Here is a 72089-nt window from a genome sequence, read left to right on the forward strand (position 1 = left end):
AGAGAAAATTACTATTCTGGCCAAGAATAAAGTCAAATTACCAATTTAGCCAAGTCATGCGTTGTTGGAAGGCCCTTCACAGATCCCAAAGCGTCTGATGCGTCTGCATGGCCAATTGATGCGTCTGCCAATAGCCTACTGACACCTGTATAAAAAGAACCACCTAGCAGACAGACGCTTCCGATGCGTCTCAATGCGTCTGGCTCGTTCTAATGCGTCTGATAGGGTTGTTCTTATCGATGCGTCCTTCTCAAACCCCTTCGAAGATAAGACACCTTCGCCGGAGTTTGAAGTTCGTTGGGTTTATTAATGAAGATCGGAGTTTTCTGCCGGAGTAAATCGAGAGTCGGAAAATAATTGAAGTTCACCGTTTCGTTAATAGCTTCCTTGGATCTGAATCTCACCCCGGCGATCTAAATCGTCACTTCAATACCTCGTCGATCTGAACCACTACTTCGTAGATCTGAACGAGTACTTCGTCAATCTGTGTGAGAGTGAACCGACGGAGCGACGGCTAGGCGGTGGTGTTCTCAGGCAAGAGGGCAGGAGCAGGAGTGTGGAACTACTTCGAAATAATTTTGTTCACCTCCTTGAGACGCATTCCGTCTGTCAGATTCCCGACTCTTCACATGTGCCACCGACGCTTCACATGCGTTCACGACAAACTATGTCAGCGATTTGCAGCTTTAGCAACGGTGGTCCCGGTTACCCGACTCCGATGCGTCTGCCTTACGCCTCCAATATGCACGTGGCGGTGGAAGATTGGATTTCGTTTATGTAATGCGTCTGCAAACACAATATTTGGTTCAAATAAGGTGATAAGTCTGTAAACGCATCCAAGGAGTCAAAGGGCCTTCCAAAGACGCATCACTTAGCTAAATTGGTAATTTGACTTTATTCTTGGCTAGAATAGTAATTTTCACTTAAATCAAATGGATGAATAGTTATGTTGGTTTAATTTGTACTTCTCTTTTTGTTTGTTTTTCACCCTCTTTGATCTTATCCACTACCCTTTAAAGGATTATGGTCAACCGGCTGGCGGCTGCTCTATGCTTTTAACAATTAGATATGGCATGAGTTGGTCTCATTTTTCTCATGAGGAGGTCTGAAGGGGTATGGTCCCAAAAGGCCGCGCAAACCTCCATCAAGGTTGCGCGTGGGACCATACTCCTTCTCTTAATAAACTTCCTATCAAGAGTCTCGCGCGACATACACCGTTTTCTGCTGTACGTCGCGCGAGGCGAAGTCCACAAGAAGTTCTGATATCAACACTTAGCATACTAAAAGAGCACATGGGCATACTAACCCGCACGGGGTTAGTTAGATGCTCAACAGGAACCGCATAGGAAGGAAGCGCAAGGCTACCTCCAGTGGTACACAAGGTACAAGTGGCAGTGAAAAGAGCCAATGAGCGTCCAGCAGGCTCTGGTCAATCGTGCGCCACGATCGTCTGACGAGAAGTACATAAGGACGCCTACGTGGCACCAATCAGGGGACGGAGACATCTGCCCCACGATCTCCACTTGTCTGCTGATGGCAGAAGAGCAGCAGGGCCGACAACAACGACACGTGGCTCCAATCAAGGTGCGCCAGCACCAAAGAACTTCTAGAAGCCACTAAACGGTCGACACTAGTGAGACAAAGAGCACATCCGTTGTGTTGTCCATTTCCGGCCCAAGGCCCATCAGCCCATATCCTCTTACACCTCTCCGGCTATAAATAGAGACCTCATTCCACAGGTTAAACATTCTATTCCCTCTACTCTCACTCTTAACACTTGATTATCCTCCCAAAGCAGTTGCTTATTCTCACGCCGGAGCCTGGTTAAGAGGGAAACCCCCCACATTCCCCTCTTAACGAGTAACAGTGTTTTGTTTTGCAGGATTAAACCTTAAGTCGGAGCTCAAGTATTCATAAGAAGATTAACCATCATGGTAGAAACATAAACCAAACTGATTAGTCCCCATAATTAGTTCAGTGTTTCTTCAAGGTCATATGTATTTAGTAGAATTAAATTAGATAGAACAAACCGTACGCTAACCCGTTAAAAAATAATAAAAATATATTTTAATAGTTCAACAGGCTAATCTATTTACCAAACATCCACCCCATTTACAATTTGATTACAACTCGTTGAGTTGTTCATGATGCGTTTATAACTTGATTACAATCTACCAACTTGTTTAACACATTCAGATATATTGGTTACACAAGTCGTTTTCAAGTTACATGGTTTTAGGTATGCCCGGGTTAGCAGTATGATTAATTTTTTTTACGTAAATAAATATATGGGTCGTGTTCGAGTTCAATAACTCTAACATGTTGTTTTGACAATTTGACACACCACCCCTAGACCCGGTACATGCTCTCATACATAACATATTGACAATTTCAAAATCTCGTAATAAACAAATATTTGATGGTTTGATCATTTCAACATTATAAAAGTAAGACTAAGACAACCCATTGTCAAGAACCCGTCTTGCGAACATTTCGGCCTGGTTATGATCTTTGGATTACTAATTTCATGTTGTTATGAACTCATCAAACATCCCTAACTCTCGCATGGGGGTACGAGATATGCACACATCTTTTTACATAATCAGTGAAACACTTTTGAAGCATATACAAGAGTGATTAGAAACCCATACATTAATAATTAATAAGTTTTTTTTTTGAAAAATGCACTTCATTAGAAAACACCAAAACCGGCAACTATCTCCAAGACAGAGAAAGAAGCCGGAACAACCAAGGAAAACCAACAATACAAAAACGTTACGTTACATCAAATGAACACCAACGAGACCAATCAACAATCCCTCCCTTAAACCTATGCTTATACCAAAGAAACCCCCACGACTTGATATCCGCCACCAATGTCACCACATTCGAATCAATGCCATTAAAGATTTTGTCATTCCTAGCTCTCCACAGTCTCCAGCAAGTAATGATGACGATACCATGCAAAACCTCCTTCTTGACACCCGTGCCTCCACTGTGCTCGTGAAGAGAAACCACATCTCTAACATGAAAAACGAACGGACGCGGTATTCTACACCACGCGGCAATCCCCTCCCAAACCCCGTGCGCCACAACACATCCCGTAAGAAGATGCTCTATCGACTCTTCGTAAGATTGGCACCATGCACAATAGAGATTATCCACCATAATATTCCTTCTAGCTAGAGCCATTTTCGTTGGAAGCCGATCCAGGAACGCGCGCCACATGAAAATATTACACTTATTCGGCACCCACTGGCTCCATCTAAACTCAAACGTAAGACTATTCACCAGTGACCCGTTTAACCACCGTTTAACATCCGCCACCTCAAACCCATTATTCACCCCATGAGACCAATACCAAGTATCTTCTGTATCATTTAAAAAGATCGGCTGCATTAAAGCTTCAAGCGCTATCTTGCAACCAACCTCTTCTGAAGTATCCAAATGCCGTGTCCATTCCCACCTCACCGACCAAGTACCTCCCGAACAAGCCAGACGATCGGAAAGAAGGACTCTTTTAGACTTCTCGAGAGCATACAACAAAGGAAAAGAATTCTTCAGTGGCTCGTTCCCCAGCCAAGTGTCCAACCAAAAACGTATCCGCGTACCGTTCCCAGGATTGCCACGTATAACACAATTTAACCCGACTCCATCTACCTTGTGTTTGTTCCAGAACTTGACGCAGTTCTTCCACACACCTGTAAAAGCATTATTGCATGGAGCAATACCCCAAAACCTAGCCGAGCCATGTATAGAAAAAACGACCCTTCTCCATAGCGCGTTTGGTTCATTTAAAAACCTCCACAACCATTTAATTAACATAGCATTATTATTCACTTCTAACGACGGCACCCCCAACCCCCCATCTTTAACCCGTTTCTTAATAATATCCCATGCCACCCAACTCATTCTCCGAACCTCGTCCGACCCACCCCATAAGAAGCGCCTCATGAGCCCTTCTAAAACACCAATAACCTTCTTAGGAGCCTTGAACAAAGAGAAATAATATATCGGGAGACTATGTAACACCGACTTTACTAGCGTCAAACGACCGGCAATAGAGAGAGTGTTAGCTTTCCATTTGGAAAGCCGGCTTTTAAACTTGCTAACCACCGGATCCCAATTCGAAACCCTATTCATGTTCGCCCCCACCTTTATACCCAAATACAAAAAAGGTAACGAACCTTGTTTGCATCCCAAATCTGCGGCCATACTAGCAACCTCCTCCTCCTCGACACCTACCCCATAAAGAACCGACTTATGAAGATTGATTTTTAACCCGGAACAGAGATAAAATATCCGAAGAATACGTCTCATATTGTTAAAGTTGATAACCGACCAATCTCCCATAAGCATAGCATCGTCGGCATATAAAAGATGAGACAAAGAGGGACCATCATTAGAAAACTTAACCCCTTGAAAGGCACCAATATCACAAGCCTGATTTATCATCCCCGAGAGAGCTTCCATCAAGATAATAAACAAGAACGGGGACAATGGATCTCCCTGGCGAATGCCTTTCTGACAACCAAACTCAAAAGTAGGGGACCCGTTTACCAGAACTGAAGCTCTAGAAGAAACTAAAATACCCCGAATCCAATCACACCAAATCGAAGGAAAACTCATCTGAGACAATACTGAAAGTAAAAAAATCCCAGTTGACGTTATCATATGCCTTTTCAAAATCGATCTTAAAGAGAAAAAATTTTCTATCTCTCTTCTTCGCCCAAGAGATAACCTCACTAGTCATCAAAGGACCGTCTAAGATATACCTGCCAGATAAGAAAGCCGACTGCGTCTCAGATATTATACGACCCAAAACCACCTTCAGACGATTCGCCAAGACCTTAGAAACCACTTTTATAATGCTCCCAATTAAACTAATTGGTCTAAAATCCCCCAGATTCGAGGGATCACCAATCTTGGGAATTAAAGTAATGAACGAAGACCCAACCCCCGGACTGAACCGGCACACCTGAAAAAAATTCTCGAAAATGGAACTGAAATCTTGCTCAAACAGGTTCCAAAAATGCCTTATAAATCTGAAATTGAACCCATCGGGCCCTGGAGCTTTATCCGCCCCACAATCAAATACCGCACGTTTTATTTCCTGATTAGAGAAATTGGCAACCAAAATTGCGGCCTCTTCACTGTTCACAATATTCAACCCGTAACAAATAAGAGACGGACGAGTAGCCATAGTCTCCTTAAATTTATCCCGAAAAAAAACCATAACCTCCCTTTTAATGATACTCGAACCAGTCACCCACCTGCCATTAACCTCCAACCCAGGAATATGATTAGACACCTTTCGTTTATTAATACAACCGTGAAAATACCTGGAATTGTCGTCCCCATGAGAAGCCCAAGAACATCTAGCCTTTTGCTTCAAATCACGTTGCTTATAACCGTCTAACTCGCCAAGCCGTCTCTTAATCTCCGTCAAAGACCAAACTTCCTCCTCTTTAAGACTACGATCCTCCACGGCTTGATCTAAAGAATATAATTCAGCTTCCAATACCCGTCGCTCCTCCATCTCTCGACCTTTAACCATCGCCACCCAAGTGTTAATGTTTTGACGTAACAACTTGAACTTTGATAATAAACGAGCGTCTGGCGAGCCCTCAAAAATACCATCCTGTAACGTGCCCTTAACAATCGCCTCAAAATCTTCACGACCAAGCCAGGAGTTGTAGAACTTGAAAGGCTTAGGACCAAAATTGCGCGATCCTGTCTTCAATAACAATGGGCTATGATCTGACTTAACTCTTTCCAAAGCTATGTACTCTGCGCATGGCCATTCCATTAAGACATCCCAACTAACGAACAACCTGTCAATGCGGCTCAACTTATCACCTGCAACAAAAGTAAACCGCCTCCCTTTTAAGGAGTATTCATGAAGGCCCGAATCATCAATAAAATCATTAAATTCAGAAGCCTCCGCCGAATTAAAATTCGAATTCCGTCTTTCTTCCGGGTATCTAACAGAATTAAAATCGCCAGCCACTATCCATCTACCACCCCCCTCACCTAGCAACCGATGTATATCCTCCCAAAGCACGCGTTTAGCTGCAATGTTCTGAGAGGAATACACATTTAACATGTGATACATGTGCCCACTACCCTTGATCACCCCGGACACGAGCAACCAATTGGAATTTTTAACCACCCTATCCATAACAAACATTCTAGGATCCCATAATGACACAAGACCACCTGACCTTCCCGTAGAAGGGACCCAGTCATGATTGAAATCCCCAACCCCCCAGAAACGACCCAAAGGGACCGTGTCCAACGACACAAACTGAGATTCCTGTAACATAATAAAACTAACCTCATGCTTAGCCCGCAACCCACGAACCCAATCCGCCTTCCCCATGCACCCCATACCCCTAATATTCAATGATATAACATTCATTGACCAACCTCTTGATATCCTTCATTACGCAACACCTCTATAGGTTAACTATAATACAATTAGGAAAGGGGTAGGGATCAAGAGTGAACCATATTTAAATTGTGAACAAAAACGAACAGATCCTGGGCGTTGGATGATGAGATCTTGATTATAGGATTTTAATAGTTTTTTAATTAAAAAAAAGAATAAACTGATACATAGTAACCGTATAAGGGCAAAATTGTAAATTTCAATCCTACAAAACCACCTCTACATCATAACTTCTACCAGCGACGAAAACGTAGTCGTCTTCATCATCTCTCCTCTTATCGGCGATTTCTGCAACATGATAAACATCAAGAAGGATCATTAAAACAAGGTATCATTACATAGTGTAGTATTAATTCAAGGGTTTTGAATGTTCTGTCTTTATACACACGAATCTTCGCGTCTCGTAATCTAGGGTTTAGTTCGGTCTGTGAAATCAGTCGTTTGGTAGTGTTTTTCTCATGTTTTTTTTAATATAATGGTGTTATTTGTTCATATGTTTTGGTTGATTAGAGATTTGTGCCGAATGTTTATGAGTTATTTTGCCCTAATGTCCCGAAATACCTTTAATCCAGAAGCTAGGGCTTAGTTTGCTGAGACCATTTAACCGATTAGTTGTGTACCTTTTCAAACTTTATCATATACCATTCAGATATGTTGTATATCTGTCCCGGCTTGTGTATCTTAATGTAGTGTATATCCGTCGTTCTTCTGTCTTTTTTGGGGATTGCGAAATACGTCCAACTTTTAAAGATAGGTATATTTTGTCGTCTATAAAGAAAGTAGTATTTGTGTATTTGGTCTGATTACATAGTGTAAGATACTGATTTGTATGTAACTGTGTCAGTTTAGTAGAGTCTTGTAGTTGAATCTCATTGTTCTGTAAAAAAATTCAATTGAACTAATGTTGTTTAAAAGGGTTTACCCTGTTATGTTAACTATTATAATAATACACATGTGTAAGTTATAAGAGTACACATGTGTATACAACTTGTTGAGACTGTTGTGTACATAGGATATGTGGTTGTGACGAAAAACATGAATTTTGTATTTGGGTTGCACGGTTTTTACAATCTATCGATTTCATTAGTCTAAAAAAAGGGGCTTGAACTGAGCTTGTCAAGAATGGTGTAAAATGGTAGCCTAACTGTTATACGAATACACATGTGTAAGTGATGGGAATACACATATGTTTAATACTGAACAGGCTGAAAAGTACATATATGTAGGTAATGTGATACATTTTTTTTGTTATCATAGAATTGTGTACTTATTTCTCATATAGTTAATGTGTAAACATCTTTGGTTCTAATACTTTACCAGTTGATTGTTTTCCATGGTTTGTTTTAGGTGATTTAAAAAGATCAAAATGAGAACTAGTAAGTGGATTTATTAGTAAAAAATAAATTGCATATCATTAAATGAGCAAGTATTTCATTAAAAGAGGTTGTTAATATAAACATGTAGGGCGAAAAAGCGAACGGATAGCTGGTAAATGGAAATCAAGATTTATAAACAAAGCAGAAGACCCAATTATATGTTCTGATGATGAAGAAAGTAAAGTTGTTTGGAGCGTTGTACTTATTATATGTTATTTATTGGGTTACCTAGTAATAGAAAGGTGTACGTGTGTACTTTGCCATGTGCATCCTCTAACTGACTTCTATTATCTGCAGCAGACAAGATGAAGAAGGGAGTCATTCGGAAGGTTGACAACGAAAATTCGACACATACGTTGTCTGATGATGATTAGAATATCGTATGCATGTATTTTAATTTTTTTTTGTTTTTTTCAAACACCAGACTGAGGAGATGCTGACCAAATCAAGTTATGATGAAAACAAATGATTAGAGATGTTTTCTAGCGCCTTGAGGGTTGTGTTGGAGGAAAAGGAGGAGCTAATGGACCTGAAAGAATACGGGAACCTTATTTTCCCAATTCTTGAACGTGGACATTATTATTTGGTTTGCTTTGACCTGAAAAATCTGGCGATAACAGTCATAAATAATATGCATCCTTCTGAAAGTCCAGTTAAAGTCGTTGACGATGACGATTTTTTCTTAAAGTCAACTCCGATGAAAGTGGTACGTGACTGTCTTTATTTAATACACAAGTGTACCACATGTTTATTTAACCAAGTTGTTTTATGTGCAGAAAGATGTGGTCGTCAAGTACCTGAAGCGTGTTCGTCATCCACGTTGTTATGATATTGCAGCTCGTCATCTTGTTCGTTTGGAGATAGGTTGGGCGACGATAGGAAACAATGAAGACTATGGAATATACACAATGCGACACATGGAAACCTGGATGGGGATCATTGAAGATCGCTGGGAAGTTGGGTTCCCAACCGACATGGCTAAAGCAAAAACGAAGATAGCACAACTTAGGAAGAAGTATGCAGCGAAATTGATAACATCGGAGGCAAACAAACACCGTGAACGTATTCTAAAAGAAGCCTACCAATATGTCGGCGTCAACAAAAAGAAATAGATCAAAAGACTGCTACTGGAATTTATTTTGTGTAGTTTTGTTTTCCTGGTGTTGAAACAATGTATTTACTTTTATTTGACTGGTTTATCTAAACAAGCTCCTTATTATGCTTTGTTTTGGAGGGTGTTAATCATGTTATGTAGAATTATCGTGTATGGGATAATGTTTACAGTCATCGTAACATCCAATTTCTGTATATATTTATAAGTTGTACGGTCACGCTGATGTGCATTCCGCATGTTACAAAAATAGTATAGACAATTAGTCTGATTAACTTTGAGCCTTATTTCGCACATATGTCTAACGCGCTGTTCATCTTCACTCATTTATATCAAAAAAGGTTATTGCTTAGTAATGGTTGGCTTCTGCGCTGCTGCTAGTTGGTTCAACATCTAGGCTGCTTTGTCATTTTCGTTGAGTTAATTGGGCTCTACGTAGGATCATGAACTAAAAATCCATCTTCCATCATAAATGGTAAAACCCGGCTCTAGTTTGATGATTTTTAGATTCTTTACTCAGCTTTTTCGTTTTCTTACTCCTGACTAAACGATACAATTAACAGTGTATCATCAAAGGCTCACAGCAATTAACCCAAGTAATAATAAAAGTAATGCTGACGGTACTTCGTGATACAAGGCGTTTAAGTAAACAAATTGATGAGTCTTTCACGCCCGGCAAAGTGAACAATATAGATTAATTTTAAGAGAAGGTTTTAAAGAGGTCAAGTTTGTCATTTAAAAATTGATATCTAACAAAGGTAATAGAATGTTAGTTTTCATATTGCGTTAAACTAAAGGGATGCCCATACCTTCTTTTCTTATCGGTTTGGCTTGTTAAACTACGATTACATCAACAAAGAGGTCAAAATTCCTACTGAACAAGTGCTAAAAAGATACCAGTTTGTTCAAAATTCACAGCTGATAAAAAAGATATCAGTTTACTTGCAGAAGTGTATCAGAACTAAAAGATACCAGTTACTTTGTTGAACAAAATCTGCAACTGCAGATATTGCTCGCAATACAAACAACATGTCCACATATACACCTCTAAAATGATATCCTACTGGGTTCAGAATACACATATGCAAATATACCATTATAACCTACTGGACTACATGTAAATTTAACCTATAGCATACATCGCGAGTCAAAATAGGATACGAGAATATTGTCAAAAACAAAGCATGGATAGTGGATACTGGATAAGAATTAAAAAAACTCAAAATACGTCGGTCGTACATCTGAAAACAAACTACATAAACATGTAATCTAATACATAAACCAGCAGGCTGTTTAGAAAAATAGGCGAATGTTGTTACGATTTACGGAAAATATTCTTCTCTTACAAAATCCTCAGACCCAGATTCTTCGGTTTCTTCATCTTCGTATATCTCGTCTTCTTCGTCGGTTGTCGAGTCGTCCTTAACTGGATCCACCTTTTTGAGTGGACAGTTCCTCTTATCATGATCCCTAACTCGTTTTTTTTTTTTTGCAGAAATTGCATTTCGTTCTCGGTTTTTTACTCTTCTTGATTGCTTTCTTTCCCGGACTAACTGTTCGTTTATGCTTACCACATCCTTTGTTGCGTATTTTCCGCGGTGCCGTGCAAGAAACCTCAGCTGGTTGTTTATGCGCAATTACATCCTCTATCACAACACCTTTTTTATTGATTGAATGGTCGCATGGTATCTCGCTGAAAAGCTTATCTTTGATAGCTTTTATCCGGTCACTTAACTCTTGTAATTTCTCAATATTGCCACGCACCCTATCTCTACACATGTTCACGTTATCACAAATCTCGTGCCACAACACACCACTCCTACTTTGGTCGTCACATAACCTATTCTCCAGGAAGTGAACACTTGCTAGGATAGCATCTCTACACCATCTCGGATGTATGTATCTAGCTATGAGGAATTAACAAACTGGCTGTAGCATCACGCTGAACGTTGGTATCTGTCATAAGTTGTAAACCTTAAAGATCCTAAAAACTAAAAAAACATAATACAGCTATGTATTGACACTCAACGATTCTCGAAACCAACTTGTATAAACAATAGTTTTAAAATTATACCTTGATGATGTTCTTCTGCTCGTTCAGAGCTCGGATGAGTTAACAAATTGGCTGGACCGTCGGGCTGCTCGTTCATGTCTGTAATACGAGGACCCTCTGTCAAAAAAATATAATTCTTAAGTACTATAAAAAATACACAAAAAATATATAATACAGCTATGTATTACCACTACAGCGACACTCAATACTGATTTGTATAAACAATTATTTAAAAATATACCTTGATGATGATCTCCTGCTGGTTCAGAACTCTGAGGAATTTCAAAAACGGCGGCAACATTGGGCTGATCGTTCGTCTCTGTCAAAAGGGTATCCTCTGTGGTGAATTATAAATCTTAACTGTTAGTTAAACTAACCAATACATAATACAGTTATCTATTAAACTCACAATGACATTGGATACTGAATTGTATAAACGATTGTTTTAAAATTATACCTTGATGATGATCTACTGCTCGTTCAGTGCTCTGAGGAACAAACAAATTGGTTGCAACATCAGGTTGATCGTTGGAATCTGTCATAAAATATAAAGCTTTGGAATTATAAAACCAAAAACGAACAATACACAACTATGTAATCTCCTGAACGCCACTGGAAGCAAACTTGTATACATAATTTTTTTAAGATTATACCTTGATGTTGTAATCCTGGTCGTTGAGAGCTCTGATGAATTAGCAAATTCGCTGAAATAACATGCTGATCATGTGTCGTGATTAGTAAATCTTCAGTGGAACAAATTCGCTGCTCAATTGGTTGTTGATAATCAAAAGAACGAATTGAATGATGGTTGATGATATGAAGAACGAACTGGAAGATATGGGCGCATATTTTTTTGGTTGATCGATTGAATTTTGAATTTGTTAGACATGTTGAAGCGTGGGTGGTTTATCTGATAACTGCCATGAGAAATTTAAAAAATAAAATTATATATAACACTATAAATGTTAAAAGACGATCCTACCCTTATGTTAAGGTTAAGAAGATCTATGGCCAGGATCTGTTCGTTTTGTTCATTACTTGGAAAGTGTTCACAAAAGAACCTAAACCTTTAGGAAAGATTGTGAATAGTGTTTTATTTTTTTTATTTTATCTTTTTGTCTTTGTGCTTTTGTTTTTTTTATACTTTTATCCTTCAACTACAATTTTTTAACCTTCAAAAGACTTTGTAATCGAGTTTTACGTGTTTATATTATGTATGAGTCAGCATAAATTCAAGTTGATTTACGTTTTGAACATGTTTCTTTCGGTTGTTGTACTAAACCAAAATAGATATCGACCGAAATCCCGCCGCGTAGCCAGGGCCTCAACCATTTTGGAGGCCTAAAGGAAAGTGAAAATAAGAGGCCTTTTTTCCATTGTCTTTGATGATTTTTTTTTTTAGTAATTTCATATTTAAGCAATTAATAAAAACTTACATCAAATGTGTTGGGCTTGAGTTTTACTCTGAGTTCTACCCATTAGATAAATACAAGTATTTTTAAAATTTGGGGGCCTTTTTGGATTGGAAGTCCAAAACAGAAGCCTTAAGAAACTTGGCGCATAGCATGAGTAATCTTACTACTTTAAGCATTTTTATGAGTAGATACAAGCTTCAAACAGTTGACATGTCATTATGCTATTCATAGTAGTGAGAATTATTTTGCTTGTTTACTTAATTTTTAGGTTAGGCGTACTTAATAAGATTATCCCATTAAACCCTTCAATCTTCGAAACAAACACGAATATCATGAAATGCTACACGAAAGTGCTAGGGACAAAACAAAATAGGGTTTGATAATACTTTCACTTAGCTTTAAAGTTAACCTTACTAATTGAAATAACCTTTTTTACTATATACTAAGTTTTAACAATAAGAATTGTTAATAACCGTTCAATCTTTAAAATTCCACCATTTTGTTGTTGAATTCGTATACTCTTTTCGCAATACTTTTTTTAAGTTTTTTTTTTTTTATCTTAGACTTTAATTTTATGCAAAAGTTTTTATAATAAGGGTCGGGATTTGGAGAAAACGGTAGAAAGTGTGAGAACGGTGAGAACGCTTATAGATCGTCCGATTAAAATAATCTATGTACTAGATTGTCGCGGTGGCGTTTTCGTAAATAACATCAATTTTATTACGTGGACGCGCCTCATTAAGGGTAAAAGCGTCTTTACACCTCTATACCAAAACGCCATACTGATGAATAAAACGCCATTACGGACCAAAACACATCGCTATATAAACAAAAACATCCCAAACTTAAAAACACACCCCCCAGAACCTGAAACACCATATTTTCTACTATATACCATTCAACTTACAAACGCCAAAATCCCCAAAACATCAAACACAACTACTCAAAAAACGTCATATTTTCTACTATATACCATTCATCTTAGAAAACGCCAAAACACTCAAACATCAAAGATTCCAAAAAAAATCGACGGTTCTTTCAGATACACTATTTCCTCAGTAAAACACCAAAAATGCCAAATATCGTTTCTTGTATATTCAAATATTGTTCTACGCCAAAGTTTCGGATAATGCATTCTTCCCTGAGGTGTTGTGACTTAAATAACATTTTGCTGCATGAGATGGACAAATCATAAACAAAAAGATCCTGGGGTCAGACTTATGTCATTTTCTGTGTTTTATTCTTGATGAATATTTTAATGGCATGAAAAGACGAATAACACTAATGAGTTGTTTGAAGAGACATATTCAAAAAAAAAAAAAAAACTCATGTAATTTTGTCTTTCCAAACGACCACAAAAACACAAGCATGGCTAAGCCAAACCACCGGCGAACATGATTCAAAGAAGAAAGAAACTCATGACAGTGAAGATTTGGAAGATGAATTGTTTTTATTTTTATTTTTTTAATTTTCTTTTTTTGTCGTTTGCTATGTATTTTTCAACTTAAAATAAAAAAATACATTATATTAATAAAACGCCAAACAGTCATGATGCATATGAAACGCCATAAATGGAGTAAAAACGCTAAAAACTCCCAAACTATAATGAAAGTAATTTGCAGAAGTATTAAATAATAAAACCTAAATATGAAAAAAAAACGCCAAAAACTACTTAAACCCATTCAAAAACGTCAAACTTGGGAGATGGAAAGTCTATGACCCTAAAAACTCATTAAAAGCTGAACAAAAACAGTAAAAATACACAGTAATTGAAAAGACGGCTACTTTATTAATATCATTTATTATAAATAAAATCCCGCCTAAACTACGCGCCAAAAACATCCTATAAAGAGAGATTTTTCTGCACAATCAACTGATCACAAAACTAGAAACAAACGCCATATTTCCTAGGAACCATTCACTTTAAAAACGCCAAAAATAATAGTTAAAAAAGCCATAGATGCAGAACCTCGATTCTGCTATATTGAGTATTGATCTGAATGAAGTTTCACTAAATGGATTCTTATCTGAGTTGTGTATATGTATAACTAAATTATCACCCGGGAAATGCTTCCCGGGCTGGAGAAAGTTATTAATATACTTATTATTTATAAGCAATACATACTGAAAATCATAAAAAATAACTGTGATGTGCGTATAGTGTAATATATTTTTGGTATATATTTTAAGCCATTTTTACACTTTTTAGCCAAGTTTTAAATTTATAAAACACGATATTTACTAACACTAAACACACATATGGGCAAGTGCACTCATCGTGGACGTAGTATAGTGTTGGTAAGGTACCGAGGTCGTCCAAGGACACAAGAGCTTTTAGTACCGGTTTATCCTCAACGTCTAATCAAATCAAAATGTTAGAAAAAAGAATTTTAAACTAAGAAAATAAAACTAACTAAATGCTGAAAAATAAAATAAAAATAAAAACAGATGACAACATGAATCACTTGGATCCGACTCGTGTATTAGTATAACCTTTGATTATTTTCGCACTTTTGCACTTGTTTAAGAGATTATATTAGTTATTGTAGTAGGCCCCTCTTTTGAAGGCGACGTTACCCTCAACCCAGTAGTTTGAGTCAGCAAGGATACAATCCTAAAGGGTCGGATTATTGAAAGATAATGAATTAAGTTATTAATGCAAATTATGGTAGGCCCCTCTTTTGGAGGTGACGTTACCCTCGACTAAGTAGTCTGAGTCAGCAGGGATACAGTCCTAAATAGCCGGGTTATAGTATTAATAGTAGTTAACTTATGAGGGGATCAAAGAGTTTGGACCCCCGCCATCCAATACCTTTGGGTATTGAAGGAGGTCCTACTAAATTTTACCCAGGTCACTTGCAGGACCTCTAAAAGCTGAACAAGGGCAAGACCCTTACCAGACCGTTCCCTTAACCCCCGACCAGGTAGCCAACATACCTCCATATAGACCGTGGAGATATGAATGGTGAAAATCTTTTAATTTATATAGACAGTAAAATAATGCCAAGACACCACGGACAAACGATAAGGAAAAGTCACCTTCAACATAAGCAACTAGTTATTAAAGTCATTAATACAAAACCAAATAAAAAGTGCAAAAGATTAAAAATAAAAAGTATTATACTAAACACTTGTCTTCACCAAGTGATGTAAGAGACTTAGGCAAACATGGCCTTGATTGTCAAGAACTCTTACGATCAATCTTGGATCCCGAGACGACTCACACACTCTATGATGGACAATGGATGATGGTGGTGGATGATGGTGTTGTGATGGTGGTGGGTGGTGGATGAAGTGTGAGAGAGGTGGTGCCAAGGGATGAGTTGCAATGAAGCCAAGCACTCCTATTTATAGGCTGAATAGAGGCCTGGGCACGGCCCCGTGTCCGCTGGGCACGGCCCCGTGCCTGTCTGACACTATCTCTCCTCATTAATTGTAATTCGCAATTACAATTAATGCGCCTGCAGTACTTTGGGCACGCCCTCGTGTTCACTGGGCACGCCTCCGTGGTGAGCAATAGAAGCTTCTACAGGTTTGTCTTTTCTGCTGCTTCTTGGGCACGGCCCCGTGCTCGCTGAGCACGGGGCGTGTTCAGTCTTCTGCCTTCTCTGTTTTGCTTGGGAGGATGCTGTCGAGGGGTCGGGCAATCCACTTTTGTTCCTTTTCTTGTATTTATGTTAGATTTAGCTGCCTTTTTGCTTCTTTTGTTAATTTGAGCTCATTTAATCCTGAAAATACAAAAGGAAGACAAAAACACACTTTTTCCAACATTAGTACTAAAAAAGGGTTAGTTTTATGGCTCATTTGATGTATTTTATATGTTGCATTTTGTACACATCAACTGACATGTTAATGGAATCAAAAAGCAACAGTTTACATTATAAACTACCAAAGACTTCTTTATAGACGACATTAGACGTCTTATTTGTTGGTTTTCCATCGGCATCGAATATCAATATTTTAACTCCTTCTCCGGTCTTGACCCTTGATAATGCAACATACAACTGACCATGAGTGAACACAAGATCTTTCAAATACAGAACAACTTTTGATAAGGATTGTCCTTGACTCTTGTTAATTGTCATGGCAAAACAAACTGATAAAGGAAATTGTCTTCGTTGGAATTCGAATGGTATTTTTTTGTCGGACGGAATCATATTAAGTCTTGGAATAAAAACTCTTGTGCCGATATTACCGCCAGGTATTACTTCAGCTTCTATTACCCGTTTGCCTAGAAAAGTAATTTTTAGCCTTGTACCGTTACATAAACCTTTTTGTTGATCGATGTTTCGGAGAAGCATGACAGGAACACCAACTTTAAGAACTAATCTATGATTAGGCAAGCCAGAAATCTTAAGAGCATTCAAGTTCTCTGTTGAGTATAAACCTTCTTGAAATGAATCAAGCATTTGTTCAGTTTGACATATGCTATCGGAACTCAAATACTCTTTAGCATCACCTGGAAATAACGAAAGCAATCGATCGTTAATTTCATGAACTACGTCATTTTTTGGTGCTAGAATTGCTCGCTCAGAAAAAAACCAGGATTCCGAAATTGTTCCATAATTGAAGGGTAGACGAAGTCAATTAAGCTTTGTATTGGATCAGAATTATTTAAATCATTAAGCATAGTAACCTTTGCAACCTCCATTTCACAACTGAAATTTAAAAATTAAAGACTAAGTGACAATACAATTAGCATTAGCATCAATGTAAATTAAAAAAAATGGAATTCAATTTACCAATACACGTTGAGATTTAAGATTGAATGAAATGAGAAAAGTGATTTGGAATTGTTGAACGAAATCGGGTTATATAGGATTAGGATGCCAAGGAATAATGCAAATTTGGAAACGGTATTCATATTAAAGGAAGGTTTCCTATTCGAAATAATAAAAAATAAAATATTTTTATTAGCTTGATACACAAAATAACAGTTGTATATAGGGTGAATTTGTAGAGAATAATATAATATACTGAAATATAAAAAAATTAAAATATTTTATTACCTGCATACACAAAATAATCGGTATTTTATTGATATAAAATAACCGAAGCTAACAGAAAATAAAATTTTAATTTCATAACATATTTTCCAAGATATGAAATCTAATGTTAATTTTAGAAACGGATAAATTAATACAACTGAGTAGCTAATTTATTGAAATTGCAGTTAAAGGTTTGTATCTACGCATGGAAGGTTTAGAAAGAGTGCTAAATCTCAAACCAAAATTAAATTGAAAGTTTATTTTTAGAACTATATTGAATCCTAGTAATGGATCATCATTATTAGGCAGTTATTAATAAATTATCTTTGATAGTTAGTCAACGTTAAGTCTAAAAATAACAGTAACACATTGTTATTGTTAAAATCATTAATCAATATACACCAAAATTAAATTACATAAATTAGAAAATTAATTTGTTTTGTGACATGAAAATAAGATTATAAAAAATAAGATTTTTTTATTGTTAATATATTCATAAATTCCATGAAAATACCAATATAACGGAAAAATAATGATTGTCTTACCAAAAAATAAAAACACACACAACTGAAAAGCATAAAAATGGCTGACATTGTATCTTGAACTCATGAACCAAAACTTAATAACCAAACATGTTGTTCAAAATCATAGATAGGCAAAGGTTTATATCAAAAAGATTGTTCAAAACATAGTATCCAAACATGTTCCAAAAACAAACTAAAAACATACAAAACCATAAAATATTGTTCAAAAAGAGTTGTTACTAAAACAATAAAACGAAGTACTTCGAAACTTTCTTCAAAATCAACTTATCTGCATCAGGAGAGTAGACGAAAGTGCATCTATGAGGTGCATTGATTCCATTGGGCTTAGTGAACTTGGTACGCCATGCATTCGCAACATATCTAAATCCTCCACCATGTTTCTCTGGTCGAAAAGTAACAACAGTATCAACTCCAGCAAGATTTTGAACTGTCATCTTCCGAGATACATCAACACGAGCCATACTTGCAACTTTGCTATTCAGTCGCTACAAAAAAAAAATTCAACAACAAAACCAAAATTATAAAATTTAAGAACAATAATCAGCAAATAATTCTTACAAATATAATTAATATAACTTACGAAATGACGTGGATGATACTCCCATTCAAATTCTAAAGGTTGATAATCAGGGTCCTTTTTCTCATCATCAGAATCACCAGTAGAATCTTCAACGTCATCATTATCGAAATCATCATCAATGGATACATCACTGTTAGAACTACCAACAACGGATTCATCAGAATCAGAAGGTTCAAATAAAGCAGCTACCTCCGGATCAAGATCAGAATTGATATCAACATCATGATGAACATCATCAACATTGTTTACCAAGTGAGTTGAAGTTCGCAATCCAGGATCAGAATTAAACTGTAAACCAAATCTAGGCATAACAACCTTAGATCCATTGACATCAAACAATGTCAACTGAAAGTTGTAATCAAAGATATAGCGTAAAACAACCAGATATTGATTACGAACACCTAGATGTTGTACAATGTTGTTCCAACCATCGGTAAAAAAGTAACATTTGCTATCTGAATCTTTCTCTACAAAAACATCTAAAGAGTCCCATGGATTAAGATGAACCTTCATTGCTCTTGTAAGTTTACCAACACCAATAGTGTTTTTAACAACATAAGTCGGTAGAAGCTAAAATAAAAAAAATATTACAATTAATATTGTAAATATAAAATAAATATTATACATTATATACTAAAAAAATGTTTTAAACATACCAGTGTATTAACACTTTGATCATTGAAAACATGGCAGAAAGACTCTATGTATTTCCTATTCGGCAAAGATGAGATCGATAGAAACAAAGTGATGCCTGGATCACATAGTGGATAAGGTGTTTCCTTGAAAAAAGGTGTGAGTATATAATTATAGGGATTAACTTGCTTGAAAAGAAGTAAACAACCATCAGATAAACAAAGGTCAGCTACAACCTTTGACCATCCTTCTGTAAAGGCAAAAGTACCATTGTTCTTGGAGAAATTAACATTCCAAACCTTTTCGTTGATACTCTTTATGACGAGCATATTATCACCAACAGCAGAAGATAACCATATCTTTGAAAACTGAACAAGTATAACCTTTAGAGTAAAAAAAATATACAAAAATGTTAAAAAAATAAAATTAACATTAAAAAAATAAATGAACATCAATGAAGATGAGAGTACCAAAAATTCTCTGGTAAGTGCAGACATTGACTTGTAAAAAGACATTATTGCGTTTGTAATGTTGATCCTGAAATAGGAAAGAAAACATTCATACCAAAATAATGTTAGTAAAGTAAAGAAAAATATAGTATCTAAAAATATGAAAACTATAACCGATGTACCAAAAAAACCCTAAAAATTCAACATTCAAATAAAAACACATATCTCACTTCCATATATAATAATAATAATAATAAATCATATGTACAAAAAAATAATGAATCAACATGCATAGAAACAGCAAATCAAAAACCCTAAAATCATCAAAAACTAAAAATTATAATACAAAATAGAATAAAGATCAATTAACAGATGTGTGAACAAATGATCATTGGGATAAAAACCCAAATCTAAAAACATAAATCGACAAATAGTAAGTCAAAAGATTATCATTAAAATGAACAACAAAAACAAATACTTCAAAGTAAATAAGCACTGTAAAACAAAACATAAATTAAGCAAGAAATCAAAAAAGATGATTAAGTGATAATATTAAAAAAAAAACGAAGAACATGAAGAACAAAAGATAAACCAGATATACAATAAATGACTGTAACTTGAGTACCTTCAAAAACTTAATCGGAAGATGATGTAAAGATTGTATCGCCGATTGAAGATAGATGATGTGATAATAGGGATGAAAGATTGGACATAAAGGATTGTTTATACCAAGAAATAACTGACAATGAAAGAAAATAGAGAGAGAGGTAATGATGGAAATCTTCTAGAGAAAAGAAATAATGAAAACATTTCGGTTATATAAGATCCGAAAAGTCGGGTACCAAATCAAATAAATCGAGATCCGCGTGAGTAATTTTCAGCCCATATCGTTTTCCCGGCAAAATGAAAATCTAGATGCTCTAATCTAATGCCACATCAGCCCAAATCTTTATGTTTATTATATATAATAGATCTTTTTGTTGAATGAGATGGACAAATATTCAAGATAAAGAGACTGATGACACTGATATGACATCATGTCACTTTGTTCTTGATGGATATATATTGATGGCATGAAGGGATCAATACATTAGAGTAGGCGTTGGTCTTCAACATGTCATCAAACAAGTATATATCCACCCACCATAAAGGATGCCACAAAAATAAGCATCTTCTAAAGACGGCCGTTATGTAGGAAAATAAGGATCTACATAAGGTATTCAAAAACATGTTCAAAACGCCAAAAGGGTTAAAGTAGAAGAGGCTGATGACAGTGAAGATTTGAATGAGAAATTAGATTATAATTTTTAATTTTTTTTCATTTTCTATTGTTTGTTATGTAATTCTCTGTTGTTTATCATCTAATTCTTTGCTATTTTAAAAAAATTGAGTATAAAACGCCAAAAACTACAAACACCAAAACGCCTGATAGTTTGAAAAACTGTGAGAACGAATGCTAGCAAAATACGAGGTTGCTATATAAAACGCAAACAAAGTATTACTGGAAAAATCAACACTAATTGACAAATGAAAATTGAAAGAAACAGTAAAATAAAAAGATGGTATCATTATTGCCAAACATTATAGTCATATTAATGCCACTACATGGAAAATTGAAATTTATTTATCTTTTCAAAACGCCATAATTACCTGTCACATTATACGTCTGTATTCTAAATGGCAAAACACTTGATATAATAAAATCAAGAAAATTACTGATGTTTTTTACATTGAACGTCTGCATCCTGATCTAAAAAACAATAAAAATGCCAAAACAATACTTGAAACGCCAAAATATTTACTATGATTCTGATCTAATAACAATAAAAACGCCGCGTATTTATTAAACGCCAAAAAATGGAAAGATGAAGTGACATGCGTTAAAAAAAAGAAATATGAAAGGACAAAAAAGCCCCTCCGCCCTTCACCAAGCAGTGTGACACGTGTTGGGCCAGGAAGCGTTCTCACCATTCTCGCACTTTTAAGCGTTCTCTCCTGATCCCGTTTCTTTATAATAATATGTTTATTGTCTTCATGTTTTTTTCTTATGTGATTGATAGCCTTCTTATACTTATTTTTAGATATACCTAAAACTTTAGGATGCTATTTAATAATAATAAATAGTTTATAACTAATTAAAATGTATGAAGTTATTATTATATTAATTATATTATATTATATACATATTAAATTAATTAATTAATTACCTATACATTAAATTTAGAATGGAATGACAGTAACATATATATTAAAATTAGAAATGGAAAGTAACAGATGAGCAAATAGTATTGGGTACTCATACCGGTATCAAATTTATCAAACCGGTGTATTTTCGGTACCAGTTCGGCACCAGTATTCACCGGTTTTACCCTCAAATACCGGTGCCGTACCAATACCAACCGGTACCGAACCGTACCGTACCATACCAGGTATATTCGGTACCGGTACCCACTTTTGGGGATTTTGGTAACGGTATTTTCGGTACCGGTTGGTATCGAGCTCATCAAATCCTGTAGCAACGCAGCAATGCAAGTAATTGCACCGTTTAGATTACTTTTCATACACACAGTAAGTAAACTGTATTTCGTTTAAATGAGGTTTTATATATACAACAATTTATTTTGCTTTCATTTTTGTCTTTTTCTGTAATTAATGAATTGTAGCATGCAAAATTAACTTGGATATTTAGAATATTGTTGAGCAAATCGTATCAAATCCTGTAATCAAACGGGTATCGTATCGGTACCAAATTTACTATAACAAATCATTTTCGGTACCAATTTGGCACCCACCTTTTGGCGTTTTCAGAATCGTTACTTTCGGTTCGACGCCGATCTAGCACCATACCTGTATTTATTGATTTTTACCTTCAAATACCATACCGTATTGTACCGGGCATTTTCGGTGCTGGTACCTAATTTCGATGATTTTCCGGATTGGTACTTTCGGTGGCGTTACCGGTACCGAGCTCATCCATATTTTAACGTGTTAGCACCGTAATAATTGAACTGAAAACAACCGAATTTCCAACGTGTGGGTCCTATTATTATATATTAGGTTATTTAAAATCGCTTTTTTCGGACGGAGTGACTATCCTTACCACGTCATTTTTATTTATGTTTTGATATTCGGTATCTGCTTGCCATTGTTGACACGTCTTTTGTAGTCGTTGGGTCCCGCCGCAATGCGCGGGCGGAAAATCAACTAGTTAAAAATTAAAAACTAACCTGAATGAACAGTAAATTGAACAGTATCAGGGTACATTAGGAACTTTACATTCTCACACCAATCTCACACATGGTTATACATCTCGCCCCCCACCACTCCAACTGGTTCAAAGTCCATATTAGAGAGAGAGAGAGCAGCGATAGAACGGGAGAGAGAGAGAGGAGCGACGGGAATGGCGAAACGACCATTTTCTCCCGCCGACAATCGTCTTGGCCTTCAGTCAGACCGGTTGCGGGTTGTGGTGGCTTGGACGCGTGAAACGATGGTAGAAGGCGGTGGTTGACGAGGGTTAAACGTGATATAATGTTACCGGTGATAGATGAAGCCGATAATGACGGTTGTGGGATCTAGGGTCCCGTCTTCGATTTAGATCAACAGCCGAAACCCTAGGGTTCCGGTGAACGTGAATGTCGCAACGACGAGGTAAGATATTTCTAGATCTTAAAGTTGTGATTAGCAAAACCTAGGTTCAGATTAGAGCTTTTTTATTTCCTTTATGTTTTTTCCTCTTCACCGTCTCCTTTTTATTCAGGCAACGCCGACTGATCCGACAACGACAAAGCAAGAAGCGAAAGTTGTCAAAATTTTGTCTTCATTCGAGGTATGGTCCTGTTTCACTGATTTCATCTAGATTTGTTATATATTTGTTCGATTTCATGTATGTCTATACGAAGAGAAGGAGAAAAATGTACACCCCGCTATCATGGTTGTTACAATCCGAATTGTTAAATCTAGAAGGATTCAGGTGTAGAATTGTTCCGTTCGGAAAAAAGATTCATTTTAATGATCACAATGTGTGATTTTTCTGCAATTGTCGGATCATATTAATGTTGTTCCTCATTCACAGATTTATTTATACCAGCAAAAGCAATAACATTTTGTACTTTCACTCTTACTATTGCGATGAACGGGGTGTTTGGGATGGCATTTGCAAACCGATCATTCTTACTATTTCGTGTTTAAAAGCACGAGTAGTCACTTTCGAGTGTTTGAATGGGGGCATTTGTGTTTGCAAACCCATTATCTGATTACCGTGTATACAAATTGCGGATAAACACTTTTGAGTGGCCATATATATTTTTTATTATCTGAATTACTACAGGTTCAAATAATTAGTATCATCTTGTAGCTCGGTTTTATAAGTTGGTTATTTATTATATTGAAAAGAAAAATGGGTTACTTGCTATTAAAAAAATTATAGATATTTCTATTTTTTGAAGTTTATGATTTTGACAACTTTGTGGGCATAATTTACCTTGCTTATAGTTTTAATAAATCTGTAGATGAGTCAATGAGTTCAGTTATATGATTAATTACGGTTTAGAAGAAAAATAGGTTTCTACAACAGTATAGCACATGTCTTGGCGGTGTGCATGTCTATTAACTTCATTGTGGTAAACCGTTGCAAAGATGTTTGAATTGATAACGGGTTAAAAGATTTGAAGCTAAGTCTTTGTATTGGTTTTGTTGAAGGGTAGGTGCCGGCTTTAATGGAGAAATCGCGGGCAGTTACTTCATGGAATTCTCATTATCAAAGATCTGAAATCGCGAGACCTTGGTGCGGGCTTCTTGCTCAGACTTCACTGGTTAGTACTCCAGTGGCGGATCCAGGAATTTTTTCTTATGGTTCACTTTTTTTGTTGTCAAACTTTCACAACCATACCATAGAATTTTCGGGTCGGTCAGATTGGGTCGGGTCAATTTCATACTTTTACAAGCATTGATTTCGGATTCACAATCAGACATCACGAGCTCTCAACTTACAATAAGCAAATGGCCAACACATTTTCGGTTTCAGATTGTTAATTGACATGATATATGGAAAGAATCTACACATTTTACTCGTACATAGAGACATCACAAATCATAAGCTCCAATTTCAAAAATATGAATAGATATGAACAAATGAAACAATATAAGCAACTAAAAAGCTCAATTGGCATAGTGATTCAATCTCATAGTGTTAACTTGTTAAGCATTAATTCTAGATTCACAAACATAAGTCACGAGCTCTTGGCTTAAAATAAGCAAATCATCAACACATTTTCAATTTTAAACTGTTAATTGACATGAAATATGCAAAAAGATAATAAAAGTAATAACACTTTTTATAATCTTATGCAGCAAAATCGACGGACTTTACCTTTTAAAATTTTTAATTAACACGAAATATGCAAAAAAAAAAAAAAAAAAAAAAACCAACACGTTTTACTTTTATAAAAAACATTATTCTCCAATTTTAAAAACCAAACAACACAAACCCTAAATATGACCAAATAAAATAATATAAGAAACGAAAAACCTTAATTGGCATATGGGTTCAGCTTAAATCAGTCAACCATTAATTCCACATTCACAAACAAAACCCCCCCAACAAAATTAAACAAAGATTGAAGATAGAAGTACCAGGAATTGGTGGGTTTTTCTCCCAAAACGAAAGCAAAAATATAAAGAAATGATAGGAATCTAGAATCGAACTCAGGGACTCCAATTGGAAAGGCCGTGCCAGACCACTCAACCACCTCATGTCTTTTGTTATGGGTTCACCTAGAATTTATTTATGGGTTCCTTCTATATTTTATATATACATTTTCACTAAAAACTCCAAATCGACTGGGTTCCTGGGAACCCGTTCTTTTGATACTAGATCTGCCCCTGTAGTACTCACTGTTAAAAATGCGCGATTGTAATTTATATGAAATCTGTTAAAACGCGTAAGTTAAGTTTCTTGAATTTTTATCGAATGACTAGATTATATGCATGCATTATTTCTTGCAGAACCAAAGCATGACTGCTTATACACCAACCTTTTTAATCGAGTCAAACAAGAATGCAAATGTTGTGATTAAGGATGTAAGCACGGTTCTTTGCAGTATCAGGCTTAATGAGGTAACGGGTAATATACTAATATTTCATGTCACCTGTTTAGGGATTCACATCACATTAAGCAGAAACATTTCACATGGATTTTAGGATAGTTATTTGCAGTATGAATACTTATTGTTTGTCGACATGATCAGTGCGAAGGCAGTTCTATAGCGGTGCTTGAAAGCAAAGGAAGCAAGGGATACATTTATGTTAACGGGAGGGTTATAAAATAGGGTACAAGTTGCGTTTGAGATCAGGAGATGAAGTCCTTTTTGGCTCTTTAGGAAATCATGCTTATGTATCCTTCTTTTAGCATAAATATTTTGTTTAATGCATTATTTGTTACTTTCGTTTCAAGATTTTTCACAATTTCTCTCTGTTAATGCCATCTTTCATATCTATAACTAAACTAATTAAGTACACCAGGAATGATTCGGTTTAGCGTGTTATGAGTAGTAATATAAAACGTACGTATTATCACAACCAAGAACGGTTTGGTTGAGCGCGCCGCAACGTGGCGATATGTATAAAACTAGTTAACTATAAAAACATCCGCTATTTGATATCAACGGCTGTTAAAAAAAAGAAAAAGAAAAAAAAGATGCTTGATATCAAGGATTGTGAAGGGGGTATGAATTTTTAACACGATCAGAAAAACGACTCAAACCTAACACGGAATTTGTGGTTTAGGTTTAGGTTTAGTGTAAACGGGTTTGGGTTAGTTTCAGGTTAAACCTGAGAACCCATTTAACTAAACGGGTTAGGTTCAGGTTAACCCGATTGGATTGGTGGGTTGACCCATTTATATTATATTGTATTTTTTTTAGAATATGTTTTTTTATATATATAATAATTAGGTGTGTATTTTATGTCATAATTTTTTTTTGAATAAATTCCGTTTATATCTTCTTACTTCAAACTCAAAACGAAGGAAATTGACATAATTATATCTATATTAACATTTGTTTGGCGCAAGTTCAAACTCATAATTATATCTAAAAAAGGAAATTGACATCAGATTTATAATTTTAATGTAATTAATTGTATTATATACATTTGTGTGTTACACTAAGGAAAATCCAGTCACTAAATGACATGTCACAAATACACTCCTATAAACGATGTCTTACACTAGGAAAGTTTTGTTATAGTGATATAATCCCTTTTATACATAAATATTAGTTGAAGTTTATTCTTATTATTTGGGAGGGAAAGATTTTAAGTTTAAGTCTCACAAACAGAAACACAGAAGGAAATAAAAAAAAGACTGTCGTTAAAAAAAAATATATATTACTAACAGTTTATTTGGTTAGGCATATAATATGGCGTATTAATTGAACCTAGCTTTAATTTATCCACGTTCAAAGTTAATGGTTACCTAGTGACTACCCGATTTAACCAAAGCTTTTATTACCAAGTCCTTTCGGTTATGAAAGTAAAAATAATAATTTGTTATCATAAGTTTGGTTTTAACTCATAATCAAATGAAATTATGTTCTTTCATGAATTGGTATTTGAATAGTTGTAGGTTATGAAAAGTGATAAATGGGGTTAGTCAATATCACACTCATTGGGCATGTTTGGCTTAACTTATTGCTGACTTTTCTAAAAGTCCTTTTGACAAAAATAAGTCAGGAAATCCTGACTTTTGCCTTCAAAAAAGGACTTTTGCCCTTAAAATGGAAAGCCAAACATTTCTCAAAAGGACTTTTACCCCTTCAAAAGTCCTTTTTTCTTCAAAATAAGGAACCCCAAACACCCACATTGTCTACAAGGAAATCCATTAAATCACACTCAAATACAAAAGCATCATGAAGCACTACAAAACGAAAGTACTCACACATCACGACACCATAGCATTCGTCTCGGCACAAAAAGACAACCTTTTCTTTTTTCTTTTTCTTATTATGAGAAAGAAGGCATCTACGTAATTACTAGTTGGGTAAACCTGAAAGTCTGAAACCTAAAACATTTAGGACGGGTAATTGTACGCGTTTTCGGGTATGTGTTTAGTTTTGAAAAATTTTGCGGATATAGGATTAAATGATGCCCAACCGGTGGCGAAACTTGAGATTTTCGAACGTAGGGTCGAAAACGTATATACCAAAAAGTTTCTATAAAACTGGGGGGGGGGGGTAAAAAACGTATATACCAAAAAATTTCTATACAAAAACTACATATTCTCCACTACTGAGCGAAAAGTTCAGGGGTCGGCCGCCCCCTCCCGCCCCCAATAACCTACACCAATGTGCCCAACTCGATTACCAAAAAAAATATACTTGTTTACCTGAATCATATACACAAAACATTTTAAGTTTAATTTTAATTTTTCATTAACCTTAGACTGGTAACGGTTCATTCTAATAGTCTCATTGGTGTGAATTTTTTTTTTAATCTTTTGCGATATGTGTATGATTTATATTTTTTAGGATATGAAGTATTAACTTATCGTTTGAGATTTGTATTACTATGAATTTTACGTATATTAGATATTTCAAAGTTTTTATAGTAAATAACGATATGTATGTAATTAATTATATTTGTAATTTATCGTAGTTGGTAATAACATAATTACATAAAGTTATATAAAAATTGAAATAGTGAGAAAATATATGTATCACGAAATCTAAATAGATTTTTTTAAGAAACTAATGGGTTTACTCAATACTTTCGGGTAAGCCTGATATCCAACAGATAATTACCCAACAAGTATTGGGCTAGGTATGAGACACAATTTTACAATCTAATATGAGAGTGTAATTACTAATGCACGTACCATTGCTATCCTTATGTAGGGTTGTTCATGAGTCGAACCGAACCGATCAGACCTTTGCTCGTGCTCGGTTCGTTTACAAACCGATCCGAACCAAACCGAGCGTTTTTTCAACCGAGCCAAAGTCGATCGAGCGTCTTTCGATCCGAGCATTTTTCGAACGAACGTCGAGCGAGTATCGAGCGTCGCAGAACAAACAAGGAAAGTGACGATGGGAGTGCTAGTTATTAGAATAAAGTGCAGTTTTCGTCCAATAGAACACAAGTAAAAATTTAACAAATAACAAAGAATACAAAAACACTCAACTAGTTCTATCGAGATTAGCTAAGCGGGAAGATAAATTGTCGACCGATAGAAATATACCCTTGTTTTATCGGAAGTTTGAAATTGAATGAACCGACTGAAGCAAAACCCTTGCGAGTTGTCGTCTTGGCGAGTAGCAATGGAGAAATCGAATAACGATGGCCAATGGGGGTTTTCGATTAGGGTCTTGTACTTCTGAATCGAATGGCGGGTTGAGACTTGAGTATTGATCGACGCTTCACATTTTAGTATTTGAAATTTTGACTCAACTACTCAAATGGACATTTAAGTACTGGATAATGGACCATTGGTATTGGATTTCAATTCTAATTACTTAAATGAGCTATATTTGGATATTGGACCAAACATTGTTGATGTTGTCTATAGTTATTTCATTAAAAATGATACACACACAAGTATATATCTATATATTAAAATTTAAATCGAGCCAACTGATCCGAATCGAATTGAGCGGACCTTTGCTCGTGCTCGGTTCATTTACAAACCGAACCGATCCGAACTGAGCATTTTTTCAATCGAGCTGAATCGAACGAGCAAATTCCGAGCATTTTTCGAGCGAGCATCGAACGAGCGCCGAGCAATTTGAACAGCCCTGTCCTTATGTAACCCAATGGTATTAATGTTTTCAAAATGTGTCCCTCTCCAAAAGTGACTAGGGTTAAGTCCCATTTTAGGTATATTGTGTAATTTAAGAGTAGTTATCTGAGTGTGTGAGGTTCTGTTTCAAAACAAATTATTACTACGTTTGTTTACGTCGCATGTTGCGGCGAAACGGAGCAAAAGATAATGTTAAACAAAAGTTATTTGAAAATAAAACATGTTGTTTAGAAAGCCACACCAGCATAATCGGTTTAGCTTATCATCGTACCCAGTGGCGAAGCTTGAAATTTTTTATTAAGAGGGGGGGGGGTCGAAAACGTATATATCCAAAAATTTCTATAGAACCCGGGGGTCGAAAACATATATACCCAAAAATTTCTATACGAAAATTACATATATAACACTACTGACCGAAAAGTTCGGGGGGTCGGGCACCCCTCCCGGCCCCTTCAAAGCATCGCCCCTGATCGTACCGTAAAACAATACCAAATAAATACTCTATTTTGAATACAACTTCATTTTTAACAAGACTCATATCGGAATGTCCAGAGGAAAAAATAAGAACAAACACGTAGTTAAGTTTTTTATTTTTTAAATTAACGTTCGCAAGTTATTAAAAAAATTAAATTAATTGATAAAGGTTGTATAATTAAAAAAAAACGAAAAAAGAATTATGAAAAAAATTAAATGCAAAGAAAATATGGTTTTAAAAAGGAAAAAGGAAAAAGGAAAAAAGAAATATGTTAAAAGTATATTTAATAATAAAGTATTATAATATTAAAATAATAAAATATAAAAACTTTATATTATTATAAATTTAAAATTACTATTCATCATCCTTTCTAAAAAAATATAAATAAAACTAGAAAAAAAAATAACAGCATTTTTAGTAACCATTAAGCAACTTGAGTAAGCAATACTACTAATAATATTTTCAAATATATTTTAAATCGTATGCCGTATATGATTTATTATATATTATTTCTAGAGGGAAATGATCAAATAGAAAGTTTATTTTGGTTATGAAGGTTAGGAAGTAATAGGAATATGACATGTGGTAAAATTTAAAATAAAGAGCAAGGTATTTTAGTCAATCAAATCCTTTTTTCTTCATTCTTCTTCCCAGTAACTTCAAAACCCACCATCTTCAACCATTTCTTCACTTTCTATCTTAATAATCTCTACATTATAGTGCGATTTTCATCACCAATCAATGATTCAAACATCGATTAACGTGTTCTTCAGTTTTTTTTTTAAGAAAACCCAGTTTAATTTCATTCAAAATCTCGTTTTTTCCCGTGATTTTGAAGATAATCACTCGGTTTGTTCGATTCGATCGCTCATACGTGTTTCTATCATTCAAATTTCGTCAATCATTGAAGAAATCGACTTCTATCCATGTAAGAAATATTTTAATTTCATTTTTACAATCTGGGTTTTTGATTTATTCATTGCGTTTTACGATCTTGTCGGGGGTCGGGGGCGGCAGCCCCTGGTAGCAGGGTCCAAGGGGCGGCATCCCCTGGCAAATTCTCTGGAAAACTGTAAATTTTCTGTAAGTTTTATGCCATTGCGTTTTTAGAACTGCATTCCTGGTTCAGACAATTCACAGACAACTATTGTCCTGGTTCAATGTGTTTTAGAGAGAACACTTTCTTTGGTGTTTTTATGCCATTGCGTTTTAGAACTAAGACATTTTATGCGTTTTCTGGTAATTGCGTTTTAGAAAAAAAACATTTTTGAAGTGTTTTTAGTCATTGCGTTTTAGGTAAAACACATTTTTAGGTGTTTTCAGTCCATTGCGTTTTACAGAAAACACTTTCTTTTGTTTTTTTAAGCCATTGCGTTTTAGAAAGGAGACATTTTTAAGTGTCTTCTGGCCATTGCATTTTATAAATAAGACAATTTCTTTGTGTTTTTGGTGCATTGCGTTTTAGGTAAAACACATTTTTATGTGTTTTCAGTCCATTGCGTTTTAGAAAACAGACATTTTAAGTGTTTTCTGTCCATTGCGTTTTAGAAATAAGACATGTGTTTGTGTTTTTTGTGCATTGTGTTTTAGGTAAAACACATTTTTATGTGTTTTCAGTCCATTGCGTTTTAGAAATTACACTTTCTTTTGAGTTTTTACGCTATTGCTTTTTTGAATTAAGACATTTCTTTGTGTTTTTTGGCCATTGCGTTTTACAAATAACACATTTCTTTGTGTTTTTGGTGCATTGCGTTTTAGAAAAACGTCATTTTTTAGGTTTTTTTTTCCATTGCGTTTTACGCAACTGGGTTTTTTCCATTGCGTTTTACGCAACCGGGTTTTCAAAAAAATTTATCGAAAATATAGCAATAGTATACTCGTTTTAAAGATAAAAAAACGCTCGTTTTTTTGGTGCAATTTTTATAAAAAAATAATGTCGTATGAAAGAGTTATTAACGTTTAAAAAATGGGGAGAATTTGAGGAGAGAGAAACTATTGCCTTGGATTGACTAGAATATTCCTAAACAAACTCACGCGCCTCTTTTCTTCCCTTCAATTTCCCTGATTTAATCTTATCTCTTGATTAACTAAATGGATGGTCAAGATCACTTCTTAGTCAAATAAACTTCCTATTGTATCTCCACCCCATTTCTAGGTGATAAATAGTTTATAATTCCTTAAATCTTATATATATCTCTATTTAATATTCAATTTTTTTTTTCATAAAAGAAAACCAAAATAACCTACAACTTATATAAAACTCTATTTAATATTCAACTTTTTTAATAAAAGAAAACTAAAATAAATTCAACATAATAAAAGAAAACTAAAATAGCCTACAACATAAAACGAAATCGAACTCAAATAATAATAGTTTATAAATACAAAAGTTGACAACTTCTGAATTAGAAAGTGCACAACTTTCTCAAGGAAAAGGAAAGTAAAGAAAAGTGGTCATTTATGCTAGTGGCCCATGAGTACACACCCTTGGCTTCCAAGTCACCATAGTTTGCTTTATATAGCACCTACATCTCATAGAACATTAAACAACAATGGCAAACCCAATAAGCCAAATCTCAATTGAAGAAATTTGCAAGCAAATTCATGGTTCTTTAGGGAATTCTAGCCTTCTTGTTCAGGTTTTCGCATGCCAATTAACGCCGCATGAATGCCAAAGGACCCGAGAAAAGTACATGGAGATGTATGGAGAAGATTTATTTGATCGTTTACAAAACAAGATTTATGGTCACACATCAAGAGCGTGCACGATCTTGTCATTGTTGATGCTTAATCCGCATGAACGCGATGCTATCGTGGCCCAAAAGGCCATTTTTAAGGACAAGGATGGTGTCAACTACAAGGCCCTCATAGAGATTTATGTTGGTAAGAAATCAAGCCATTTTTTCCTCATCCAACAAGCTTATCAAAGTAAATTTAGAAGGCATTTGGATCAAGACATTATGAGTATTGAACCCCCACATTCATACCAAAAGGTATATCTTTCTTTTCTTGTGTACATGATGCAAACTCATTTATAAAAGATATAATAATAGTTTATTATATTATACCTTATTGATGCATATGTATATTTTAACGGCATGTGTGCATATAGTGGTGTACAAATCACTTTTCTGTAAGAACCACTTGATTTATAAGTTTCAAACTTCAAGTCCCCACTCTCACCAAAAGCTTGTTCTTTTACTTCTTGTGCATAGCTAGTTGTACTTTATGTATGAATACTTGTACATAGTGAAAAGTAGAACTTTTTATGCATATGAATGCAAACCCACATGGGAAATGATTTTTTTAACGGCAAATTTGGATCACTGACGGACCACTGGAGTATTATCGTGCCATCAGTGGAACCACCCGATCATATGCATCTCCACTAGGCATAATACCTATACACTAATTCAGGAGGAAATCCAATAAATATGAGAAAACTCCCTTGTGGGAATCAAACCCAGGACCTATTGGTCCTAAAGTCTTATCCCACCCCCAAGATGCCACTAGAGTATAAAGCTATGGCCACATAGGAAATGATTGATTAGAGGTTTTTTGTGTGTGTAGATATTAATGGCATTGAGTGCATCACAAAAAGCTCATAGTACAGATGTTAGTGTACACATTGGCAAGTGTGATGCACAAAGGCTATTTCAAACAAGAGAAGCAAGATGTGGGGGGTTCAAGATTGATGAAGGAGTTGTGCTTGAAATATTAAGTAAAAGGAGCATTCCACAACTCAAGTTTACTCTCTCAATCTATAAGCATATTTATGGACATAGTTATACAAAGGTAAAAGCTTTTACATATGAATTATAACTTTTATACTATGATCGACTAATTTCTTTTTATTTCTTATATAAATAATGCTCTTTTATTATTTCTTTGTTTTTTCAGGATTTAAAAAATGAATATGGTGGGGAGTTTGAAGATGCATTGAAATTTGTGGTGAAATTCCTAAACAATCCACCAAAATATCATGCAAAGGTGAACAAATTTTCTTGCTTTTCAAGGAAAAGTTCAAGAGAAGTCCTTTAAACTTCAAAGAACCTTCAAGCAATATACTCTTTTTTTCTAATAAAATAACTCTATTTAGAAATACTCCAAAATTAATTTAATAAAATAATAAATATGTTAAGAAAATTAGAGAAATTACTTAATGATTTTATAGTGTATAACAAGAAGCCATCTTTATCATCTTTTATTATTTTTATTCTTGTATTATTTTCTTAATCATTTTAATTCAGGCACTAGAAGCAATCATCAAAGGAAGAACAAAGGATGAGGGAAACTTGGAACGTATAATTGTGAGTCAAAGTGAGAACGATATGAATAAAATAAGAATATATTACAAGAACATGTATGGGATGGATCTCAAAGATGCCATATTGGAGAGCTTTCCACTTGGGGATTTTAGAGATTTGCTCCTTGCATTCACTATGAAATCTAATATTGATTCATGACTAGTTCTCTAGGTGAAATTTTGTCATCTCAAATTACTACACGCGGAGTAAATATCATTTGATTATACTCGTATATGTATCGCGCAATAAAAACTGAGGCTTTATTTAAAAAGTAGGCACCCATGATCTAGTGGTTTAGTGGTATGTTGTTTGTTCCCGACAAAAGTTATGTGAGTTCGGATCCTTAGAAGTGCAAGGTTACGTGTTATTTACATATAAAAATTGCTGTTCGAAAAAAATGTTAAAAAGTAATAAAAACAAGTAATATGTCATTGTTACACATACAATCTTGGTTCATTGATTGACCATCCAAGGGTCACTTTTATTATCATATATCAATGCAAACATATAAGAAGTAGATGTTAAGTAGTAATATTAGTATATGGCAATTATCGATAAAACAACGACAACGATCGCCATGAAAGTCTGATATCCATACTTGGTAGCGCTATTTGGGGCGGGTGCGGGTGCCCATCCTTGTACATTTATGACCAACTTTTGGTTGAGATCAGCACAATGTCGTCCCACGCCACAAATGTACCACTTTTTGCCGGGGGCCATCAAGGTCACGACGTCACTCCCAGATTTTAGGCCTGAGCTAGGATCTGGGACAGTACAACTTGCAAAGTCACTAGCATTCACTTTGTATACGTCGTGCTTGCCTTGTTGGTACTTGAACACTTTAATCAACAAATTGACAAAGTTAGTGTTACAATATATGAACTTTTATTTTTTTATATGAAAAAGTTCAAAAAGTTTAAACAAGTCACCTAGTTTATCACCGACGTAGAATTGTTTATCTTTGGCCCAATTTTGATAATCAAAATTGGTCGTCCAACCGCTGTCACCCCCGACAACATATTCGGTTGCTATGGTGGTCGTCGGAAGTAACACCGCAACCGAAATGGCGAGAGCTACAACCATGTGGCTAAAAGTAGCCATTGCTTGTGTTGAGAATGTTTGAATATTTCTATCTTGGGTTTGATTACAAATATGTAAAAGTTCCTATTTATAATGATTTATATTTCTTGGAAACATCCGAAACAAGAAATGAGATTGTTTTTCCCGCAATCATTTTGGATCTTTTGTCATTTTCTTGGTTTAATTTTTGTACCAGAAGAATATGCCTGGATAATACAAGGACAAGTAGCAAAACGTAAATAAAAAAAATGGTTAGTGACATTCTAACTGTAGCGCGTTCAAAAAATAAAAATTCAAAGAACAAACTTAAACGTAAAAATGGTAAAGGTACGAACTGAATTGTCGACTCTTATGTATATAAGCTGGAAAGTAGAAAATAGAAAGAAGAAACTTATCAATAACTCCAAAAAAATTTTTTTGATGATTTTGATTTATAACTAAATTTAAAAAAGTTTGCCGCGTTGCGGCGAATTTATTTTGTTATTTAGTCTGTGTTTACATGTGTTTTAAAATCACTACGAGCGTGTTGAGAACGGAACTGCTGACAAGAATAAAAAGAAAATGTAGAAAAAAACACTAAAAGATAACCGAAAGAAAATCAACAAAAAAAGTTTTATGGCAACGATGTTGTTCGTATGAAACCCGTAGTCAGAGATGATCAAATTGTTCTGGGTACCGCTACCAAATTTGCCGAACCGAAAGATCTTAAGTACCAATTCGGTACCGACTTTTGGCGTTCCTGGTACCGGTTCACTACTGTTTTTTAACCGGTACCGTAACCGGTATTTTCGGTATCAGTACCGATTCTGTATCGGTTGGCACCGAGCTCATCTCTACCCCTGAAACTAAAAAAAGAAAAAAATAAAAGTTGAAGAAAATAAAAAAAAAGTTGTATGATACCGTTGTTCGTACGGTAACCGTGATCAGGGATGAGCAAATGGTACCGGGTAGCAGCACTGAATTTCCCGAACCAAAAGATTTCCAATATCAATTTGGCACCAACTTTTGGCGTTTTCTGTATTAGTGGCGGTTTTTACCTTCATGTACTGATACCGAACAGGATCGTACCAGTATTTTCGATACCAGTAATGGTTTGATATCGGTTGACACCAAGCTTATCCTAACCCCTGGTATTAAAAAAGAATTAAAGTTAAAAAGTAAAGAAAATAACTATTATTATAATATTAAAATAAGAAAAGGATTAAAAAAACTATACATTATTATAATATTAAAATCACTATTCATTTCAATTCGTTTATTAATATATAGTAAAAGTAAATATATACTAATATATAGTAATAATAATAAATAATAATATATAGTAATTGAACATTTTTAGTTATTTTAGGAATAATAAATTTTAATAATCCCAATTATTCGTCATTGGCTACCAACAGTCACAACTTCAAAAATAACCACTAGTAGTCCCAACTATTGAGTATTGACATATTGGCTACTAATGGGCCCTAACTAAGAGAATCCTAACGTCGTTAGTCTTCGGTCGCCGGAAAACCATTTTTGGCCAGAAAAAGATTTTTAAAGGTCCAATCTAAGGTTACAAAGAGGTTTGGGACGAAGATGTTAAGTTTTCCTGCCAAAAAGTTGAGTTTTTCGGCCAAAAAGAAGTTTTCCGGCGAAAAAAGGAGTTTTCCGGCGACTTCAATAATTAGGGCTTTTACCAGAAAAAGATTCCTAAAGGTCCGTAATAAAGTTACAAACAGGTTTGGGAAGAAAATGTTGAGTTTTCCAGCCAAAAATGAGTTTTCTGGCTAAAAACGTTTTTCCGGCGACCGGAGACTGACGGCGTTTACAAACAGGTTTAGGAAGAAAATGTTGAGTTTTCCAGCAAAAAATGAGTTTTCCGGTTAAAAACATTTTTCCGGCGACCGGAGACTGACGGCGTTAGGGTTATGTTAGTCAGAGTCCATTGGAGGCCAATATGTTAATAGTTGTGACTGCTAGTGGTTATTTTTTTAAGTTGGAATTATTGGCGGCCAATGACGAACAGTTGAGATTATTAAAATCCAATATTCCTTTATTTTAACATAACGGTTACATAATTTCGGTTATATATTATGTTTGTTTCATTAGGATGTGTGTACTGAATTCTTAAATCAACTTTGTATCTATACATCCTTCGGCATACAGAGACGCATCAATGTAAAGAAACAATAAGTATTTGAGTTGAGCTTTATGATCAATTATAAAATGACAACATTTTTTTAAAGGAACACTTAATAGAATAGTAATTTAGTTTTATGGGTAGAAGTTGACTTTTTTTAAAGCTCATAAAATATCTTTTATAGGTTAAAATAAAGTTTTTATAATGGTTTATAAAAGACTAGGATGTGGCATATAAAAGTATGAACTTGAAAGTGATCACCAAAGCAAGTTTTATAAATCAAAAGAGGTTTTTTTTTTTTTTTTTTTTTTTTTTTTTTTTTTTTTTTTGTAAATGCAAGAGATATCAAACAAATCAAATATGTATTTATAAAGCATTCTAATTTTCATAAAGATGACATATGTTAAATGGAGCCACACCAATTATGGGTGAAAGTTGTAAATACCATTCACAATAATAGGAGAAGGATTTCTATGGTCCCGATTAAGAAAAATCATAACGGTATATGGAAAACGATCGTTGAAGTAAAAAAAGACATGAACAAAAGAGGAGTTGAAATTGCAAAAAATCTATAAGCAAAATAGGTGCGGGTGAAAAAACGATGTTTTGGGTGGACGTATGGCTTGGCGACAAACCATTACGAGAGAAATTTCCTTTGGTTTACCAGCTAGCAAAGGATAAAAGAGCAAAAGTGCAGGATTGCTACAGGCGGCATAATGGTGGAAATCTATGGGATTGGGCTTGGCTGAGAACACCCAACACTGATCCGGAAAAACAACAAATGGAGGAACTTATGGGTACTTTAAACCAAACCCGATTATCGACGGGCAGTGATACTTGGATATGGAATGGGGAAGGTGATCAGGGATTCTCGGTTAAGAGTGTCAGAAATATGTTGTCGAGAAATATAAATTTAAACGAACCAGTGGACGACTTCTTTTGGAACAACTGGGCTGCACAAAAGTGTAGCATGTTTGTGTGGAGAGCGCTAAAAGGGAGAATTCCGACAGCTACACAATTGAGGGCAAGAGGTGTGCCTTTACCTTCAGGGACATGTAGGGTCTATGATCGAGAGGAGGAAACACCGGACCATGTTCTCGTAACTTGTAGGATTGCGGAAATAGTCTGGTCTCAAATCTGTACATGGGTCAAAATATCCTCGACAACGAAACCAGAAACACCTAGAGAGATTTTCAATACGTTAAATGATTATCATTGGCCAAAGGCAAAAAAGAAGGTTGTGCATGCAATCTTTTGGTTAACAACCTGGTGTATTTGGAAAAATTGGAACGAAAAAATATTTAGAGCAAAAAACGGTGAGGCATACAAGATGATTGAATAAATTAAGGAAGAATCATTCCAATGGTTGAAGAAAAAACTAAGGTGCAGTTATAGTCTTGGGAGGAATGGGTTTACTTTTCATCGTGTAGATAATTATCTAATTCCTTATGTTCTGCTTATGTAGTTTATGTTTTGATGTACTTTGGTTCTCATAGCATCTTGCTATGGTCCCGTTGTTTACTGTGGTTAATAATATGCTCCATATTGCTATTCAAAAAAAATCTATACTACTTTATAATAGAATTCTTTAGCAAAAAATTGACATTTCCCTTGATTTTAAGAAACCTATCAAAGGCATTTTTGGTATTTAATAATTTTGGTATTTATGACGTAATTTTGTTATTACTAATTCTTTTAAGTAATTCTGAACCTAACAAAAAACCAAACGATTAATAAAAAATAGAAAACGTGTAACACTATAAATTGTCGACTTCGTTGTAATACGCGAGTTTTCACTAGTAATATGAGAGTATAAAACTCAAATTGTTGGAAGCAAGCTTTATTACCACAGCTGAGCTCTGTTGCACACCAAAAATTCCTAGGGTTTTAAATTATACTTGGTGATCATTAACTCTAAAAATGCAAATAACCCAAAAGCAAATATCATAATTTAGCAAGAGGGAATGCTTGTAAGGATTATTCTAAAATATATATTCAAACACATGTGTTCATGTGAGAGAGGTGATCCATCTTAAGAATCTTAGGGAGAATTTATATAGGTGATTACTTTCTTCGTGAGTTAAAGAGACGAGAAGAGATGATCACCACCCTTATTATTAGCTAGATGTTTGATAGGTGACCACTACCTTGTTAATGAAAGGGGGTTTTACATATTTCCCCCTCCTAAGCTAGCTTATTACATATTTTCCCAAAAAAAAAAAACAATTACATATTTACCCTTTTCTTTGAGAAATTACTCAATTACCCTCTACTTATCCCCCATAATATTCAATTTTCATATCTGATCGTTTCTCTTCCCATGCCTAACCCTACATCACAGACGCCAGCCAAAGAAAACGATTTAGTAGGCTTTAATTCTCTGGATTTCTTTCGAATACATTCGATTCTACTGATGAATTTTGATTCTATGTTATTGTTTTGTTTTAATTTTTGATCGATTTATTGATGATTTCTTATGAGCTTCATGTTCATGTTCTTGAGCTTTTTACAGTTCTGGATTTGAAATCAAAAGGGGAATCCAAGAAATTATGAGCTTGAAGGTTTGCGTTACATGAATTTCACATTGTTTTCGTAAATTGGCAGGTGGATTAGAAGGCGATTTGAGATAAATCTGATTGATGAACCAAATCTCGAGATCGAAGATGAATATGAAGATGTTAGCTGTTGAGTGTTCTTCGTTCTCCTAAAGTTTCAAAAGAAGTAAACAATATAACCATACTAATCATTTAATCGTTCTGATTTGTTTTACTTATTTCAACCAAATCAGTTTCACAGGCCATGAATCCTTATTCTTAAACTCTTTTCACTTCAGTGTTGTAGTTTCCGCTCTACTTTTGTGTTGATTCATGGTTTAAATTTTTAAGTCTCAACAAATTAAGCTTTTCAGAAACAAAACTTGAGGGGTGTGTTGGAATTTAACTATCATGTTGTCACACCCCCAAAATCCACCTGCGGAGTACCACCGCTTGGGAGCGTGACTGACCAGGATCCTAACCACCAATCATATTGAACGTATAAAGTAATTAAGTATAGCGGAAGCATTTAAGTAACCCAAACAATAGTATGTATGATTTAACATAAGTGTTGAAACATCATTCATGATCCTTTGCCCACAACGACCTGCTCCTCCCTGTGCAAGCTCCATAATGTACCTAAAGTCCTGCAAGGCATGCAGCAGAGAGTCAACAACTAGTTGAGCGAGTTCACAGAAAGTAAGTTCAGTAATAGAATAGTATAGCAAGCATTGCGTTCGTTCATCTAATCATGCATCGTATTAGTTCGTTCATTGTTCATGTATAGTATTGGTTCGTATCGCGGGCCCCTTCGGCATGTATGCGAAGATTAGGGAAAATTCTCAAGTATTCTAGACTATGTATATTTGTATCGCTGGCCACCCTGGCATGTGTGCGAAGTTTTAGCATATAGTTCGCGGCCTTTCCAAGGCATGTGTGCGAAGATCAGTCATAATATCGCAGCCAACCCCTGGCGTGTGTGCGAAGATCAGTTCAAGTAGGTATACTAGTCTAGCTGTAACCCATCATTTACCAACCTCACCCTGAGGCCTATCTCATTAAGTTCCATTTACTAAGTATGCACGTATAATCATCCAATCCCATTCCCACCCTGGGAACCCCATGCCTTGGCTGTGTGAACTCACCTTGGGTTGCTCGGCAGATACACAAAGAGAGAGAGTTCTTGAACTAACAGTGGTCAACCACGTCCTAACAGGGTTATCACATAAGTCAGGTTCGTATATAGCACGTATGTTGTATCACATAGGTTAACACGTTGCAAGCATGCAAGGATGGTAAACACGTACACGTATCAACAATCCGATAAGCAATCTATGTATTCGGCCCAAACATAACCCGGCCCAAATAATATTCACCCAACCTATCAGCCCAATCAGATAAGTAGTCCAAATAACAGAGGTGTAAACAAGTCCAGTTATCCAGCCCAATCATTTGGGCTCATGTCAGTGTGTAAGTCCAATCATGTGTACGTGCATGGTCTCGACTCGCAACAGAGATTACGAGTCGCAACAAGGGAGATCTCGACAGATGCATATCCTTCGAGACTAGGTGGTCTCGAGTCAGGTCTCGAGTCGCAACGGGGTTACGAGTCGTAACGGCTGGATACGAGTCGCAATAGATGGTCTCGGTTCATCCTGGTTTGGTTACGAGTCGCAATCTGACTCGCAACCATGATTGCGGCTTGTGCTGTTTGGTCTCGAGTGGGGTTCCGACTCGCAACGAGCATTACCGAGTCGCAACCGTGTGTAACGACTTTCCTGATTTTATGCAATTCATTTAGGCAATTCAATCATCGTTAACAGTTTCCGAAAATCAATTATCAACTAACAGTTTGCCATTCAAGAATTCATCGATCAAACAGGGAAATTCAACATCAATCCTTATGAACCCTAATACCAAACATATCAAGAACACTTGTCAAAAACAATACATAAACATATCCGATCAAACAATGCATAACAACCGATCCATCATACATTCATATTATCATCAAGAACAATAGCAATTAAATCAACCAAACATGCAATCGGATTTATCAAACCAGCCGATTTTATCTAGCATGCACCCTAGCCTTTGTGTAAATAAATCTGCTAATATGATTATCAATCCGTTCGAGCTATACCAACACTATCCGATTTATACATGAGCCGATTACATGAACATCATTAATCACATACAATAGCCCTAGATTATCATGCAAGAAACATCATCAACAAGTATAAACAACCAACCATAAACACTAACCGATTAAAAAGTGTGCACGAGGGATGATCCGATTACAAGAAACTTCAAGACTTGAGAGAGTCGGCTGCCTTGAGTTCCGATCGAGAGAGAGCGTTTGGTGTGTGTGTGTGTTCTTGATTGCTAAGTTTTGTAAAACTAAAACCCTAGAGGTAATGTGTGTATATATGTACGTACAAGGGATGTGGGCCGAAACCCCCACATGGGTTTTCTCATGGTCTCGAGTCCAACCATATGGACCGAGTGGGTTCTTGTAAATGTTTCACTAATCGGTTCAAGTAATAACATATGAAATCACATTAAATCACGTAACATGCAACATTCAATATAATCACGAAATCACACAGCCGTGTAACACATATCATGTATTCGTTCAAGTAACATAGTTCACGTGAGCATATAACGTTACACAAGATAAGTCTAGAGTACGGGTTGTCACATTATTCCCAACTAATTGGAAATTTCGTCCCGAAATTTGGTATGCACTCACTGAGGAAGCTGGGTAAGTTCAATCGTTCACTGGTTTTTCCTGGGGTGTCACATCCTCCCCCCGTTGATCTGGAATTTCGTCCCGAAATTCCGAAGTAGTAGCTTCAGCCTCAGTAGTGGTAGCATTGGTTTCGAATAACTGGGGGTACTTTTCTGTCATCCTGTCTTCGCGTTCCCAGGTGTACTCTGGGCCACGTTGGAGTTCCAACGAACTCGGACAAGAGGGATTCTCTTGTGTTTGAGGACCTTCACATCCCGGTCCGTGATTTCAACTGGTTCCTCGACGAACTGCAACCGCCCGTCGGTAGTTTCGATACATGAAAGACATTGTGAACTGCCCCGAGTTCAGCTGGTAGGTTCAATCTATAGGCTACCCTGCCTGTACGTTCTATGATCCCGAATGGTCCCCGACCTGATATTCCAATGGCTTTCTACGCTTGTCCGCGTAGGCTTTCTGACGGTCGCGTGCTGCCGCCATGCGTTGTCGTATCTGTGCAATCTTTTTCCGTGGTGTCCATAAAACCTCTGGACCCGTAATCTGACTATCCCCCACCTCTGCCCAACAGAGAGGTGACCGGCATTTACGCCCGTACAATGCCTCGAATGGAGCGGCTTGTCTGCTACTGTGCTCATGTTTGATCGTGAGTCGAATGGTTTGTGCATTGCTTGCCAAAGTTCTGACGTGAATCGTGCATCGCGATCCGAAATGATGGACGTGGGCACCCCGTGCCTCGAAACAATCTTCTTTAAGACATATGTCTGCGAGAGTGGAGAACTTGTCCGTTTCCTTTATAGGTAGGAAGTGTGCAGACTTGGTGAGTCGATCCACGATCACCCATATGGTATCGTTCCCATGCTGGGATCGAGGTTGGCCTGTAACGAAATCCATGGAAATTTCTTCCCATTTCCACTGAGGTATCTTAAGCTGCTGAAGTAGGCCCGTTGGGTTCTGGTATTCAACCTTGACTCTTGCACAGGTCAAGCGTTTTCCAACGTACGTAGCGATGTGGGCCTTCATACTAGGCCACCAATAAGTAGTGCTGATGTCGTGGTACATTTCATCCGACCCTGGATGTACCGAGTGGTAAGATTTGTGAGCTTCATCCATCACAAGTTCGCGTAGACTGCCATAAAGTGGGACCCAAATACGCCCCGTTACATAGTAGGCGCCGTCTGCCTTCTGTTCTAATTGTTGTCGTGAGTCGTGTAAGGCTCCAGCCTTGACGTTTTCGAGCTTTAATGCTTCTACCTGAGTATTTCGTACCTGTGCTGGCAGGCTAGTCTGGATCGTAAGCTGTAGCGCTCGCACGCGCTGAGGTAGAGTGTCCTTCCGACTGAGGGCGTCTGCCACAACATTGGCCTTGCCTGGATGGTACTTGATGGCGCATTCGTAGTCGCTAAGTAGTTCATCCCATTGCCGTTGACGCATGTTCAAATCCTTCTGCCTAAGGATATGCTCGAGACTCCTGTGATCGGTGTAATTCGTGCACCTGGTACCGTACAGGTAGTGTCGCCATATCTTAAGCGCGAAAAACAACAGCTCCCAGCTCTAAATCGTGCGTCGTGTAGTTGCGTCCATGAATCTTAAGTTGACGTGAAGCGAAAGCGATAACCTTGTCGCACTGAAAAGCAGTCTCCTGGGGCTCTCCCAGCAATAGGTGACACCCTTCTGTGTCAGTAGCGTGAGCGGCTGAGCAATCTCCGAGAAATCCTGCGTAAACCGTCTGCAGTACGTGGTGCAGGCCAGTTTCTGGTTGAGTCTACCTTGGATGGATCGACACGGATCCCATCCTTGCTCACTACGTGGCCTAAGAAGTGGACTTCACGAATACTACGACGAACTTGTCTAAGTAGGGCTTGCACACCCTGTTCATAAGGTCCTTAAATACGGCAGGAGCGTTCAAATAATATCAAACCATCCATCATATCAAACATAAAGTATAGTAGTTAAAATAGTTCATAAAACCCAATACGACTGATGTTCAAACCAAACTTTGTTCGAGTAACAGAAACATAATAAAGAAAATCCCAAAACGAGTTATAAGTTCAAATAGCGTCTCCTTGTCCTAGCATGAAAGCTCGACCCCTTGCCTCGTTGCCATTGTTGTTGTTGTTGTTGTTCCCATTGCCCTGGTTATTGATGTTGTTCTGATTCTGGTTCAACTGTGGGCAATCGCGCTTGTAATGACCTTCTGCCCCACACTGGAAACATCCCCGATTTCCACGCTGTGGCTGCTGCTGCTGTGGGTTCTGAGGAGCTGGTGGTGGAAGTTGCTGGTTCTGGTTTGCAGGTCGTGAGCTCCTACAATCTTTGGCTTCGTGCCCTATCTTGAGACATCTCTGGCAACGTTCCTTGCGACACCTTCCACTGTGGTGCTTGTTACACTTGTTACATAGTGGGTGTACTCCCCTGTATCCACCCTGCTCCTGATTGCCAGATAATTGCTGACTCGGATTCTGGTAGTCGTTCGTTCTGCGCTGCTGTGCTTGAGACTGAACGGAATCCCCATCCCATTTCCGTTTGTTGTCGCTGGGTGCAGCAGAAGTAGCAGCTGGAGTGACTGTAGCAGTAGCGTTGACACGCTTAGGTAGTTTATTCTGATCCACTGCCTGATCGGTAATGCGATGAGCGAGGCGCTGAATTTCCTGGATGTTTTCGAGATTAGCCGAAGTCACGTGGCTCTGAATTTCTGGCGCCAATCCCTTGAGATACAACTCAATGCGCTTGTATGGAGGGTCCACCATAGTTGGACACAGAACGGCTAGCTCATTCGACCGTTTCGTATACGCTTCGATCTCAGATCCCACCATCCTTAGATTATACAACTCGTCTTCCAGCTTGTGAATGTCCTCACGCGTACAATACTCCCTCTTAATGAGTTCCTTAAAGTCGTTCCAGGGTGTGGCGTTAGCAGCTGCCAACCCTAAGATTTGAACTTGGGCGTTCCACCAAGTTAGTGCTATTCCCTCCAAGGTGCCGGTGGCAAACTTGACCTTGCGAGCCTCAGGGCACTCGCACATTTCGAATATTGATTCTAGCTTCTCAAACCAGTGGAGGAGTCCCACTGCCCCCTCTGTGCCGCTGAAGGAATTTGGACGACAGTCCATGAAGTTCTTAAAGGTGCAAACTTGCTGCGCTGGTTGACCTATTGTGTACGAATAGGGCAAAGTTTAAATACAGGGCTAGCTTAGGAATGTAGGATCTAAAGATCCTAGCGTAAGTTATGTCTACAGGGTATACTACCTGCTTGAGCAGCTGCAAGTGCCGCAGCAACTTGAGCTTGAACGAGAGCCTCTAGCTGGGCTTGAGTCATGTTAATCCTTCCAGACATGATCTTCATAGTAAAAGTAATGTAAGCGAGAGTGGTTCGCGAGTAGGGCGATGACAGAAAAGTGTAAGCACGTAGGTGTTCTCATGTAATCAAAGCATGTGTATCTAAGCGTAAAGCGAGCAAGATTCTAAGCAGTTCTAGCAAACAGGCAATAAACATAAACCTTATTACCTAGGATGTCGAGTCTTGCACGTGGAGCGAAGCGTCGTTGTGGATCGTTGAGAGCACTGTTCTGGTTATAGTCCGGTTTTAATAAAAACGTTTTCCCATATTAAAACCAAGTTCTCTATAACCAATGGCTCTGATACCAATCTGTCACACCCCCAAAATCCACCTGCGGAGTACCACCGCTTGGGAGCGTGACTGACCAGGATCCTAACCACCAATCATATTGAACGTATAAAGTAATTAAGTATAGCGGAAGCATTTAAGTAACCCAAACAATAGTATGTATGATTTAACATAAGTGTTGAAACATCATTCATGATCCTTTGCCCACAACGACCTGCTCCTCCCTGTGCAAGCTCCATAATGTACCTAAAGTCCTGCAAGGCATGCAGCAGAGAGTCAACAACTAGTTGAGCGAGTTCACAGAAAGTAAGTTCAGTAATAGAATAGTATAGCAAGCATTGCGTTCGTTCATCTAATCATGCATCGTATTAGTTCGTTCATTGTTCATGTATAGTATTGGTTCGTATCGCGGGCCCCTTCGGCATGTATGCGAAGATTAGGGAAAATTCTCAAGTATTCTAGACTATGTATATTTGTATCGCTGGCCACCCTGGCATGTGTGCGAAGTTTTAGCATATAGTTCGCGGCCTTTCCAAGGCATGTGTGCGAAGATCAGTCATAATATCGCAGCCAACCCCTGGCGTGTGTGCGAAGATCAGTTCAAGTAGGTATACTAGTCTAGCTGTAACCCATCATTTACCAACCTCACCCTGAGGCCTATCTCATTAAGTTCCATTTACTAAGTATGCACGTATAATCATCCAATCCCATTCCCACCCTGGGAACCCCATGCCTTGGCTGTGTGAACTCACCTTGGGTTGCTCGGCAGATACACAAAGAGAGAGAGTTCTTGAACTAACAGTGGTCAACCACGTCCTAACAGGGTTATCACATAAGTCAGGTTCGTATATAGCACGTATGTTGTATCACATAGGTTAACACGTTGCAAGCATGCAAGGATGGTAAACACGTACACGTATCAACAATCCGATAAGCAATCTATGTATTCGGCCCAAACATAACCCGGCCCAAATAATATTCACCCAACCTATCAGCCCAATCAGATAAGTAGTCCAAATAACAGAGGTGTAAACAAGTCCAGTTATCCAGCCCAATCATTTGGGCTCATGTCAGTGTGTAAGTCCAATCATGTGTACGTGCATGGTCTCGACTCGCAACAGAGATTACGAGTCGCAACAAGGGAGATCTCGACAGATGCATATCCTTCGAGACTAGGTGGTCTCGAGTCAGGTCTCGAGTCGCAACGGGGTTACGAGTCGTAACGGCTGGATACGAGTCGCAATAGATGGTCTCGGTTCATCCTGGTTTGGTTACGAGTCGCAATCTGACTCGCAACCATGATTGCGGCTTGTGCTGTTTGGTCTCGAGTGGGGTTCCGACTCGCAACGAGCATTACCGAGTCGCAACCGTGTGTAACGACTTTCCTGATTTTATGCAATTCATTTAGGCAATTCAATCATCGTTAACAGTTTCCGAAAATCAATTATCAACTAACAGTTTGCCATTCAAGAATTCATCGATCAAACAGGGAAATTCAACATCAATCCTTATGAACCCTAATACCAAACATATCAAGAACACTTGTCAAAAACAATACATAAACATATCCGATCAAACAATGCATAACAACCGATCCATCATACATTCATATTATCATCAAGAACAATAGCAATTAAATCAACCAAACATGCAATCGGATTTATCAAACCAGCCGATTTTATCTAGCATGCACCCTAGCCTTTGTGTAAATAAATCTGCTAATATGATTATCAATCCGTTCGAGCTATACCAACACTATCCGATTTATACATGAGCCGATTACATGAACATCATTAATCACATACAATAGCCCTAGATTATCATGCAAGAAACATCATCAACAAGTATAAACAACCAACCATAAACACTAACCGATTAAAAAGTGTGCACGAGGGATGATCCGATTACAAGAAACTTCAAGACTTGAGAGAGTCGGCTGCCTTGAGTTCCGATCGAGAGAGAGCGTTTGGTGTGTGTGTGTGTTCTTGATTGCTAAGTTTTGTAAAACTAAAACCCTAGAGGTAATGTGTGTATATATGTACGTACAAGGGATGTGGGCCGAAACCCCCACATGGGTTTTCTCATGGTCTCGAGTCCAACCATATGGACCGAGTGGGTTCTTGTAAATGTTTCACTAATCGGTTCAAGTAATAACATATGAAATCACATTAAATCACGTAACATGCAACATTCAATATAATCACGAAATCACACAGCCGTGTAACACATATCATGTATTCGTTCAAGTAACATAGTTCACGTGAGCATATAACGTTACACAAGATAAGTCTAGAGTACGGGTTGTCACACATGTGAATTGGAGAAATATGTAATTGATTGATGATATTAGAAAGGAGAAATATGTAAATATTCGTTTAATAGTTCATTAAGGGTAAAATAGTCATTCAATAAGAGTAGTTTTAATGAAAAGGGGAAATATGTAATATATATGGGTTAGGGAGGGGAAATATGTAATTATTTTTTTTGTTTGGGGAAATATGTAATAAGCCAGCTTAGGAGGGGGAAATATGTAACAAACCCTTAATGAAATGCTTGTAATGGTGATCATCGCTTTTATTAGTGAGATATTTCTAAGTGAAAATAATCGTTTGGTGGATCCCAAGTAGTGAATGTTAGGTGGGTTAGTTAGTTCCCACTCGAACCACTATAAATCATGTGTTTCGTATGCCGGTTTTTCTTTATCTTCAGACACATTTACATAGTGTTTTAAACCTACAAGGTTTTCGACAAATAAATGATAAACAAACATAGATTTTAAAATTTGTCATTAAATTTAAAAATAACATATTTTACTCCCTCTAGGTTCTTACCATTTGTTAGAACGTGTCTAGTCTTTTTTGTTTCCACTTTGCGTGATAAGCAACGGGTTGCAATATCGTCTTGTGTAAAAAAGATGGTAAGACTTGTATTTATAGTTACATGTCTTACTTTAGACAAAACTGTTAGTCGTGGACAAAATATATATTGAGTTTATAACGAAACCATGGCGTTTTCAAAGCTTTGGTTGTGAATGAGATAGAATATCACACTTACGTAAAATAGTTAAAGTAATCAATTAGTATGTTTAATTGCTTCTTGAAATTCTCTAATTAACCAAACCATAATAGTTAAAGTAATCAATTAGTATGTTTAGTTGCTTCTTGAAATTCTCTAATTAACCAAACCATGGTGTTTTCAAATCTTTGGTTGTGAATGAGATAGAATATCACACTTACGTATAATAGAATATCACACTTACGTATTGATATTCTCTAAAGTTAAGACGGTAAACTTACTTTCACAATCTTTTCACCGGAGAGAGGAGGGCCTACCAACAAGAAAGCAACAACCCAACTACACTGAGCCGACAAAGGAATAACTGCTATTGTTGGGATATCACCCAGGGGGAGGTGAAGATTGCACTTAGGAAGATGGGAAGAGCTAAGGCAGTTGGTCTGGACAACATACCGATTGAGGTTTGGAAGTGTTTGGGAGATGAAGGAGTTCAATGGCTGACTACTCTGTTCAATCTTGTTTTCAAATATGGAAAAATGCCAGATCAGTGGAGGAGTAGCGTAGTAGTGCCCATATATAAGAAGAAAGAAGATACCCAATGTTGTGGAAATTATAGAGGAATTAAGTTGTTATGTCATACTATGAAATTAGGGGAGAGAGTAATTGAGACTAGAATCAAAAGAGAAACTCAGGTTATGGCAACCAGTTTGGTTTCATGTCAGGGTGATCAACTACGGAAGCGATACGTATGATCAGAAGATTAATGGAAAAGTATAAGGAGAAAAGGCGAGATCTACATATGGTCTTCATTAACTTTGAAAAGGCATACGATAGTGTCCCCCGTAGATTGATTTGGGATAGTTTAGAGGGTAGAGGGGTCCTTGGGAGGTATATAAATATAACTATGGATATGTATAGTAGGACCGAAACGAGTGTACGTGCTCCTTTAGGAGATACCGACTTCTTCTCAGTGAAGGTGGGTCTCCACCAATGGGTCAGCTGTAACACCTTGTAAAATCGTGTCCAATAATGTATTGACACGTGTCCCTAATCCTAATTATGTCAAAAGTTGGTTAAGAGGGACTATTTTCGTCAAAAATGAAAACTATGTTTATGGAAGGACTAAAAGTGTCAAAATGCTAAAACTAAGCCTCTGAGTGATCGTATAAGGTGTCCGTATTCTTATATGAACCACTTGTTGGACGTGAGGAGTCGTTTACATAATTGTTTGAAAGTTGCGTAATCGTTTGAAAGTTTGCGCGACGAAGGGTTAAAAGCGTCAACATGTTAATTCTTACCTCTGAGTGACCTTTTAACAATCCGAGAGCATTACGATGCTTAGTCATACACTTTGGTGTACCTAATATTGGTCAATGAGGGCTTTTGTGATAATCATAACAAAATATGCATTATTCGAGCTTAAGGACTAATTACGACAAACTACGATAGTCTGCCGATTCTCGTAGCGTCGTACACTCTGGAACAAGGTCATAAGCTAGACATACCCTAAATACCCTTAACATATCTTAGAAATAAGTTTTGGAGGGTTCGGTGTGTGAAAATATGCTTATTTGATCACAGGGACTAAAAGCGTCAAAACTGCGAAAGTATGCATATTCGCGCATATTCTGCGTTCTTACCATATCCATACATCCAAAAAAAATTTTAATCATTAAAATATTATATTTTAGTGATGGGAATGCAAAAATACCATTCGTTGCGTAATTTGGATTGTTTTCGCGTCCGTTCGAACGTTCGTCGTAATTAAGCGAAAAACGCAATCGTACAACCGAAAGAACTGAAATCCATGACATTTTTGAGCATAATTCAAGTTAAATATGCTTTAACTTCCTTATAGAGCTTAAAAATGGGGTTAACGGGTGTTAGAAGTGCCAAAACTCAACAATACATGTTCAGGGGCCAAACTTGCCAACTGTTGAAAGTTGTGTTATACAGACCAGCACCTTACGGACCATATACATGTGATAACTGGCACAAAACCGGTAATTTCAGTACTATTTTAATATTATTTATTACCTACAATTATGTGCTTAGATGTCAATATTGTCTGATTACATGCTATACATGTGAATTCATGCACGTTTTATACTTCAAATATTGCTTTGTGCGTTACCTTAAGCGTTGCGTCAGAAAGACTAGTAAACTCACCGGTAAGACACTCTGTGTCAGCATCTCTGCAGAAAGTAGTTAGACAATAGAATTAGGGCCTAGGAGTAGGTCCAGCATCTAAAATACATTAAAACCCAAGTGTGGATACAAGGGTTAACATATAAACTTTCCGGAAGCTAAACTATGCACTAAAAGCACCCGAAACTCACTTTAAATGCAGAATTCTACACAATTCAGCCATAATTCAGCTATAATTCAGCTTTTAACACCCAAAATATCATGAAGAATTTATGAATTAGTGTCCAAAATAACTTACAAAGTGTCGGGAATTGAAACTGTCACAAAAGGTGCTTCATACTTAGTGAACCTGCGCAATTTAGCACTTTAACGAACCGGAACGAAACGAACAACCGGACACTACCCGAAATACCAAATTTTCACTAGAAGCATTGTTTTAGTGTTACGAAGCTAGTTATGGTCACCAAACATCTTATTACATCTCATAAACACTACATACCTAAAAATACCTAACTAATATCATTACATTCCAACTAAATCAAGAAACTAACAATTGAAATGTTACACTTTACCCCCCCCCTTTGTTGGACGGTTGGGACAAGGGTGCCACACAAGATTTTATTTGATTATTTTATGTGATTATGTTGTAGAATATTCCCACAAATATACCATAAAAGATTGTGAGAATTTATAAAAACTATAAACTAATAACACTTCATCATTCACCATATTCTAACTCATCTTCAACCTCCTTCTCCTCCCTCTAACTTTCGGCTCATATACACACACCCACACCCATCATTTTCAAGCTTCAAACAACCATTCCAAGGCCACTAGAAGGTGTATGGAGATCATCTAAGAAGGCTGGAAGTGTAGGAACTTGAAGGACAACCTTGTGAAGCTTTTAACCTCTCATTTTCTTCCATAAATCATCATCTTCATTCTTGTGCCACTTCCCTAGCCATTAGAGTTAGTAGTAAGCTTCTTGATCTTGTTTTTACTTCTAATCATAATGGTTAAAGTGTTATGTAAATGGTTAAACTCAAAAATCACAAAGAAATATGAAGAAGATCATTAACATAAAGCTAAATAACATGAAATCTAAGATGATTAAGTGTATGTATGAAACTTGTTTGTGGAGTTCTTGTGTTTATGATGTTGATCATCATAATAACCTTGCTAGATGATGATTAAACACATGATCTAGCAAGTATAAGGATGGATCTTGAAGAAATCATAATGATCATCCTTTATGTTTCACATGAACTTGAAAATAAAAATGTTTTAGAGTATGATGATGGTTAATATATGTTAAAAGTCTTGTAAATAGATGATTACAAAAATAATTTTCTCAAGAAACCAAGTTTATTTACAAAATTTACAAAGTCATGCTTTCTAAGTAAACTAATCATACTTTTAGTATTAAATCAAGACTAGAAACATGTTTGTAACAAGAAAAATACAAAAGAATTATTTTTGGAAAAATCATCTTACAAGTTGTAAATGACTAAATCTTTCAATAATGTGATTTACAAACAAATAACCATGTTTTAAAGGGTAACTAAACCTACTAAATAACATGGTAAGTTACTACAAGTTTTTACAAAAATTTCAAGTTCATGATGTAGTGTAATTTACATGATCTTGGCTTATGGTAAGTCTTGATTAAGTTGTTGATTTTAAAAGAAAATGATATGCTTTGAAAGCATAGAAACCTCCATTTTTAAGGGGAAACTATGGCAAAAATTTTTTGGAAATTAAACACTTAGAAAAATATTTTTAAACAAGTGGTTATAAGTAAATTTTAAACATGGTTTCATATAAAAGTTTGCCATAAGTTTTATTACAAAAATTACAAACATTCGAGGTTAATTTTTGATAAATAAAAGTGACTAAGTATATATTTAGGAAAGTAATTTAGATGTCACAATATGTGTGTTACTTGTATATTTTGTGTAGTAGTTATATTATTTTAGGAACTTGAAAAAAATATAACACACAAATATACCAAAATTTGGAATACAAATACTACCAAAAATCCAAGAAAACACATATATGAATTATACTCGAATATCGGACAATCGGATGAACGGACTTATGGACTATAAATAATATATTCCGGAAATAAATCTGTAACTTAACAAGCGTGACGAACGGTATTTTTGAAACCAAGGAACAGCAAGATATGACTTTTTACAAGTATTACAAAAATATATCATATTTTTGTCAAATAGAAAATATATTATTTTGATGGAGAAAAATATATATATTTTCTTAACAAGACAAAAGTATATTATTTTGGGGTGAAGACTAGAAAAATGTATTTTCTAAGACTAATCTTAAAAATATATATTATTTTTGAGATTTATATGAAAATATACTTATTTTTGCCAAATAAATTTATAGATATTTTTCTATAAAAATCCTCTCAAAATATGTATATTTTGAGAATATAAAGTGGTGATTTTTAGTTGTCTAAAAATAATTTCCGGAAAAATAATCACAAGTTTAAGTATAAAATACTTAATGAATACAAGAAAATACGTATTCTCATACGTATAAATACATACCGGAATACACCACCAATACTTGACAAAATACACAGGTATGAATAAACACAAATACAAGTATTCCTATGCTTGGAAATTATACATGTGTAGAATACATTAATTAAACCAAGTTGGAATTATATTACTCTAACAATATTCCAAATATTGGATAATATAATTTAAGTTAAAATATTATTATTTTAACTAAAAATTACACATTGGAATTATATAATACATCAAGGATGTAACTCAAAATATACTAATGATTCCAAAATAAGTCTTAATAAGCAACTAAGACTAATAGTCGTTACACGACCTAAACGTCTAATAAAACATAGTACGTGTGTAGGTAGTGATACGACGCTCTAAACAACCGGTGAAGTTTATGGCGCAGGATACGCAAAGTTGTGAGTTCATGTCCCCACTTTTAAACTTTTACTTGTTTTCTAAACTTGGGGAAAATACATGTGTTATGGTATGTGAATACTAAAACTAAGGAAGGATACTTTAGATCATGTCACGAATAGGGTGCCATAAGCACCATTAATCAGTTACATACCAAGACCGCGGAATAAAAGGTTAGATCTAATGGGTTTTAGGCAACCAAACTCTTGGCCACTCTTTTACCAAGCAGTGCTTTTGTGTCTCTAGTCGTGAATCGACAAGTAAAAATGCATATGGTTTGGATGCTTCCTATGTCGTGTCACATGTTAATGGCCTTGCAAACCATTAGCGATCTCGATTTCCTTACATTTACAGAAGTACTTATTTTCAGTACAAATTACATACCATGTTTTCTACAGCGAATGCTTAAATGTTTACACAAAACTGCATGAATTCACACCAGCATTATGTTGATGATTTTCCAAAACTCACATGTATTTCAGGTAACTAAAGTGGATGTACGTGCGGTCTCACCCTTGCTCAAGAATGTCGTTTTTTTTTAGTTACTATGTGTCAAGACTCCTATGCCCGTTTTGCTGGGTTTGGTTGTTATGTCCCATCCTGTGTGGTGATATAAGGATCAAAACCTTTTTGTTTGTCTTTGAATAATGTTGTAAACTTTTTAGACAATATTTTATGTTGTGGTGTAAACCCAAAACTTAACTTATGTTTTTAGTTATGTAATGTTAATGGCATTTGGAGTTATTTTATGATCATGTAGTATGTTCACCATTCGTATGCAATGAGAACCTTTCAAGATCACACCTCGTGCTTCCGTCTTAGAAAGGGGTGTGACAGATTGGTATCAGAGCTACGTTTGTAGTGAACCAGGATTCCTTCTCGAGTCTAGACTACAATCTTTAGGATCCTCTCACGAAAACAATTTTTCAAAAGTTTTCATTGCATAAAACTTTCCGCGACATCCACTACCTGAAACTGTTTTCAAATAGTCAAGTAAGGACACTACGAGACTTAGGGTACATTGGGGTTGTCTTTGACTAAGAATTACTTGCAACAATGTGTATAATTATTTGTATATTAATTAAGTAATCATTAATATATACATAGGCTATGAATAAAATATTCCTGGTACACATGTCTTCGCCTGAAAGTAGCAGCCTATCTGAAGGAAGTGACCCGATGATGATTGTCTCTGACGACGAGATTTCTTCAGCTTAGGAGACGTTCACGACTGACTTCGAGGCCGACCCTGAGATGATAACCAATGATGATGATCTCGATGACGTCTTAGCTTTGCCTTTACTCCTCCCTGACCAGCTCTCCATTGGGACTGCAGAGCATCTCGTTGAGCCTATTCCCATTCATGCTATTCCTTTCGCCACCATCCCTGATGAGGACTGGCCATTTGTTGATGATCTGGATAATGATGTGGCGACTCGTGTTGTGCCCATTGCCGATATTCCTTCCGATTTTGACTTTGAGTCTGATGCCGATTCCTTCGATTCAGTGATATCTTCGACCCTTTTTGCTGCTGGACTGAGAGTTGTACCCAACTGGTGATGATGGTGACACCATGCCTGTTGTGCCATCCACTCCTACCCGTGTTCCCACACCTCCCCACACTCCTACTCAGACCAGCTCCCTCATCCGTCGAATTCGTGAGCTGGAGGATGAAGTGAATCATCTTCATAGTTTGATTTTCCCTACACCCCCACCCTCTCCCCCATCTTATTAGGTTTTCCTTGCAGGTACTCTGTTGGAGCAGTATTTTTGGGTATGAAGACTACAACCGAGCTTGGGTATAACTTGAAGACAAGAACCGCCAATGTGAAGAAAGATATTTTGTCTTTCATATGTATTAAACTTGTACTATGGGGTGATGTAACCCTTATGCATTGTGTTTTCTTCGCAAACAATGATGTAACAAGTTGTCCTGATATGTATAAAGACTCGGTGGATATCTTATGGCACATCAGTATTTATCTGTTTATGCATGTTTGTTGCTGTATGAATTGATTTATATGTTGGCGGATTGTTTGATATTACTTATGTGTATGTTTATACATATATGTACTACCACTGTCTTGTGTGATGATATCAAACAAATGTCTAACTCTGTTGTGTTATGTTTTGGAAGAACACGGCACCTAGGAGAGCTGTGAACAATCGGGATTCTGATCAACCCCATCCTCCTCTGATGCCGAGGACTGCTGAAGAACTGAACTCCCTGCTGGAAGAAAGAATCTCCGAAGCTATCGCCCAGTACGAGGCGAACCACACTGAACACAGTGGAGGATCAGGCGGTACTAGACGTAATGGGAATGGAGATTCATCGGGAGGAAACACAACCCAAGGTAAACTTAAGATGATTTGCTAAAAATATGATGAAATTTATGAACGGTCTTTGTTTCATTATTTCATTGATTGCTCACATGTGAATTGGTTGGATCAATTCCAGGCTGCACCTTCAAGCAGTTTCTCGACTACAAGCCACTGAATTACGATGGCACTGGAGGTGCAGTGGCTTTCGTGCATTGGACAGAGAAGGCTGATTCCACTATCCGCATGAGCAAGTGTACCGCGGACCAGCAAGTCACTTTTGTTACTGGGCTGTTTGTTGATGAGGCTTTGACTTGGTGGAATTTGCAAGTCCAAACCCTGGGAGATGATGCAGCGTATGGTATGATTTGGGGTGAGTTGAAGGAAAGAATGAGAGAGAAGTATTGCTCTCGTGCTGAACTCCAAAGGTTGGAGACTGAGTTTTGGAACTTGTCCATGGAAGGTGCGGACATTGTTGGTTATACTTGAAGGTTCCATGATCTGTCAAGAGTGATCCCGTATCTGGTGGCTCCCGAATTTAAGCACATTGAGCGCTACATCTGGGGATTGGCTCCGGAATTTCGCAGCATGGTAACTGCGGAAAAACCCACAACGATCACTCAGGCTATAACTTTGGCTGTCAGCCTTACTGAAGATGCGGTCCGTATGAAGAAGTTATCGCTGAAACCTACTGAGAAAACCGAGACGCATGCTGAGTCATCCAGTGACAAGAAGAGGAAGCATTTGAGTCTGAATCAAGCGACGCGTAACAACAAGGGTTCCAGCAACAAGAAACGTGACCCCAACCTGCCTAAGGAGACGAAAACACTTGCAGCTGCGAATGACGCTACTACCAGAGGGTATCAGGGCACTCTACCCATCAGGGCACTCTACCCAAATGCAACCAGTGCAAGCGTCACCATGAAGGAGTTTGTCGCATCCCAAAATGTGACAAGTGTGGAAAACTGGGTCACCGCACCGAGAACTGTTGGGGAAAAGGAAATGGAAGTGGTAACTGTAACAACTGCCACTAAAATCAATAATTAGGACGATAATTAGTCAATAAGAAAACCCTAATTGAGACACCCAAGTGATTCTGCACTAGCCCTAAAATTTTCAGAATGATCGAAATCAGGATTAGGGCCCCTAAAACTCAAGGGGGTCAAACCCTAGTTTAATATTTATCTAAAATTAACGTTGCACAGTTCTGATTAGTTGAAATGTTGAGTCACCCAAGCTATATCCGAGCCTAGGCAACCTATGAATTAGACTGCTTAGCTTACGGACCGTAAGGGTCAGGGCATACGGTCCGTAAGCGAGTCTCAAAAATCACTATAAATAGCCGACATTGGCACTTACCTGTAGAAGTTAAAACGTCGCTCAGATTCTGTCTGTACGTCGTGTTACACTACAATCAGTTCACAACACACACACATGATCACGAGGTGCTGCCACAATCAGGGTAATAACTCGATCGCTATTACGATTCAACGTCCGATCGATTATAACTATCCAACGATTGTCCGAGTGCTGCTCAAATTGAGCTTGTACTTTGTTATTCATTGTGATTTCAACTTGAATGTTTGAGTGCTGTTCGAATTCGGACTATGCTCTGTCATTCGTTGTGAATCCATTGAATTATTAAGTATCGCACTTGATAATAGTTGTGAGGGTTTAATCTCGTGAATTGACGTAACTGTTGAATTAGTTACTAATCCCGTTTGTGTGTGCATTGTTATTTAAATTAGGTTAGAAGGCTAATCAGTAAAGCTTATACTCTGCTCGTAAATCTGCAATGTGAGTCATTCTCTTTTTATCAACTGTTTTACAAAACTCCAAATTATTTTCAAGGTTATAATTACAGTGATTAAGTCTATGTAATCACCAAGTTACAGCCGGTATGTGGGGTTTTGTATACATTACTTATTTCCCATCACACTTGGACAACGAGTTAGCCAAGGGGTGATCTGACCACAGTCACAGACACCATTTGGACAACGAGATAGCCAATGGGTAGTCGAGTGACAAATACTGTGGGTAGTTGGTTTGATATCAGAAACATTGTAATTCCCCTTAATACTGTAGATTATAACAAATGTGTCGTTTTCAGTAAAATGAATGATTCACTCAGTATTTCCCCGCTGACAAAACTTTTTTTCAAACATGTTTCAGGTGATCTGGTATGAGCAAAGAAAAGTGCCATGGAGCACTCCCAGCTTAGAAAAGTGGCTCAATGTAAATAAATAAACGAACATGTTTTGAAAATAAAGATTTCCCTGAGAAATCACATTATTGTAAATTTCGGGAATTTATCCCTAAGTTATGAAATGAGGAGTTTAAATTATTGAAAGATCCTGTTTTTAAAAGACTTCCGCTCTCGCTTAAATTAAATACCACGGGATTCCTGTCCCGCGGCTCCTGAAACGGGTCAAACCGGGCCGGGGGCTGTGACAGGAAAAGGTGGTATCAGAGCCACTGTTTTAAGCTTACTGATTAAGCTCACTATTTTAATTTAAGTACTCAGGAAAATTTAAATTGTCATTCTGTGAATATGTGTGCATTAACTGACTAATTGTTAAAATTACAGCATGAGTAAACAAAAGATTTCTGCTATCTACCGCAAATTAGATAGTACACCTAAAGAACAAGGAACCTCTTCCTCCAAATCTCCCGTCAAGTTAGAGGAAGGAATCTTTGTCCGTAAGGCAAATTATGAAAACCCACTTACACCGGAGAAAAGGAATTTGATTATTAGGAAGGGTCAAGAGAAAAAGAAACCCCAAACCAAGAGAGTGAGGTTTAACCCGGAAATTGAGGAAATTAGTAATAATCCACCAGGGGAAAATAACTTAGAAGAAAAATGGGCAAATCTGTATCTGCTCGCTACTGTAGCAGATAATGCAAATCTTTAAACTCTAAATCTAGAAATAAGTACTTCACAGTAAATAAATAAATAGATCTGAGTGTGTTCTGTTTGCTGTTATGTTGTACAAATTGGTGTGCAATAAAAATGTTTATTTGTTAAACTTTGTTCCAAAGTTTTAACTTGGCATTTTGTGCATTTTGCATATATGCTACACAGCATGAGTGAGCTATCCGAGGCGTTTCAGAACCTCAACCTCTATCCTGTGCCAATTGAAGTCTCCCACAACTTCACTGGTTACATTGCTGACATAGAGGAACCTCTGGAATTCCAAGCTCCACCGCTGGAAAAAGCAAAACCTAAAAAGAGGAGAAGATATGTAGGGTGGCGAAAAGTGCGCAGAAGGAAACCTAGGAGACTCCCTAAAATAGAAAATCCTGTGAGTGTGAGCAAGGGAAAAGAAATAGAAACCGGAGAAAGTTCCAAACCCAGCAGAAATAGGGATAGACCTAAAGCAAAAGGGAATAGAGATTGGAGAAAGCTCTAAACAACCTGAAGAAATCACATTCCAGGACGAAATAGACCGCCTACTGGATAATTGTGATGTACTAGAGCCTATCAACGATAATCTCTTCTCTTATCCTGCTACAGCCCAACTCCCAATAAACCTAGGACCAGCTATACCAGACCCACTAGTTCACACCCGACCATTAGGCCAAATGGAGGAATGGTGGACCAATGACTGGCAATTCCAAAATATAGTCAATAGTCCTTATAGTTTTCTCCCACAATTTGATCCAGAACCTATCCCTAATCCGCCAATGAGCTATGAAAATTTAGCTGAACTACGTCAGTTTGGTGAAGAACTGATAGGCACCGGGAATAGGATCCGGGAAATGGGGGAGCAGATCTCTTGGAAGTACGACGAGAGGGAGCGTCGTTACTGAAACTGCCAGTGAACCAAAAGATAGGAGGGGTTTGGAGAAGTTTGTTTGTATTATAACTAATATAGTAAAACTGACTCTGTAAAATGGGCAATAAAACACTGTAAGATAAAAAGTGTGTATTGAAGCAGGTATAATATATAAAACAAAACAGAAGTCGAGGTATCGACAATTTTGGCTATGCTTGCATGTTATACTGATCTATGTGTTTATCTGTGATTTTGTTATCAATAATTAGACACTAATAATTTCTATTAATACTAATTAGCAGATGGAAAACGCTAATAGTGAACCAGTTAATGAAGTAAATCAGTCTGAGCAAAATCAGGAAGATCAGTATATAACTAGACAAGATATTGAGAACTTTATTGCTCAAGGGATAGCCAATGCTATTCCAGAAATTGTGGTTGCTGTTCAGAAACCAGCCGAACCACAATTAATTCCTAGTAAACGTACTCCGGAAGATAACGGCAGTAACAGCATAAATGGAAGCGGCAATCATGACGATCATGATCCGCAACAGGCCCCACTCCCTAAGAGAATGAAAGCTGCAACGCCTGGTTGCACTTACAAAGAATTTCTTGCCTGTAAACCCGCAGAATTTGCAGGTAACGAAGGAGCAACTGCAACACTGCGTTGGTTAGAGAAAACCGAAGCAGTAATTGCAATAAGTAAATGTGCTGAGGAAGATCAAGTGATGTATGCGTCAAACTTGTTCAAAGAAGGGGCGCTAGAATGGTGGAACACAGTGCTACAAGCAAAAGGAAGAAGGGTGGCCTATGCGATGAATTGAGAAGAATTTAAGAGTCTTGTCGAAAGAAAATTATGTCCCGAATACAAGAAGGAACAAATGGCAAACAAGTTCCTGAGCCATCGTATGATAGGTGTAGACTGTCGAGGTTATACTTCGACATTCTTCGAATATGCGAGAGTGGTACCTTCCCTGGCTTCGCCAGAACCGGTACTCATTTCCCGTTATATTTGGGGATTAATTGGAGAAATCCGTAACATCGTTAAAGCTGCGAGACCACGCACAATTGACGATGCTGTGGAATTAGCTAATACCTTAACCGATGAACTAGTCCGCACAAGAGAAGAAGATCGCAAGAAGGAATTGGCTCAGAAGATTACCCAAGGATTTCGTGTGGGTAATAATAGCAATAAATTCAAGAAAAGAGGAACCGGGCAATACTCGTCACCTCCTTTCTGCAGAAATTGCAAAAAGAAAGACTATGGACAGTGCAATATATTTTGCAACTTCTGCAAGGCAAAAGGACATCGGGAAGAAGACTGCAGAAGGAAAACAAGAATCTGTTATAACTGTGGAGAAACAGGGCATATCAAACCTGAATGTCCTAAGTTAGCCCAACCAGCAGACAATAAAACTAAAACGGCCGATGGAATAACTAAGAAAAATGCGCGTGCATTCCAGCTGACCACTCAAGAAGCCGAACTCATTCCAGACGTGATAGCGGGTACGTTCTTAGTGCATAATGTCTATGCAAAAGTATTATTTGACTCTGGTGCAAACCAAAGTTTTATTAATACTTCATTCTGCCAAGCTCTTAACCTACCCTTAACTACCTTTAGGCAGATTTATACAGTCGAAACGGTAGAAGGGAATTCTGTTAACATAGACAAGGTTCTGCAAGAAGGAGAGATAGAACTGTTAGGCCATAAATTTTCTGCAACCTTGTTACCTATGAATTTAGCCGGATTCGATGTGGTGTTAGGAATGGATTGGTTAATTGCCAACCATGCTCGAATCCTGTGTGATAAGAATTCCGTAGAAATCCGTACCCCCACAGGAGAAGTAATATTAATTTCAGGAGATAGACCTCGGAAGCCACTGAAATTCATTTCAGTAATGAAATTGGCTAGTTATTCAAGGAAACAAGAAATGGTGTATATGATTTCTGTAATCATTAACACTAAAAATAAGGAACTCCAGGACATTCCTATAGTTTTAGAATACCCAGATGTTTTTCCAGAAGAATTACCTGGGTTACCACCTGATAGGGAAGTAGAGTTTAGAATTCATCTAATTCCAGGTACTACACCAATAGCTAAGGCACCTTATCGATTAGCACCTACTGAAATGTTAGAATTGAAAAAGCAGTTAGATGAATTACTAAGCAAAGGATTTATACAACCTAGTTCATCCCCTTGGGGTGCACCAGTGTTGTTTGTGAAAAAGAAAGATGGATCAATGAGAAAGTGTATCGATTATAGGGAATTGAATAAAGTTACAATTAAGAACCGATACCCACTACCTAGGATTGATGATCTTTTTGATCAATTGCAAGGAGCTAGGTATTTTCTAAAATAGACTTAAGATCTGGATATCACCAGCTGAAAGTGCAAGAGGAGGACATACCTAAAACTGCTTTCAGAACTAGGTATGGTCATTATGAGTTTACAGTCATGCCCTTTGGATTAACAAATGCTCCAGCTGCATTTATGGACATGATGAATAGGATCTGTAAACCCTACTTGGATAAATTTGTGATCGTTTTCATTGACGATATACTTATTTATTCCAAAAGTCAGGAAGAACATTGTGAGCACTTGCATGCACTCTTAACCTTGTTAAAAAGGAAAAGCTTTATGCCAAATTCTCGAAGTGTGAATTCTGGCTACAAGAAGTGCAATTTTTAGGTCATGTGGTGAATCGCGAAGGAATTCACGTAGATCCTGCTAAAATAAAAGCAATCACAAATTGGAAAGCTCCACGAACAGTTATGAAAGTTAGAAGTTTTCTAGGCTTAGCTGGATACTATAGACGATTTATTAAGGATTTCTCTAAGATAGTTGTACCTTTAACTAAGCTAACCTGTAGAGCCGTTAGGTTTGAATGGGGATCCAGACAAGAAGAAGCTTTTAGGATTCTAAAGCACAAATTAACGAATGCTCCAATTTTAGCTTTACCCGAAGGAACCGAGGATTTTGAAGTATACTGTGATGCTTCAAAATTAGGATATGGATGTGTGTTGATGCAACGCAAAAAGGTAATTGCGTATGCCTCTAGGCAATTGAAAAAGCACGAAAAAAATTACACGACTCATGACCTAGAATTAGGAGCCATAATTTTTGCCGCTTAAAATTTGGAGACATTATCTGTATGGAAGTAAGTTTACTATCTATACGGATCATAAGAGTTTAAGGTACATATTTGGGCAAAAAGAGTTAAATATGAGACAAAGAAGGTGGATGGAAATCCTAAGTGATTACGACTGTAATATTCAATATCACGAAGGGAAGGCAAACGTAGTCGCAGACGCCTTAAGTCGTAAGTATCATGAGAAGCAAAGACGAGTCCGTGCTCTTAGGCTAAATCTACAATTAGATTTAATGGAACAATTGAAGAAAATTCAGGGAACGGCAATCAAGGACGATGCCGAAGAAATGAAAGGTTACCTAAAAGAACTAGAACAAGGAAAAGATGGAATTTGGAGATTCCACAAGAAACGAATTTGGGTACCTAAGCAAGGAGAATTAAGAAATAAGATTTTAGAAGAATCTCATAAATCCAGGTATACTGTACATCCAGGAAATAACAAGATGTACCAAGATTTAAGAAATAATTTCTGGTGGATAGGAATGAAAAAGGATATAGCTTGAATACGTATCTAAGTGTCTAACATGTTCACAAGTTAAAGCCGAACATCAGAAACCTTCAGGACTACTACAACAGTTAGAAATGCTCTATGGAAATGGGAACTCATAACAATGGATTTTGTTACTAAGTTACCCAAAACCAGAAAAGGTAATGATGCTATTTGGGTAATTGTGGATCGATTAACCAAATCAGCTCATTTTCTACCAATAAAGGAAACCTTTAGCATGGAAAGGTTAGCCAAGTTGTATGTAGATGAAGTAGTATCCTTACATGGAGTCCCACTCTCCATTGTATCGGATAGAGATAATCGTTTCACTTCCCGTTTCTGGACAAGTTTCCAGAAGGCAATGGGAACTCGACTCAATTTCAGTACTGGATATCATCCTCAAACGGACGGACAAAGTGAAAGGACAATACAAACCCTGGAAGACATGCTCCGAGCATGTGTAATTGACTTTGGTGGTAATTGGGATAGCCATTTACCATTAATTGAATTCTCCTATAACAATAGTTATCATTCGAGCATCGAAGCTGCTCCATTCGAAGCACTGTATGGACGCAAGTGCAGAACTCCCGTTTGTTGGGCGGAAATAGGAGAAAGTCAATTATCAGGACCAGAGATTGTACAAGAAACCACTGACAAAATAACACAAATCAGACTGAAGACAGCTAGAGATCGTCAGAAGAGTTATGCAGACAATCGTCGCAAGCCGTTAGAATTCCAAGTCGGGGACAAAGTAATATTAAAAGTATCTCCTTGGAAAGGAGTAGTACGATTTGGTAAGAAAGGAAAACTGAGTCCAAGATATGTTGGACCATTTCCCGTGATCCAACGAATTGGACCAGTAGCTTATCGGTTACAACTACCAGAAGAGTTAGCTGGAGTACATGATGTGTTTCATGTATCCAATGTGAGTCATTCTCTTTTTATCAACTGTTTTACAAAACTCCAAATTATTTTCAAGGTTATAATTACAGTGATTAAGTCTATGTAATCACCAAGTTACAGCCGGTATGTGGGGTTTTGTATACATTACTTATTTCCCGTCACACTTGGACAACGAGTTAGCCAAGGGGTGATCTGACCACAGTCACAGACACCATTCGGACAACGAGATAGCCAATGGGTAGTCGAGTGACAAATACTGTGGGTAGTTGGTTTGATATCAGAAACATTGTAATTCCCCTTAATACTGTAGATTATAACAAATGTGTCGTTTTCAGTAAAATGAATGATTCACTCAGTATTTCCCCGCAGACAAAACTTTATTCAAACATGTTTCAGGTGATCTGGTATGAGCAAAGAAAAGTGCCGTGGAGCACTCCCAGCTTAGAAAAGTGGCTCAATGTAAATAAATAAACGAACATGTTTTGAAAATAAAGATTTCCCTGAGAAATCACATTATTGTAAATTTCGGGAATTTATCCCTAAGTTATGAAACGAGCAGTTTAAATTATTGAAAGATCCTGTTTTTAAAAGACTTCCGCTGTCGCTTAAATTAAATACCACGGGATTCCTGTCCCGCGGCTCCTGAAACGGGTCAAACCGGGTCGGGGGCCATGACAGTAACAGAAACGGGAATGGAAACCGAAACGGTGCTGGTAATGGGAACGGTAATGGAAATGGCAACGGTAATGGTAACAAAAATGGTGTGACAACCCGAGCTTCCGAGTTCTTTCATTTACATATCTCTTGTGTGGCAATTCTGTTTTGATAATTTGTTTCATGATTATGTGTTGTGTTATTGTTTGAAAGATTAGAGTTCTGATGGTTAATGGATTTAAAGATGTAATGTTAATAACTTGAAAGCTAAACACATTCTCATCCTCGTCACAAACCCTGTCCGACGAAATATAGAGTCTTTCGCCACATAAAGACTCGACGAAAGATGGGCGAGTCTTTCTCCATTAAGGGGCCTCAGCCCAGAATGGAATGATTGTGTATAATCCCTATTAGTATAACTCAAACCCTAAAACCCTATACTCTCTCAAAACAAGTGACGGCAGTAAACCCCCCCCCCCCATCGAAGCTCTTCTACTTTCGAAGCACTATCTCTTGTGTCCTTGCATTTGTTCGGTATGTGAGTCTATTATTTTGGGTGATTTCATGTGTTACTTGATATAAAGGTCCAAAAGATTTGTAGGTAATGATTTGATAAGATTGGATAACCTTGAATAAGTAAATGGCGGCCCATGTGTATTTGTAATCTTGATCTCATCAAACCATGTGCACGTCCTAATCATGTTGTCAGAATAGTCAAAGGTATTAAATCTTATCAATTGTTTTGATTATATGAGAAACTATACGATCTTGTAATTAGAATCTTGTGGCTTGTACATAGTTTATTAGTGAGAAAGACATATGGTTATAGCCTTTGTGATTAACACGTGAAAGTTAGATATTGAATGATGATGTTGAAATTGTTATATGAAGATGAATGATCATAAGTTATATTTTGATAGATAGAAATTGGTATATGTTTAACGTGTAGCATGGACGATTCATAAGGGTATTTGGTGGTTATTTGTGTTGATTGCGATGTGAACCTAAATCACAAGAGGGGCCTACCATAATTTGGACGATTCATCTTGCTCTGTTTTTCTGCAGATTTCTGGGTTTGATCTTCGTCTTCAAACAGTTCTTGATCTTCATCTTCTTTTCTTCGAATATCTGGTTTTGATTTTGATCTTCTTTGTGGCACAATCTTCATCATCTTGTTCATCATCTTGGTTTCTGCACATATCTGGGTTTGATCTTCATCTTCATCTGGCTTTTGACACTGTTCCGGCGAAGCCGTACAGATTCCGATCTGTATTCCGATGATGGGGCTTTTGATTTCCGGCGAAGCCGTGCACGTTCCGATCTTGATTCCGACCATCAGAGTCTTCTTTGGTCTTGTTTTCTTCATATCTCCGACCAAATTGCAGGTTTTCCGATGATCATCAATGGCGGAGCTAGGTTTTCTGCAGATACATAAAATATCACAAATTAGCCATAGATTTGCGAAGAACCATCGATTAATCGACTGTATTGAAGATTTCTTACCTTTGATCGAAGTTCTGAAGGTTTTCCGGCGAAGGTCGCCGGAGCTGCGATGGCGATACGACGGAGCTATGTTTCTGCACACAGAAAACATCAGAAATCAGTGATCGATCGGTGATAGAGCATCGATAGATGAAGAATATGGTTGATTACTTACAGGTTTTGATGATCTGAAGCCATTTTGATGAAGATTAGCCATGGCGATCGGAAATCGCCATTGAATCGCCTCAGAGCATTTTTCTAGAGAGAGAAAGTAGAGAGAGAAAGCATTTCTGACAAATGAACCCGAATGAGGCCCTTCAACTTTATCCTTAGATATTGGGGTCTTGGTACCTCTTATAAAGAAGTTGCTCCTAATTTCGGCGGCCACACTCTTAATAATATTACTGTGGCCATATTTAATAATGATAATAATGTGATGTTATATGACTTAAAAACATGCTAAACATTGATAACGCTTCGCTAATCAAATACTTAACAACGTCGTTAAATATCATTAACGACATATTAACCTCTAAGAACATAAATAACCCTTAAAAACATGACTAATGACTTACTTAAAACCCTAACATAACTCTTAAGTAACAATTAAACCCTAATCATGTAATACATAACGTATATAGAACCCTAATCGCTTCGCTAGAAATAATAACCCTTAACGACGTTGTTAACCCTAACAAACGCTTCGCTAGTTATCGTTAACTAAAGACTTAACCACATAACTAAAACTTACCAGCTCGTTAATTACCATTAACTATATATAACCCTTAGAACCAACATAACGTACATAGAACCCTAATCGCTTCGCTAATCAAATAATAACCCTTAACTTACAGTTAACCCTTAAGCATGTAATCAAATATATACTTAGAAAAAATCCAAGTATATACTTAGCAAAAAAAATACATGTTTGGTTGTTTGGCTAATCTGCAGAAGGTAAGAATAGCCAAACAGCCAAACAGTATCTTGTCGGGGAATATTCCATGGAATATTCCTTTTTACTAAGGGTTGGGCCGACACGATAACTCATAGAGCACTGTCGCATAACACTTGGGCCGACACGATAACCCCTAGAGCACTGTCGCATAACACATGGGCCGACACGATAACCCTTAGTGAAATATTCTAGAACCTTCGGCCCAAGGCTTAGTGAAAAGCGATAAAGCTTAGTGAAAAGCAATTAAGCCTTCGGGCAGCATTACTAAAGCTTAGTAAAGCTTAATGCTGCCCGGAACAGTGAAAATGCTGACGTGGCACAATCTCAGCCACACGTTTGCTGCCCTAGCGGGCCCCGCGGCCACAGTAATATTATTAAGAGTGTGGCCGCCCGGAACACCTACCCCTCGTCTATATAAGAGCATCTAAGTAACCCAATAATAGGATATAAAGTTTATGAGAATTGGGTTCACTGCCCAAAATCCTCTCGAGGAAGCGAAGCTCTGCCCGATCTCCGCCGTAGCTCCGCCGTTGCTCCGCCATGGATGATCATCGGAAAACCTTCAGATCATCAATACAAGTAAGCAATCATCATTCCTTTCCATTGATCGATGCTCGATCACTCAACAATAACTAAATTTTTAAAATCCCAATTTGCAGAAAACCTAGCTCCGTCGTATCGCCGTCGCAGCTCCACCGTGGCTTCACCGGAAAACCTTCAGAACTTCGATCAAAGGTAAGAAAACTTCAATATAGTCGATTAATCTATGATTAATCAAAAATCTATGGCTAATCTCTACTGTTTTCTCTCTCTGCAGAAAACATAGCTCCGCCGTATCGCCGTCGTTGCTCCGGCGACCAAGAAGACCAATATTGGAATCGAAGTTCAAAAAATGCTGGATTTCTGCAGATTCCTTTGGAACAAGATCAAACCAAGAAGAAAACAACTCTTCATGATGCAAATGAAGATCAAAATCAATACGGCTTCGCCGGAAGATCAAGAACCATTCGAAGACGAAGACCAGACATCTGCAGAAAGCAAGATGATGAAGATTGTGCCAAGAACAAGATCAACATCAAACCAAACATCCTGCAGAACAGAAAATGAAACCAAGAACAACTTGAAGATCGAACAAAACTACCTGTTATTTTTAGAATACGATAGGAAACTGGATAAATTATCCATTAGAAACATGTTTTTGTTGTAATTTTGATTGTATTTTGAATCAAAATGTGTACATCTGTCAAGAACAGCAAGAACAGCTTGAATGTCAAATCTAGAAATTCAATTTCCATTTTTTATTAATTTATAGTGTATTTTATTTAAATTATGGTCAAAATTGCGATAATCCTCTCTTAATGATCGAGTAATTAACAAATTGTTAATTAAAAAAAGAAATTACCCTTAATGACACTTGCAGACAGACCAAACACTGTCTGCAGAAAACAAGCATAGATACTAATCACATCGTTAATTACCATTAACTTGATTAATCTCATAAAAAGACAGCTAACCCGCTGCGCGGCCATAATTAAGATGGTATTTAGGCTTCGTTAATTACACTTAACAATGTTAAGGTAAAACCAAACTTGAAAATGCAGATGCAGAAAAAAAGTATCTGCAGGCACCACCTGCAGATTAGCTAAACACTATTTTGACCCACTTCAACAGTGTTGATGATTACCCTTAATGATAATTACTTAACAAAAACCACCTTGCAAACAGCAACCACTTCAACAGATTAAACCCAGAAATTAATTTAAGTCAAGCTTCATCAACAGCAACTGATAAATTAAATATCATGTTAAACATGATTAAATCCCAGTAAACAATTGTAATTAATAAGTTAATTACTTAAATAAAGTATCTTTACAGAAATACAAAAAATACAGTTCAAATTTTAGCGACAAAAAAAAAATCAAAATTTAGCGACGAGAAAGTGTCACTAAAAGTCTTGCCGGAATACTCGCCGTAAAATCCAAAACCTCGCCTGAATCTTCGCCGGAAAAAACTGTAGAGCTAAGACTTAGAGGAGCGTCTTTTCACTGTCGCTTAAGGCTTAGTGAAAAGTAATAACGGTTAGTGGCACAGAAACCAAGAATTCAAATTTCAAATTGATAACGCTTAGTGAAAATCACTAAGGCTTGGGCCGACACGATAACCCTTAGAGTAACAGTACTCCAATGTGGAGAACACGCCAAGCTACTGTCGCATAACACTTGGGCCGACACGATAACCCTTAGAGCACTGTCGCTTAAGACTTGGGCCGACACGATAACTCTTAGTCGGAAATCACTAAGCCTTAATTCAAAATTAAGGCTTAAGGTAACAGTAACTGATGACGTGGCACAATCTCAGCCACACATTTCAAAAACTAGCCGTTATGCGTAAAGCTTAGTGAAAACCAGTTAAGGCTTAGTAAAAAGTTGATGTGACAGGTGAACAGTATCTTGTCGGGGAATATTCCATGGAATATTCCTTTTCACTAAGGGTTGGGCCGACACGATAACTCATAGAGCACTGTCGCATAACACTTGGGCCGACACGATAACCCCTAGAGCACTGTCGCATAACACATGGGCCGACACGATAACCCTTAGTGAAATATTCTAGAACCTTCGGCCCAAGGCTTAGTGAAAAGCGATAAAGCTTAGTGAAAAGCAATTAAGCCTTCGGGCAGCATTACTAAAGCTTAGTAAAGCTTAATGCTGCCCGGAACAGTGAAAATGCTGACGTGGCACAATCTCAGCCACACGTTTGCTGCCCTAGCGGGCCCCGCGGCCACAGTAATATTATTAAGAGTGTGGCCGCCCGGAACACCTACCCCTCGTCTATATAAGAGCATCTAAAATAAAGGGTTTAAAATGAAAAAGGGTTTTGGTGGATAAAAGGGTGTTTGTTTTGGGTTAAGAAATGAAAAGGTTTAGTCTCAAAGGGGTTAACTAGGGGGATTTTGGGTAGGTGGTAAAAAAAAGAAAATAATGGTGTTGAAATAAAAAGGGTTAGTCCTAATGCCTCCATCATTTACTTACTTGGGTTTAAGTTGGTAAGGACCGGGAATGTATCGTCATGGCAAGTTCTAGAGTCGTAAGAACCAAGCGTCGTAAGAACCAAGCATTTAGTTTAAAGATGTATATCTGTATGCTCAATAAAGGCTCAAAACTCACTTTTTGTGGGAATGGGTTTTTATGTGATCAGGTATATATATAATCAAATTTTAAATAGATTTGTCATGCCGTTTCATAATTTTCTTATGTTGGTTCTTTTTATCACGACGCTATCGGTTGTAAATTTGTAAAAATATAACCTTTTTTAGAACTTGAAATTCCCAAATTAAACCTAGACAAGTAAAAAAAATGAAAAATTTTTGAAAAAAAATTGGGGTGTTCAGCGGTTCCAATAGAGTTTTGTGTAAGGCTTGTAATTAGGACTTGCAAGATTCAAGGTTTTAGCATCCCCCCCACCCCACACTTAAATTACACATTGTCCTCAATGTGTCCCAAAAATAAGTTTTTAGGTTGATTGAATGTTTAAAAAGATGTGAAAAGCAAAAAAATTATGTTACTAGGCGTCTGGACACGGCCCCGTGGTGTCCGGGCACGGCCCCATGTTCAGATCGCCAGAAACAGAAAATAAAACAAAGTAACAGAAGGCTGGACATGGGGGCGTGTTCAGTGAGCACGCCCCGTGTCCAGGTACCTGAACTGGGCATTTTTCTGCATGTGGTTGAGCACGGGGCGTGTTGGATGAGCACGGCCCCGTGCTGAACTTGCTGTAATGAAGAAAAATTGTCGGGTGGCGCTGTTTTTGTGCATGGGGTGTTGGTTCAAGTTTCCCTTGGTATCCTTCACCATCCCGAGTGTGTTTTATTCCTGAAAATTAAAACTAAACTAGAAAGCATAAAAATTAATCTAAACTAAACTAAGGATAGTTCCGCGGAATGCCTCCGTGGTGCGCCACGTTT

General features: G+C 37.1%; 2 protein-coding genes and 3 long non-coding RNA genes across 7 annotated transcripts; 3 read left to right on the plus strand and 2 right to left on the minus strand.

The window, feature by feature from the left end:
• Positions 1-11264: 11264 nt before the first annotated feature.
• Positions 11265-11770, minus strand: LOC110902834. The gene is made up of 3 exons (XR_002571446.2): positions 11645-11770; positions 11449-11526; positions 11265-11328 (listed from the first exon to the last, which is right to left on the minus strand). It is a non-coding gene; the product is annotated as an uncharacterized LOC110902834 (long non-coding RNA).
• An 11128-nt stretch (positions 11771-22898) lies between these two features.
• Positions 22899-26106, plus strand: LOC110898231. Of its 3 annotated transcripts, none has more exons than XR_002569276.2 (5): positions 22899-23252; positions 23362-23430; positions 24308-24415; positions 25608-25725; positions 25850-26106. It is a non-coding gene; the product is annotated as an uncharacterized LOC110898231 (long non-coding RNA). The 3 variants fall into 3 exon arrangements; XR_002569274.2 differs by having other exon boundaries at positions 22900-23252; positions 25608-25718; XR_004877214.1 differs by having other exon boundaries at positions 22900-23252; positions 25608-26106.
• Positions 26107-32337: 6231 nt separating this feature from the next.
• LOC110902835 (annexin A3) lies at positions 32338-34444 on the plus strand. Its single transcript, XM_022149207.2, has 4 exons — positions 32338-32859; positions 33437-33661; positions 33767-33856; positions 34117-34444. Exons 1-4 carry the CDS (start codon positions 32419-32421, stop codon positions 34330-34332), a joined length of 972 nt encoding a protein of 323 aa, XP_022004899.1. The 5' UTR covers positions 32338-32418; the 3' UTR covers positions 34333-34444.
• Positions 34445-34571: 127 nt separating this feature from the next.
• Positions 34572-35297, minus strand: LOC110898232 (blue copper protein). The gene is made up of 2 exons (XM_022144991.2): positions 35103-35297; positions 34572-35012 (listed from the first exon to the last, which is right to left on the minus strand). Exons 1-2 carry the CDS (start codon positions 35272-35274, stop codon positions 34708-34710), a joined length of 477 nt encoding a protein of 158 aa, XP_022000683.1. The 5' UTR covers positions 35275-35297; the 3' UTR covers positions 34572-34707.
• A 4176-nt stretch (positions 35298-39473) lies between these two features.
• LOC110898234 lies at positions 39474-40237 on the plus strand. The gene is made up of 2 exons (XR_002569279.2): positions 39474-39740; positions 39980-40237. It is a non-coding gene; the product is annotated as an uncharacterized LOC110898234 (long non-coding RNA).
• Positions 40238-72089: the final 31852 nt, after the last annotated feature.

Source organism: Helianthus annuus, chromosome 13 (assembly GCF_002127325.2).
Source record: "Helianthus annuus cultivar XRQ/B chromosome 13, HanXRQr2.0-SUNRISE, whole genome shotgun sequence".
In the NCBI taxonomy this organism is placed as follows: Eukaryota; Viridiplantae; Streptophyta; class Magnoliopsida; order Asterales; family Asteraceae; genus Helianthus; species Helianthus annuus.

Excerpts from the sequence above, each read along its gene's own strand:
- LOC110898232 (XM_022144991.2), bottom strand. The coding sequence starts at position 35,274 with ATGGCTACTTTTAGCCACATGGTTGTAGCTCTCGCCATTTCGGTTGCG. Across the intron at positions 35,013-35,102 it reads CTACGTCGGTGATAAACTAG|TGTTCAAGTACCAACAAGGC; the intron begins GTGACTTGTTTA and ends TGTTGATTAAAG.
- LOC110902835 (XM_022149207.2), top strand. The coding sequence starts at position 32,419 with ATGGCAAACCCAATAAGCCAAATCTCAATTGAAGAAATTTGCAAGCAA. Across the intron at positions 33,662-33,766 it reads ATGGACATAGTTATACAAAG|GATTTAAAAAATGAATATGG; the intron begins GTAAAAGCTTTT and ends TTGTTTTTTCAG. Across the intron at positions 33,857-34,116 it reads CACCAAAATATCATGCAAAG|GCACTAGAAGCAATCATCAA; the intron begins GTGAACAAATTT and ends ATTTTAATTCAG.